At 36.1% G+C, this 63611-nt stretch overlaps 6 protein-coding genes, 1 non-coding gene and 1 pseudogene across 9 annotated transcripts; 5 read left to right on the top strand and 3 right to left on the bottom strand.

Annotated features, from left to right (window-relative positions):
• Positions 1-7179: 7179 nt before the first annotated feature.
• On the top strand, positions 7180-7331 carry LOC148791184 (U4 spliceosomal RNA). The gene has a single exon (XR_016076830.1). It is a non-coding gene; the product is annotated as a U4 spliceosomal RNA (small nuclear RNA).
• A 5228-nt stretch (positions 7332-12559) lies between these two features.
• Positions 12560-17600, top strand: LOC104603688 (high mobility group B protein 9-like). 2 transcript variants are annotated; one of them, XM_010267770.3, is made up of 7 exons: positions 12560-12722; positions 12889-13099; positions 13221-13299; positions 13388-13529; positions 13700-13837; positions 16820-17187; positions 17288-17600. In XM_010267770.3, exons 2-7 carry the CDS (start codon positions 12930-12932, stop codon positions 17429-17431), a joined length of 1041 nt encoding a protein of 346 aa, XP_010266072.1. In that variant the 5' UTR covers positions 12560-12722; positions 12889-12929; the 3' UTR covers positions 17432-17600. The 2 variants fall into 2 exon arrangements, with proteins under 2 accessions (XP_010266072.1, XP_088744774.1); XM_088888648.1 differs by having other exon boundaries at positions 12560-13099.
• Positions 17601-21612: 4012 nt separating this feature from the next.
• On the top strand, positions 21613-23486 carry GGR (geranylgeranyl reductase). The gene is made up of 2 exons (XM_010267768.3): positions 21613-22024; positions 22629-23486. The coding sequence occupies exons 1-2, from the start codon at positions 21698-21700 to the stop codon at positions 23328-23330; spliced, it is 1029 nt and encodes a 342-aa protein (XP_010266070.1). The 5' UTR covers positions 21613-21697; the 3' UTR covers positions 23331-23486.
• Positions 23487-28991: 5505 nt separating this feature from the next.
• Positions 28992-32606, top strand: STR16 (sulfurtransferase protein 16). Its single transcript, XM_010267766.3, has 7 exons — positions 28992-29147; positions 29238-29315; positions 29444-29560; positions 29663-29736; positions 30375-30445; positions 30550-30603; positions 32266-32606. The coding sequence occupies exons 1-7, from the start codon at positions 29056-29058 to the stop codon at positions 32338-32340; spliced, it is 561 nt and encodes a 186-aa protein (XP_010266068.1). The 5' UTR covers positions 28992-29055; the 3' UTR covers positions 32341-32606.
• Positions 32607-34036: 1430 nt separating this feature from the next.
• Positions 34037-35393, bottom strand: LOC104603684 (U11/U12 small nuclear ribonucleoprotein 25 kDa protein-like; annotated as a pseudogene). The gene is made up of 4 exons (XR_016076486.1): positions 35156-35393; positions 34761-34866; positions 34456-34555; positions 34037-34304 (listed from the first exon to the last, which is right to left on the bottom strand). The product of XR_016076486.1 is annotated as a U11/U12 small nuclear ribonucleoprotein 25 kDa protein-like (transcript).
• A 457-nt stretch (positions 35394-35850) lies between these two features.
• LOC104603683 (pentatricopeptide (PPR) repeat-containing protein) lies at positions 35851-37598 on the top strand. Its single transcript, XM_010267765.3, has 2 exons — positions 35851-36134; positions 36244-37598. The coding sequence occupies exons 1-2, from the start codon at positions 35856-35858 to the stop codon at positions 37318-37320; spliced, it is 1356 nt and encodes a 451-aa protein (XP_010266067.1). The 5' UTR covers positions 35851-35855; the 3' UTR covers positions 37321-37598.
• Positions 37599-37653: 55 nt separating this feature from the next.
• LOC109113889 (glutathione S-transferase-like) lies at positions 37654-38988 on the bottom strand. Its single transcript, XM_019198849.2, has 3 exons — positions 38678-38988; positions 38536-38584; positions 37654-38436 (listed from the first exon to the last, which is right to left on the bottom strand). The coding sequence occupies exons 1-3, from the start codon at positions 38828-38830 to the stop codon at positions 37967-37969; spliced, it is 672 nt and encodes a 223-aa protein (XP_019054394.1). The 5' UTR covers positions 38831-38988; the 3' UTR covers positions 37654-37966.
• Positions 38989-40499: 1511 nt separating this feature from the next.
• Positions 40500-49101, bottom strand: LOC104603682 (mechanosensitive ion channel protein 6-like). The gene is made up of 5 exons (XM_010267764.3): positions 46902-49101; positions 45256-45379; positions 44026-44319; positions 42076-42278; positions 40500-41568 (listed from the first exon to the last, which is right to left on the bottom strand). Exons 1-5 carry the CDS (start codon positions 48719-48721, stop codon positions 41280-41282), a joined length of 2730 nt encoding a protein of 909 aa, XP_010266066.1. The 5' UTR covers positions 48722-49101; the 3' UTR covers positions 40500-41279.
• Positions 49102-63611: the final 14510 nt, after the last annotated feature.

Genomic DNA, 63611 nt, shown 5'->3' on the forward strand with positions numbered 1-63611 from the left:
TCAAAGTGGAGACTTGGGATCAAACCCCATTGCCACGAGAGTTGGGGTTAAGGGAGGGGGAAGGGCTATTTGATATATGGGATAGGAATAAGTTAAACAATATCAATCACATGTAGCATGTGAAGAATAAATTGATACCTACTTGTATAGTAATATTTCAAAAAAAGGAAGAGAGAAGCAAGGTCAAAAGCTAGTGGTTGCTTCTAGGGGTGTTCACAATAAATGTCAAATTGATCAAATTGACCAAACTGGCCCGACTCAACCCGAGTTGGTTGGTTTTTCAAAACCATCGGTCAGTTTCAATTTGTATGAGAAACCGACAACTTAGTTTAATTATGATTTTCATGTATGAAAACCGAAACCAAACCAAATCAAATCGATCATATATGTTTAAGTTATTATTAATTAATCCCTACCCTATATGTTAAATATAATACAATGGTACAATATTTAATTCAGTTTTGTATAATTTAAATATATATTGACAAAAAAAAATCAGTTTTACAAAAAACTAATAAATTTAAATATATATACTTTGATTTTACATAAAAACTAAAAAGAAATAAACTTAAATATAAATAAATATTTAAAAATATATATATTTTAATTTAAAATATATATAAAAAACAACTAAACAAATAAACTGACCCTTCATGTTTGTATCGATTTTACTTCAAAGTCAACCAATTTCAGTTTAATCAATAAACAAGCCAACTAAATCTCGATTAAAGAAAATAACTCAAATATACCCAACCCGACCTGTAAACACCTTTATTGGCTTCAGCCACAATTGAATCTGAAAAATGTGATCTATTTAATCACATCCAATTCAGATATCGTGACCCGATCCATCAGTATACACTACACACATATAAAAAGATTATAGTATTTGAATTTCTTTTAAATTATGTTAGAGTTGGGATTTCAATAAATTTATTTTTTGAGGTTTATGGTACAAATTTTTCTTTATGTTAAAATTTTTTCTTTATGTTTAATTAATATCATTATCTATTGGATATAAGATTGAATTAGACACCCGCATTTAAATATGCAGAAAGGTCTCGGACCAATTATTTTAGATAAGAAAATTAAAGCAATGTATGTGCATTGAACTACTTCTGGTTCTCGATCATTCCAAGTCCTAACAGCCACCTGTTCTGAGCAGCCACCTGTCCAATATGATTTATGTCCGTAGAATCTCACCATAAGACTGATACCCACCATCTCCATGTACAGTAGGATTTTTAATGGGTCAGTTTTATCCAATTGTTTGAATCAAATCAATCCGATTATGTAAGTTATAGTTTCTTTATTTTGTCTCCATTAATAATCAGGGTCGGCTGTAGTTCTTGCCTCTATTAAATCAATTATTTATTAAATGTATATAATATATTTTTTTTATTTTTTATAATTTTTATCATATTTTATGTCTGAAATGATAAATTTGATAGAAAATATTAATTAAAAATGTTTAATTTGCTAACATATAAATAATTCAGTAATTTATTATCATTTTTATTAGGGTAAATTGCTGAAATCTTTACTAAAGTTTTTTACCATTGCTGAATCCTCTAAGAATATGCATGAAAATGTCTAAAATACTCATGTTGTTCCAAATTCTTCTTCATAATAATGCTATCTCAAATCCTTTCAACCTCTTTTCTAAAATTGTTTTTTTTTTTCAAATTTATCCTTCTGCTCAGTTTGGATGGAGTACAAATACAAATATGTAGAGTGCAAAACCTAGTATTTATAATATTTTGTATGTATTTATACTCTACATATTTGCATTTATACTCCTTCCAAACTGAGTTTTCGTGTTTAATCGCTCAAAGGTAAAGCTGCAATTTTAATTTTTTTTTTGTTGTTTATAAAGTTTGCATTGTTTTTATATGTAGGACGAATCAAATCAGATGGTTCTATTTCTCAGTCCTTTTGACTTGCTCTTAAAAAGATTGAAAAAATCAGTCGTTCACAACCATTGATGAAGGATTCCTCAAAAAGTTAGGGATTAGTACCAACCTCAATAGAAATTGCTTGGGTATTTTGGACATTTTTGTGCCTCTTGTTAGAGGATTCTAACAAATGAGATATACTTGCAACCGTGTTAGAAAGTTAAGGGTAGGTGATTGCAATTAAAAAACTTCAAGGGAGATTTTAGCAATTTACTCGTTTTTATTAAAGTTATATTATCATAATGTAAGTTTTTAAGTTATTATTTAAAGGGTCATTTGTTAAAACACCCCCTATAGTTTGCAACAAGGTGGAAGTAGAAAATGACAAATTTGACCTTAACATCCCTTCAAACAAATTTACAAAAAAAAAAAACAAAAAACAAAATGGTAATGTCATTCTTGTCTCTAGAAAAGCATGGGCAACATAAAATTTGTTGTATGTTTGAAGAAAGAAGACATGCCTTTCTAACAAAGAACCCTAGATGTAATTGTTCTCCCTACTGAAGCCTAACATTTCTTATTGATAGATATGAAATCAAACATTGTTTCGTTCTAGAAACTTGATATGAAGTTTGAGGGGTATTCTTGTGATAAAAAAGCATGGGCTCATTCTCTTAAACATTTTCCACTCTGTTTTATGGTCACATTACCATCTTTAGATATAAATACAAAGGATTCTTAACAAAAGTTTGATTAAGTAAATTGGTTACAAACAGTGGAGATGCTTTAGTAAAACGTAAACTATAGGGTAGGTTTTAGTCAATCCATGAAATGAAGGGGGTGTTTTAGTACATGATCTTTATTTGAATAAATAAATATAGTTTCTAGTGTACTCAAGTCTGTTGGGTCCAAACCCAATAAACTCAACTATTAATTGGGATAGTTCTAGGCCTATGATTTTGTCACAGTTTAAAAATCAGTTTGGGACTAGGATCACCTTGTCCTGCCCAAGGCTCGACCAGTTCTAGGCCCATAACCATTATTTCATTCACAATTAATTCAAGAATCCAACTATGATGCATTTCAAAATTTTTATGACACATTAAATAAAAATCTTAACCAATCATGTTAAAGACATCTCAAATATCTATTTATTTTTTATTAATTCGCATTTCACTATATATATATATATATATATATATATATATATATATATATTAAAACAAGGAAGTTTAGAAAATTTCTCATTTTTTTTAATTTTTGAATTTTTTAATTCATTCCATTTTCGAAACTATCAATTAGAACTCTACTTTCCCCAAAAAATCTTCCTAAAATCTCTCTCTCTCTCTCTCTCTGCCCCACGTTCCAATAACCTAAATAATCTGGGGTAAAATACAAAAAACCTCCACTAAAGTTTCTAACAATCATAAAAACCTTCCCTATAGTTTTATTTTAACAAATTCCTCCTCTGAACTTTTCAGAAACTCAACAAAAGCCTCCCTTCCGCCACCGCCCCAGATGGAAAACGTTAGACTGATGCACCAGTTTTTCCAAATATCCATTCTACCCTTTTATAAATGATTTTACATACAAAATTACTGATATAATCCCATTTTAACTCAACAAAAATACATATTTCAGTAATAATTTTGTATGTAAAATTATTGAGATGATTGTTAAAGGAGGCTTTTGTTGAGTTTCTATTAGGGTCATTTACTAGAACACACCTTATAGTTTTACATATTTACTTAAACCTACCTTATAGTTTTCATTTTATTAAAACATCCCATATATTTTACAACTTATTTACTTAATCAACCTTTCATCAATGAGTGCTTGTTTTGCCATTAGGCCCATAATTTTTTATTCCAAAAATACCCTTAACACTTTTTTTTGTACAAAAAACAAAATTGACCAAATATAGCCAATAGAGTGGTTTCTAGGGGTGCTCACCGAATCGTGGGGTGATTTTCTGGACCGAACCAAACTGTTTAGTTTTTCAATTTAACCAAACCGAAACCGAACCAATGCAACTAGTTAACTGATCGATTTTTTGGTTTTTTTATGCCCTCAATATTAAAAAAAGGGGGAAAACCTTCCCTGTCGATGGTCTAAAGAGTGTGAACGAACTATGAACTGAGAGTGAGAGAGATGAGAGAGAGAGATTGAGAGAGATGAATGACTGAGAGACGAGAGATTGAGATTTCAGATTTGAGAGAAGACGCCAGATACCGGTCTGAGAGAGTGAAGGCTGAATCTGAGAGGAGATGCCAGCCGTTAGTGATTCGGTCAGAGGGTGGAGCACCGGAGGTCGTCGGTCTGTTGGGGAAGAAATTGAGAGTCTGAGAGAGTGAGATTGTGAGAGACTAAGAGTGTGATTCGAAGAAACTGCTGGTGGAAAGAAAACCACCAAGACAAAAGAGAATAAAGGTTTAAAGCTTGAAACTTTTCGATTTTCAAGACTAAGAGACTGACAGTCTCCAGTCTGGCACTCTAGTAAGGCCGAAAATTTCTCTTTCTCTTTGAAACTTTGAAAGTTTCTTTCTCTTTGAAACTTTGAAAGTTTCTTTCTCTTTGAAACTTTCCATTTTTGATTTCCAAAGTTGTTTTTGAAACTTTCAAAGAGAAAGTCTGAAAAGTCTACTGCCGAAAGTGTATATTCGATTAAAAAAATAATATATATATATAAATATAAATTACTTTATATATATCGGCCGGTTTGGTTAACCGCTGGTTTTTTTAAATGGTTAACCGGAACTATCAATTTTTTAAGAATATCAAATCGAAACCAAACCGACCTGTTCAGTTAACCGGTTTTTTGGTTCAGTTTCGATCGATTTTTTCAATCGGTTCGGTTTTTTCGGTTTTTTTGCTCACCCCTAGTGGTTGCCTGTGTCTTATTAAGGGAAAAAAATGGTAGTTTTACTTTTTATTTTCTTTTGATTAAATTTATTTAAGGCCCCGCTCGTTTTTCGATAAGTTATTTACCTATGTAAATGAAATTACCTAGGTAAGTTTTTCCTGGGAAACACTTACCAAGATAAGTGCATTTACCCAGGCAAGTGATACCCAGGAAAATAAACTTTCCTTGGTCCCCACATTAATCTGAAAAATGGACATGGTATTCTTGGTCAATGGGAACCAAAATCCCTTTGACCAACTTTCTCCCTCTCAAAATCCAAAAAAAGAACACCCCCTAAATGAACATTAGGGTCAACACTGTCATTTTCCACTATCATCTAATGGAAGATTGATTAAATACTTTGCAAATTATAAGCAGTGTTTTAGTAAAATGCTAACTATAGGGAATATTTTAGTAAATCCATGAAACTATAAGGGGTATTATAGTAAATGACTATTTCTATTATTTAGCTTTCATTTAATAAATCCCGTGCATCACACTGTCCTTACTAGTTTATTATTAAAGACTTTAACAACCTTAAAGAAGTCACTTTATCACTGGTATATTCAAATTTGAATTATGGTGAAACAATTTCCATAAGACTAATTATAGTCTTTACCTTGATTGAACCTAGACCCATTTAAAAAAAAGGAAAAGAAATGAAAAAACTATAATATAGGCCCTTACAAAGACAACAAGAAGAAAATTACAACATGGTTGGCTCACAAATGACCCATTAAAAGCATCAAAACTTTAAAAGATTCAACTATGCAATATGGTCCATGGTCTATGTTTTAAATAAAACGTATGTAGATGGGGTCCAAGATAATATTATTTATGGCAAAAGAATTAAAGAAAGAAAAGTTATTCTGTTGAAGAAAGCAACAGGAGACAAACAATCAAAACATTGAGAAGATACAGCAGCTGCATTACAAAAATGCAAGAACCGCAAAAAATATCGTTGTCAAAATTCTCCAAGTTCTTTTTTTTTTTTTTAAGGATGCGACGAGTTAGGAGTTGAGATAACCTTTGATACATTCACCTAGAACAAAAGTAATATTGGGCTTGGGTGTGGTCTAAATCAATGATTCAAAACAAAAAAGAATTTAAAGCTCACATGATGGGATTTTTAGACCACACCATTAAAGAAATGGATACAAGTTTCATCACGTGAGCTTAATAATAAACTTAAAAAGGTAGGAATGTTTTTTATATGGTACATGTTTCACAGTTAAAGCCACCTCGCCCCATATTATCATAAAAAATTAATCTTTTTGGTGAAAATAAAATTATTAAATTGATCATACATGATTCCTGTTCGGGTGATGGTTGACTTGGCCAAGGATGCCACGTAATAATCTTCGTGGCCGCCTCCTTCTCAGGCCATGTGTAATGGAAGAGCATGACTAAGAAGGAATATTTTGCACGAACAATGAAGTGAACTCTGCTGGGGAAGAGGGAACCTCCCGAAGGCATTGATGGACGCCCTCATCTCGACAACCTTGGAAGCCCTATCCATCTAGAACACGGACACTCAAATATAAATAGGTATTCCCTACTCAAGATAAGGAACTTTTGGGAACTGCACTCTTTGAATACCCCTTTGCACTATCTCTTTGGCCTGGATTAGTGCTATTTCGACTTGCTTGTCTTGGCTGCATCATTCTCGATCCTATTGACTTGAGCTCCGGAGTACTTACCCGGGGAACAACTCCTCGGACCTCTGACTTTTCTCCTGATTGCATATCTCGGTGCACGGCTTCATTCTTTCACCTTGGCCTCGTCCAATTGACAAAACTATCTAACTGTATCCTCAATTTAGAACACCTCAAATTTAACAACATCAATTCCATGGACGAACAACAATAAATAACAAAATGATGAAAATAATCATTCTAAAACTCAAATTGTTCTCAAGGCTCAGTTTGGAAGTAATACTCTACATATTTATATTTGCATTTGTACTCCTTCCAAACTCAGCCCAAGGGTTAGAATTTTACCCGGGGGATAAGTTAAAAGAGAAAATCTATTGTGTATATGTGGGTATGTCTTCTTATGTACGGGCTTGATGTGGGTTCGGGCCATGCAGGCGGCCAGGAGAGAGAGAAAATGGCTTGCTCGGGCCCAAAAATTTGAGGCCCGGGACAAGTCATAAACGACTGAATTTGGACTGGATTCACATATATAGCAGAGAACAGGGGAAGGGTAGAGACTAGAGAGTTTAGGGACTAGCGAGGGAGAGTGGCCGTGTAATTGTGTAAACGCTTCTTCTGTTAGTGTTGGCTATATTACAGATTGCAAAAATTAGTCCCACATCGGAAGCACATAAGTATAGGGTGATAATTGGTGGTTATAAAACGCGACGCTACAATAACAATAGGCATCTTTGCGCTTGGGGCAATGACGCAGCTTGTGAGGTATTAACCGAGGCGCGTCAATTGCTGGTTGAAAACTATTTCCAAACCCCCTCTGCGGCCTGGGTTTGACCTTGGCCGTAGAGAATTTCTGGAAGGGCTCCCTTTCTGGGTAAAGCCCTACAAATTTCAGTTTAAGGATTCTTTATTCACAGGGCCCCCAAAAAAACACAAGTAAATAAATAAAGCTGGGTCTCCTTATCGGCTGAGTTTTGTAGAGATTGCAACCGGCTAGAGATAACGATCGAGAAGGGTTGATTGATAGCCAAGCAGTACACTTGTCTTTGGTGAGCACTCTGTTCCACATAAGCTTCCATACAAAAATCTGGAATCTTGGCGGAATTTGGTTCTCCAAAGGTAAGGTGTTTCCATATAAAGCGAGGAGTGGATGAGGATGGTAGAGCAGAGGAGAGCTGGTTATAGGCTGAAACAATTTCCAGAGGAGCTAGGTTGGTTTCCAGCGCCAGATAAGTCGGTCTGAATCCAGACTGTGGTTCAACGGTGTTGCTAAGATGTGTTGAACACTAGAGGCCTCAAAAGTAATGAGAAATGATAGAGTGATTCCAGTTTTGATTGTTTTGGAGGAGGTCATAGGTCATAGACTTTGATGTAACGATCCATCCTTGAGTAACCAAAGCAAGCTGGCTTTCAGATTTTTCCCTTCAAAATATCATGAGCACATTTCCACCAATGTGAACTTGACCGACATCTTTTTGCCTCAAAAATGCTGGTTCTAGGAAATATATACTTGGCTTTTATAGCATTGGCCCATGTAGTGTTGGGGCAAGTAAGGAGTCTCCGCACTTGTTTACTGAACATTGCTTTGTTCATTTGGAGATTGTGTTTGATCCCTAAACCTCTCATTTTCTTTGAAAGGCAAAGCTTGGACCAAGATATTGCATGCTTTGTCTTGTGCTTAATTGTTGTCATATCACCAGAATTCTCTCATGCATTGTTCTCTCTATGTTGGAGTGTGTACACTAGTATGGACTGGAGAGTCGACTTAATGAGAGTGTTTCTGCCTGCTTGGGAGAGAAACCTAGCACTCCATCGATTTACTTTTTGGAGATAGCTTCTCTATCAACTCTTTGTAAGAGCTCACACTTCTCTCCTTGAGACCTAAGTGGATGCCTAGGTATTTGGAGCCTTTTAAGGGTTGTTTAATGTTGAGTATTATTTATTTCCTGGGGGAGTTGTTCTGTGTGAAAGAATTCAATCACCATGTATTGCCTAACAAGAATAAATAAATAAATAGTGTTGACTGTATTTGTACTCCTTCCGAACTCAGCCTTAACAAAAATAAATAACTCCCTATATTCTCCCTTAATTCATAGTGTTGACTGTATTGCCTATTTTGAAAATCGATACCCCTCATTCTTGTTTATTGTCTTGCCTCTGCCACATTTATGGCTTGGCATAAATGTGCATTAGACTCATTTAGTCTTAGAGCTTGTCTATTAGGAATTGTTGAGTCTAGTACACACCATTTTTTTTTTCTCCCGACAATACACAATATGACTACCTTCTTAGTTCACACATTTAGAAAACATGTGCATTAGAACCCTTCTCACTGCCTCGTCAAGTTCAAATGACAACACAGTGACATGAGAGAAGAACTAGCAAGCGTGGTGAAAGTCACCTAAGGGAAAGAATTACTTGTCTTAGAGCTTGTTTAGGAGGGATTTTGCCTTTGGGGTGTATTGTGTTAATTGAGCTGTGATAGTTGAACATATCAGATAAGCTACGACTTAGAATAGCTTTATATTTGAGCAGTGGTTTGAGTGTTTGAAAACCCCATATTGGCTTTTTGAAATTTTACCAGACATACCTTCGGCCCTTCCCATGTATGAACCAGCTAGAATGCCCCCGAAGGCCCTCGTAAATGGGCACTTAGGCCGTGTTGGGTTTGATGGAAAGTGTAGGGAAAGGAAGGGAAATGTAGGGAAGCCTTTACAAACCATGTATAGGTTTCCCTATCTTTCCCTTCTTTTCCCTTCCTTTTCCTTCAAACCAAACACAGCCTTAGAGTGAGAGACATCATGGAAAGGGTTATCAATTTCAAAAAAAGCACTTTTTTGCTACTAGATTGAAGATGTTGCCTTATAAACTACAAAAGCATGATGATATGCTACATTCCTAAAGGTCAATGGTTAAGTTTGATTGGGACAGGTGGCCTTGTCCCAAACCAATTATTAATCAGGATAAAATCATAGATCTAGAAACATCTCAATTAATAATTGGGATAATCATGTTTGACCTGATAGACCCAATTATATCAATATATAATTATTTATATAAATATCAATTTAAAACAATTTTCATAATATAATGTTAATAAAACGATAGTGATTTTAACTAAAAATATCTTATATATTATCTGTTGAATATACCCTTTTAGACGTAAAATATAATGAAAATTATGAAAATTTAAGATACACATATATAATGTTAACAAAATAATCGGTTTGGGAGGAATGACAATGAGTAGGGTACCCGTGTAAATTGCCCTACCCATTTTTGAACCCGCCTATGTACCCTTCATCCCAAACCCATCTAACTTTTCCTCTCAATTTCTCAAACCTGTCGTCCCATCGCAAACCCATTAAACTCATCTCGACCCATCCCAACTGATCATTATATGATCAAGTTAATTTTTTTTTTAATTTCAATATTAAGTATATAAAAAAAAAGTTCTTCAAAATTCATTACCAACCAACAACATTCAACAAGAACTAACATTACATAGAATCCTTCTATATAAAATAACAAATAAAATAGTATATAAATAAAAAAACAAAAATAACTTTATAATTTCAAAGAACCAAAAATCCAACAGAAAACCCAAAAGTTACTCGTCCATAGGTCTTGAATCCTAGTCTTAACTATTAAACCTTAATGGTAAATGGGTAAACAAATAAACATGAAGGTTGAAGGATTGAAACTTGACTTAAAAAAAGAAAATTCTTAAAGTCCTAATTCCTAAAACAGTTATGCATTTAAAGGGTATGTTGGTGATTTGATCTATATATATATATTAAAAGTTATGTAATATATATTATGTTCTAATATATATTGTAATGCACAATAACGGTATAAGATAATTCCATATATTATAATGTAATATATATGAGACTTATGCCATACAAGAAAACTCTGTCAAATCCTTCTAAATTCTAGAAATGTTCACATAAAAAAAACCGAAAAAAATGAACCAAACCAAGGAAATCAAACCAATAAATCCTTTTGGTTTCATCTATATAAAAAGAAAACAAAGAAACAAATTGATGAAGAACTAAGCCAATCAATTAGTTAAACAATTAGTTTGGTTCGGTTTTGGTTCTCAATTTGTAAAAACCGAAGGACTAATTGGGTTTCAAACAATTTTCCATGGTTTGGTCAGCCAAACTATGACCACCCTACCAAATTCTAAAGCACTTGATTTCTTTTTTTTTTTTTTTTCCTTTTAATTTTGATATCATAAGCTGTTTGGGGCTTGGGGATGAGGGTAGCCTATACTCGTCCCCCATACCCATAAGGTCATAATTACCCCAGCCCTGTCCCTCGTAAGAGCCGAATTTGATCCAGAGTTAAGAGTATCATTTCAAATTGAGTTTGATTTTGAATTTTGATAGATAGACGCCACCTGTAATCTTAATTACAACAATAATATTCTAAAAATAACTAATAAGTATATCACCTAAAAATAATGCTTGGATTGGACTTGAATTTACCCAGACCAATTGAGTCTCAATTTAAATGCAGACAAATAAATAGCATTTGGAAAATTGCAACCCCAAATCCTAATAATATTAATTTAAAGTCCATTTGAATTTAGAAATAATTACAAATAATTGATAAAAAAATTTAACATTCATAGACAAATATTTCACCTAGAAACATTGCTTGGACTGAACTTAAACTTTCCCAAACCAATTGGTTCTTAATTTGAATTTAGACAAATAGACACCATTTGTACTTTGCAATATTAAATCCTAATTATATTAGTTTAAAATCCATTTAAATTTTTTAATAATTATGTAAATAAAAATTTAAAATTAATTAATACAAATTTAAATTTCATAAACAAGCAACTCACCCCATAACTTGCAAATAAACCAATTAGAAATGTCATAAGCCATAAGGCTCCTCTTGGCTTTTACTTAATTAATTTCTCTTATATATTATGGCCATGTTTTCGAGTGCTTAAAAATAAGTGCTTATTTGGGCCATTAAGCACTTATTGGTATTTGGGAAATAATCCTGAAATAAGTGCTTATTTTAAAAATAAGGACTTATTTTTAAGCCCAAATTTCTAGCTTTTTTAAAGTGCTTATACAATAAGCACTTATTCAAAATTTTTCTTCCAAAATTATCCCTGGTTAAATTTTAAAATACCATTTATAAAATTATACCTAGTTGACTTTTATAAAAGTACTTTCGTAAAAGTGTTTTTATAAAAGTAATTTAATAAAAGTAGTTTCATAAAGGTATATTTTGAAAATTTGAAAGAAAATGAAGTACAAAATAGTCACAATTGCTTATTTAAGTACTTATTAGAGAAAAAGACTACCAAATGAGCCAAATGCAAATAAGTACTTATTGGAATATGCACTTATTTTTTAAGCACTCCCAAACAAAGCCTATATTATAAATTATTTTATACTATACCATATATTTTATTTGACCAGATTTATAATGGAATATCAGCAACAAATACCTGTATCAAATAAAACAGAGTATCAGATATCAAATAACCTAAAGTCAAAATCCAAACATATATCACACCCCTATAGGGTTTTAATCTATAGGATTTTAATCTAAAATCTCAAACCCAATAAAATTTCTATAAACATGTCCTAATAGGATAAGGGTCGGGACGGATTAGATACCTGAAAATTTTTAAAATTGCCATCGTATTTGGACGCAATACCTAAGTAATTAATTTGAAACAAAATCTTAGTAAGTTAGAATCAGAACTAATATATTCAATTGGCTTCAGTTTTGGTCGGTAGAAAAAAAAAAACTTATATAAATGTTATCAATAAAAGTAAAGCGTGATTTTAATACACGTGGATTAGTTATAAGGTCTCGGATACATTTAACCGGTCATTTGTCCACGTGGCTGGACTGTATCCCCTACTTGGCTAGCGCCTAGTTGGCTAATTTGGCTTCCTTAAGAATTTATTTTTCTAACAATTAATAAACAAATCCTTCATTCCAAAGAAAGAAAGAAGATACGTTCTGAATCCCGATGAAAAGAAGATTTTGGTTCAAGTGCAATGTTATAGTCGGTAGGTCAGTATGGTCATTAGATATTTAGTAAATGTACGGCTGTGATACTATCCAGATACGGTGACGGTGAAGAGAAAAAGAAAAACAAGAGACTGGGAGAGAGAGAGATGTCAGGTGAACAGAGACAGGAATGGTCCGGAGGAAGGGAAGAGGGGAAGAATTAGAGTCCAGATAGCAGAGAGGCAAAGCAAGGACCAAGGAGGCAACCAGGAGGGCAAAGTCGTAATTATGTATCCCGCCGAGAGATAATTGAATAACCTAACCTTAGAACCTTTTCGTCTGTGCTTAGTTGCTCAGCCATTAATTGCCCTGCAAAAGCCAACATTATGCATTAGTGTCATTTCTTTTCATATTTCCCCTTATTTTCTTTTTTCATTTTTTTTAGGTTTTCCCGGTTCGGCGACTGGTCCGTCCCCGACGAGATTAATGTCGTCGGAGCCGGAGGAGGAGAAAATTGCAATAATGACACAGGTGAATGTGGTGGAGGATAAGGGTTATCCTTCACCACTCTCATCTCACGAGGATGTTGTCAAGAACCCGACAGTCTTTTGGGATACTCTCCGGCAGTTCCATTCTAACCTGGGTACCAAGTTCATGTATGCTTCTTTTTTTTTTTTTTTTGAAATTTATGTTCTTTATCCGCGTATTAAAAAGATGTTTCTTCTTCAAAAAGAAATCTAAGGGTTTTTTTTTTTTTTCGGTTTCTGTTGCTTGAAGGGTTCCGGTTATCGGAGGCAAAGAGCTGGATTTGCATCTGTTGTACGTGGAAGTTACCAAAAGAGGTGGTTTTCAACAGGTTTGTAACTTGGGACTGATACAATAACACAGTGATGCCAAGACTTGAAATAGTTATAAAGGTAGTGTATACGGTGTTTAAATATCAGGTGGTAAGAGAAAAGAAATGGAGGGATGTGAGTGCTGCTTTCAACTTCTCTCCCACCACAACAAGCGCTTCTTTTGTGCTGAGGAAACATTACTCCAGCCTTCTTCACTTCTACGAACAAGTTTATTTCTTTAAGTTACCAGGTCCCTTACTCACTCCAATATGTGTACTTTCTCCTCTCTTTCTTTTAGTTTTACCCTCCTCTTGTTCGCCCTCCTTGTGCTTTCTCTGTGTGTCTTCTCCTTTGCCTTTTTGTCTCATTCGTTTTTGGTTTTTGGTTTCTTTTTTTGGGGGTTTGTCGATGTTATTGCAGAGGCATTGCCTGTGATGAGTCCACCATGTAAATCAGAAATGCCTCATCCCATGGAATCTGGTTCTGAGTCTATGCAGCAGCAACAAGAACAGACATCCCAGAAGACGACAACGAATTCCCCTGACCTGAATATCAGAGGTTAGTATGTTTGTTCCTTTTGTTCTGTTTGTTCTTTGAAAGTTCTATTGTGTTTGGATGGAATCAATTGTGATATGAGGATTGCATTTTATTCTACACTTGGGGGGATTGATAGTGTACATCGAGTTCTATAGTTATGGTTGTACTTTGTAGTATGATTTACAAAAAGAGGGGTTGGAATGTGGCCGTGGACCCTCATACCGGGGGGAGGGGGGGTCTCTAGACTCTAGAGGTGTCGAAAAATTGGGGTAAGTTTAAAAGTGTTAGAAAAAGTGAAGGGAAGTAAGAGATAATAACCCTTCTTTATTTTTCTGTTCACTTTTGTCATAAGCTCAAAGAAAAAGTTGAAAAAGAGTATCCTTGGGATGAAGAGCTCTTTCATGTGAGAGAGAGTTGATGACAAAGGCTTTATCCAAATGGCACCACAACCACAAGTTTTACACAAATCTTATCTTCCACAAGGTCAAAGAAATCTGCGAAAATAGCAGAAAGGAATAATAGATGGAGGCAACCATCAATTGGTCTCATAATTTATGATGATGATGGTGGTGGTAGTGGTGGGTGCGACCTCGTTGTGATACTATCTTATACTTAAATTTGAATAATAAGAAGAGAACACGGGATGGTTTTCCTTCAGGTAGACCTGTTCATGGACTGGGCTCAGGATTAGCTTTTGCCAAAATTTGAATGTCCCCAGCTTGAATCCCGAGGTCAAAGCAGTGTAAAATGTTCATGGGCTGAGCCAAGCCTGGCCTGTGAACAGGTTTACCTCTAGGAGGACTTTTCATAGACCAAGATATGTTTACAAAATTAAAGATAATATAGGCAGGATATAATGCCACTCATGGGAATGAATTAGCCCATAATCTCAATATTGTACGTTGAATATATCTTTAGATGTCGTGGCTAGAAATACAGAGGGTTAGGGCATATCCATAAGAACTTTGATTTGTTAGTTGAATTGTAGTACTGAGTCATTAGCAAAAAAAAATGCTTTTCTAACAAATCATAATATTGTGAGGAAAAGAGGGTTGTCTGGCACATTACCACTGGCGACTGGCCACGTCCAAAAAAAAAAAAAACTCACTCACTTTCAAGTAAAATTTAAGGATGTCTTCTCCAACATGATAGAAACAAAAACATATTTTCACTTCAATAAGGCTGATATGAGCTACCATAAAAAACATCTCTTTGAAACGAGTAATTCAAGAAGTTGCACACAACCAAGAACATATTTATTGTGTTTTCTTTTAAGGATCATTATTTTCCCAAGCCTTGTTTATGGAACTAACAACCAAGAAAAGAAAGAAAGAAAAAAAAAAAGAATTTACATCAGAGAAAACCCCCTAAATAGTCATAATATGGAAACTGCATCGATGCTAACATGAAGTCATGTTAGTTTACTCTAGCTGCTGATGTTAATTTAGAGTTTTCTGACTTCCATGAAATGTTTTGGATAAATGTTATTGTATTCTTAGATAAATCATTTACAATAAACAATGTTACTATGTGCTCAATTTCCTGTGCAACTTCTATTCTACTGTTAAGCGAGCACAGACTTTACACGTGAGAGTGCATTTGTTGAAAGATGGGATATTTCTTATCTATTGTACCACCCTCCTCTTTTAGTCGTGTGAAAGGATGTAGTAGCCAGCCTAAACTATTCATTAAATAAGCCATCATTTGATTGGTCATGTGTCAACAACTCCGTTCCCTGCCTTCCATTGGATTCTTTTGCTATCGAGTTAATGGTTCGTTGAGTACTATTAATAGGAACAAAGTCCATTAGATAAGCCACTCCTTTTTTCTCTTGATAACTTTTACATACAAGAGATGCAAATGCACCTCTACAAGCTATGGCTTTGTTGTTGTTGCTGCTTTTATCATTGTTGTTAGTATTATTACTGTTTTGTAAAGGGCCTGATAAAGGAGTGCAGTTTTTTTTTTTTTTTTTTGATGAATGTAAAGGAGTGCAGTTTTTTCCACTTGGAAAATTGCACAACAGGGTATTTTGGTCTACAATCCTTCTAAATCATGTTTGAGCAGCAAGCTGGACTGATTCATTTCCATTTTTGACAAAAGAAAACTTGAAGTTCATGCTATCAGCTTCATGGGAAATTTTCTAGTTGAAGGGACCTCTATATCAGAATCAAAACTTTCTTTTTAGGTTTGCTGATGTTTTCACATTCACTTTCAAATTCAAAGTTCAAGTTTATGCAGCAGGCTTCTAAAATAGCATGCACCTATTGAAAAAAATAGTACACACTTCAGTTGCTAGAGCAGATCAGCAGATGATGCATTCACGCAATCAACTCTTGCTCCAACAAAAAAACCTTCATATTTTAGAACCACGATTCCAAAAGAGGCCTGATTTTGTCCTGTGTATCACCATTATATAATTTTTAGCCAACCCAAGACAAATATGATTGAAATGGTACTGCAAACTTTATATAGGGGCTTAACTGAACAAATTACCTAGAAAAAAATGATCTTGGGTGTAAACAAATATTTTCCCTTCACTACTCATTTGCAACATCACTCTCCCCATATAATAGAGTTTCAGCTCATTGAACCCCCTTCAGTCTTCATTTGGCCAAATATCCATTATTAATATTTCTATGAATCATAAAGATTAAATTAATTATTCTTCAAAACTACTAGAATATAGTCATCATGTGAGGGTTAGAAACAAGAAAGCAACACTACTAAACTTCCCGTGTGTCCAACCAAGGTTTTTCCATTCTTTCTTAGAGGAACTAAAAGAAAACCTCTCCATAAATGAGTATATAAATACCACACAAACCTTAATTACCTTAATAGGTTTATCAACATAAATCGCTCTGACACACAACACCTCTTTAGAAAGTGAAAGGTTATCTGATGGATTACATGTCTCTGCAGTAGTTGTCTGAAATACACAACTGCTTAATTTGTACCTTCACTCTACTTCTCACCTTGTGCTTTTACCCTCTTTTTCATCAGAACATTCGTATTTACCAGTGGTTGGAACAATTGATGGGAAATTTGACTATGGTTATTTGGTTAGTGTGAAATTGGGTTCGGATATCCTACATGGGATACTTTACCACCCTCCATCAACAGCCCCTTCTTCTTCCATCTCTCCCATCAATGCTGGCATCTCTTGTGAGTCTACTCCTCGCCTTAGTGGTAAGAAGAAGCGGCGGAGGAAGCATGGAGATCCTAGCCACCCAAAACCCAACCGAAGCGGTTACAACTTCTTCTTTGCTGAAAAGCATTCCATGCTCAAAGCTCTGTACCCTAGCAAAGAAAGAGAGTTCACTAAAATGATTGGAGAATCCTGGTTCAAACTCAGTGAAGAAGAACGGATGGTAAGTTTCTCATTCTATTGTCATTCTTCATGAAATGTGTTTTTGATAATTTTGTTTATTTTTAATATGAAGGCATTTAAATTTTGTTTGTTCTTTATAGGTTTATCAAAATATTGGGTTAAAGGATAAGGAAAGATACAGGAGAGAATTGAAGGAATACAAGGAGAGGTTGAGCTTGAAGCAACTTCAAGCTGCCGAGGTTGAAACAGCTGATCCCCGAGGGAAAAGCCAAGATGAAAACTAACACAACAAAAAATTAACTGACATATAAAAAGTTTATGTATACGCCACTTGGCAGGACTTGGTAGACATTCTTACTTAAAGATCTTGTGAGTTGTGATCTTGGATTGGATGAAAAACTACATTAACCATCTTTGGTTGCATATATACCCTGCTTAAATTGCTTGCTTTTAGTGTCTCTGTTGCATGGATATACTGTGGTTGGTCCGTCGATTTAAGATGGTTGATGGGGACACTCAGGGAAAACGGCCAAGGTTTTCTCGATATCAGGGCCATGTTCACAATCTTGTGTTTTACGTTCTGTAGTATTTGTTTCAGTTGTTTGTTTTGGATGATAGATAAGAAATTGTTTGAGGCAAAAAAAAAAAAAAAAAAAAATTAAAGCTTCGTTTTGATAAGCTTTTGCCTATGAGCTTTGGGCTGTGGGAAATAAAAAGGAGTGAAGGTTTGTGATGGTTCCGGCATCGTCCAGTAAATGATTTTTTATTGGGGACAAAAGATTTAAACATATCCTGAGTTTCAGTTTTCATAATTTGACTTAAATATATGCTTCAGGATAGAAATAGAAAAAGAAGTGAGGTGGAAGAAAGACGTGAAAAGAGAGAAGAGAAAATGGAATATTAAATAGGGGAGAGATTGAAAAGTGAATATTAAATATTTGGTTACAGGAATCAATGCTTACATGAAATTTATCTCATCTGATATTCTGGATTTAATGGTTGAAAGAGAGATGGGATTGGTTTGAAGGAAAAAGTAGGGAAAGGTAGGGAAATTAAATATAGTCTTAGACCCTGTTCGTTTTTTGGTAAGCTATTTATTTGGGTAAATGCAATTATTTGGGTAAGTTTTTCTTGCGAAACACTTATTCGGATAAGTGCATTTATTCATATATTTTTATTTCTCATGTAAATAGTGCAATGACCATTTTATTCATAAAAGTCTATAATTAAAAGGGGCATTTTTGTCTTATTCAAGTTTTGACAACTTTTCCTATAGGTGGGAAAGTTATTTACTCACCTGGGAGATGGGTATTACTTACCCGGGTAAGTGGTATCAAGAAAATAAAGTTTCCCTGGTTTCTACATAAATCTGAAAAGAACATGGGATTCTTGGTCAATAAGAATCAAAATTCTATTGATCAACTTTCTCTCTCAAAATCTGAAAGAAGAACTCCCCCTTAAAGTTTACTTCCAAGAAGAAATGTGTTTTACAGAATAAGATATTAACACCCCCTTAAAGTCTTAGTTGGAGACCATTTCCATGGTTTCAGAAATCTATGAAACATGAATATTCAAAAGAAGATAAAGATTGGAGTTAGAGATAGGATGGGTTCACATTGGGCATTTCTTTTTTATCTGTATTTTTTATCCTATTCTTGGGGGTGAAGACCTATTGTCCTGTGGCATTTTTTACTAATAGCCCAACACCCACATGAGTTTGAAAAATTCAGAATATATTTTGAAAATTTGAAAAAAAATGAAGGGTAAAAAGTCACAAGATATATTTAAATATTTTTAAGAAACTTAAGGTGTCTGTAAGTCGACTTACTAAAATTTAGAGTATATTTAATAAATCTTTAAATCTTGGGGTTTTTATAGTTCGGTTCGAGTTAAGATTTATAGTGGTGGACTAAATCTTGCCTGTGGATTGATGTCAAATTCATGGGTAAACTAGGAGGGGGCTGCAATTCAGATTTCTGCAGTCCACTTATCCCTTAAATTTTTTACCCTATTTTACCATTTAGGCTGAAGTTTGGAAGGAGTATAAATACAAAACCCACATTTTGTGGATCCTTCGTTCTACCCTTTACATGTACCTTCCAATTAAATATCTGCTGGTCATCTAAAAAATCAGATTGAGACTTAGGCCCCATTTGGCATTGTTCCTGCCTGTTCTTATTCTTGGAGAAATTCCTGTTTTAGAATTAGAATTTTTGGTTCCTAGGGAATAACACTAGTGTTTGGCAATTTGTTCCTTAGGCTGAGTTTGGAAGGAGTACAAATGTAAATACGTAGAGGGTAAAACCTTATATTTTGTATTATTTTGTATATATTTATGCTGTACATATTTGCATTTATAGTCTTTCCAAACTGAGCCTTAAGAACAAGTTTCTATTCTAAAGAAACAGAAACAATGTTTGAATATATTGTTAATCTTAACATTATTTTTTCAAATCCATACTTGGACAAGTCCACATAAAAGTAATAAAAAAAGACCACATAGAAATGATGTCTTCCATTGTCCATCATTTGATAATTGTTTATCTAAGTAAATAAATTCAATGTCATAAATCAATACTTTTTTTTTGTTAATCTCAAGAGGAAGTTCAAACCAAGGTTTTAAATATCGATACACCCGATATGATGGTAGGGGTGTATCAGGCAGTATCGATCTTTTTTTTACTTTTTTTTTTGTTTTTTCAAAACCGGTTCAGGGGGCCAGTTTTAAGGCTCCTCCACCCCCCGAACCAGTCAGAACCCCGATACACCCTCTATAGAGGTATATCGGAATACCCCTGATACGATATATATTGGCCCATACGGATTAATACATGTCAATACTTTGAACGTTGGTTCAAACCTAATACATTTTTACAATAAACAAGCAAATTGCTTGTTAAATAGAGATAATGAAAATAAAAAATAAATAGGGGTAAAAAGCATTGAGAGGCGAACTAAGCAAGGAGTGAAGGTTCTTACCTGTGCGGCGAAAAGAAGGTGAAGATTGATAGCAAGAAAACCAACTGAAAAATGCGACCGATCAGCCTGGTCGAAGCTCTGCAAAGGCTTGAGAGTGTATCCGTGGTAGGAAGAGGAACCCCGCTCAGCACGTGGGAAACGTATACACGTTTCCATTACTCAACAATGACGTCATGGGAACCACATGTGCCCAGTTTCTGGTTCCTGCGGAATGGCATCCTGGTCACTCCAAAAATTCGAGTTGGGAACACGCTATTCCCACTCAAAAAAACAAAAAAAAAAAACACGAAACAATAAAAAATGTGTTCCGTAGAAATATTGGAACACAAAGAACACTCCCGCGGAACAATATCAAACGGAGGTCTTAACTGCTGGTTTTCTACTGTCCGAGTTGCAGAAAATAGAGGTTGATAGGGTGTTGGAACGTGTTTTATTCGCAGGAGATTTCAATTCGGATTTGAATCACCTATCAACAAAAAGACGTTTTAACACTATCAACATAATCTGATACCGCACATCTTAGCAAGAAAGGCAGGTGATCCCACCACATATGTGAGTTCAGACTATATTTTGAAGCGTGTAAAAAGGAATTCTATTAGGAAGAGATCCTTCCAAGATTAAGGTATCCATACGATACTTCTGATATAGAACGTATCGTATTCATATCCATGATCATGAATACAGGATACGTTACGACTGAATACGTATCCAATGAGATGGATATTGGTATGATATGCTTCGTATCGAGTCATATTGCATTGCATTGGTATGATTTATATATTTTATTTTACACATAATTATATGTTAAAAATGAAAATATAGTTATTATTTAAAAAATAGTTATTATATAAAAATATTAAATAAATAAAACTTCCCAACAAAATTAATGGAAAACATAACATTATAATTATAAAAACCGAAACAAATAATTCAAGATTTAATTTTCCCAAAAAATTTAATAAAAATTGAAAATTAAATAAAACTTATTTTATCTACCTTAAATGATTTATTTGTTTTATTTTACAATTATGTGTAAAATAAAAATATTATATGTTACAAATGAAAACATATTTACTATTTAAAAAAGAGTTATTTAAATAAAATACTAAATTAATAAATATTCTCAAAAATTAATAAAAATTGAAAATTATAATTATAAAATTGAAAGAATGATAATGATTGTACAATATTTAAATGTTCTAAAATTTCACTATTATTTATTGTAATATTTCTCTTCATATAACCTATTGAATTATACATTTCTCATATCTTTATATCTTATTCATAAATAATTCAGCTTTTAATTTAATATTATTAATTTATTTATATGATTTATATGTATTTTAATAGCGTATTTAAGCGTTTCTACCCGATACGGACACTTTCATACTTGATCCCCAATTCTCCCCTAAGGTATATTAATTATTATGTAAGCATACCGTCCCCAAACAGTAGCATAGTTCCTTCCAATAAAACAAATAAGAAAGAAGTGTATGGTATGTCCTAGCAATATACTATTATATCTCAACCTTTCCCCCCTTCATCCCTAATTAGCGGTCCGACGGAGAGAGATGATGGCCTTCTCAACTGTAATCTCATCTTCTCCCCAGTTATCCTTTCCAAGGAGACCGTTTCGCTGTTCTTCGAGTTCGATGCTGTCGACCCCGTCAAAGCAATTCGATCTACGGACTTACTGGACAACCTTAATCGGCGAAATCAACCAGAAGCTCGACGAAGCAATCCCTATTGCATATCCAGAACGGATCTACGAGGCCATGCGCTACTCGGTCCTAGCCAAGGGAGCCAAGCGTGCCCCACCAGTCATGTGTGTCGCTGCCTGCGAGCTCTTCGGCGGCCACCGCCACGCCGCTTTCCCCACCGCCTGCGCCCTTGAGATGGTCTTGTAACAACAGCCCTCCCTTGTATTCCTTTTCCTTTACTCATTGCATTTATTTATTTGAAATTATCTCATTGCATTTGCCCATTTATTTATTTCAGTCCAAGTTAACAACTAATGGCCTACTAGAAGTTGCAAGTTCTTCAAAGATTGTTTTTTCCTGTTTCTTATAAACAACTAATCGGTACTACTAGCTGGCTAGCTGCTTAATGTGTCAGCTTGTAGGAACTGTAACTGTGGTTCTGCCTTCTGAACCTATTAAGTTTAATAAGGTAGATTATTATTATTTTTTTTCAGAATATCAAATCAAATTATGTTTTTTTTTTGTTGAATTATAAATGCAAGATGAATTTTTTGATCCAGGTATTTTAGAAGATGAAAAATTTCATTGTTTTCCTGCATTTATTTGCTTATTATTTAAGAATTGGAGTTTCAGTTTCCGCCGTTAGGGGAAATTTTCCAAGAAACAAAAACCCAGGAAAACACCATTAAGTGAGTCCCTCCTCACGGTCACGGAGGAAAGGCGTTTAGTTTAAAGAAAGAAAATTCCAACACACGAGAATCGGCCCTTGTAATTGTAAATAGCTTTGATGGATTGTGAACAGGTTCATGCCGCTTCTCTGATTCACGACGATCTTCCCAGCATGGACGATGATCTTGTACGCCGAGGCCGCCCCACAAACCACGCAGTATTCGGCGTCGATATGGCTGTCCTCGCCGGTGACGCCCTCTTCCCGCTCGGGTTCGAGCACATCGTTTCCCAAACCCCGCCCGAACTAGTCCCGGAGACACGTCTCCTCCGCGTCATAGCGGAGATAGCCCGTGCAGTAGGATCCACAGGCATGGCGGCCGGTCAGTTCTTAGATCTGGAAGGAGATGCGTCGGTGGAATTTGTTCAAGAAAAGAAGTTCGGTGAAATGGCGGAATGCTCAGCGGTGTGCGGAGGATTATTGGGGGGTGCTGAAGACGAGGAGATAGAAAGGCTGAGGAAGTATGGACGGGCGGTGGGGGTACTGTATCAGGTGGTTGATGACGTGCTGGAAGCAAAGAGCAAGAGGGAGAGGGGAGAGGTGTGGAGCAAAAGGAGTAAGAGCTATGCTGGGGTGTTTGGTATAGATAGGGCTCTGGAATGGGCCCAGGAGCTTCGATCCAAGGCTATTGCACAATTGGATGGATTGGAGAGACACGGTGATAGGGTGACCCCGCTTTACAGTTTCGTGGACCATGCCATGTATAGGGGTTTTGTTGTCGGTGGTGATCAAACGGCTACCGTCGTCGATCAGGATGCGTCCACTTCTCAAGCATAATTTGTTTGTTATAGACTTATAGCGCCCCTTGATAACTATGATCAATATTGTTCTTTTTTTTTTATCACTCATGTATCAATATTGCAAGGAGCACCACTTATCCCATTATTCTCTCGCTGAGTTTTTGGTAATAAATATGTTTTTCTTTGCATTTTAGCCGAATTAGAATACAATTATCATTTAGAGAGGGACTGATTACAGCCCTCGACCTCGAGGTGGCCAAAATCATTTGGAAGGACGCTGTTAATTGGGATGAGCTTGATTTGAATTGGACCTGCTTTGTTTGCAATTAATGGCTTAATGCTATTTCATTTGCTCCGCTGCGAAACCTTGGGAGTGCAAATGCTGATTTAATTTTGTTTGTTTTACGGTGTAAATGAAATAAAATAAAGCTTTATTAAAAGCAAAGTTAACATCAAAGCAAATCTGCGAAAGTGAGTACAAATTTATTATTCTTTCTTATTTGCACTAATGCAAATAACATTTCATTGCAAACAAATGGATCAGAATGGCCCAACATAGGTCCGTTTGGTTTGCAGCTGGAATTGGAATTAAAATCCGTTATAATTGTAATCAGAATGGTTTATACCTTTTGAATTTTGATGGGGGTAGAAGTGACCGCCAATGGAATTTAGACATGCGGTTGCACAAAAGGTGCTCATGCTGGAACGGGATCTGTTCTTCACACGAGGGCGCCTCACATGCACGTCCACCATTGACAACATCTCCCGTAAATAATAACTTGTAAGTATGGGAAATGTTTCCAATGCATGGTACGATGTGCATGTGAGGCTCCCTGTGTGAGGAGCAGATCTGGTCTCGCTCATGCCTCTACCTATGTTGGACCCATAGAACTTACTTGCACGCCCAGGGCCCACCTCCCTCTAATATAGCTCGCTGATGATGAGTTGCTCTCCTGATTGAACTGTTGACTTCTTAAATCTTAATGGTTGCTCGGTGTGCTACTTGAGCTAGATCTGTGAGAAAGCACACTTTTATTATGGGGAGTTGCACCTAAAGATCAAAAAATCATTATGTATCGGTCCATATCGTTCCGGGACCTCTCCGATACACCCCTATAGTGGGTGTATTGAGAGTCTGACCGATTCAGGGGGTAGAGGAGCCCTAAAACGACTGCCTTGAATCGGTTTTGAAAAAAAAAAAGGAAGCAGCACACCTGAACTCCACCACCTGTATATGAAGTGGCAATTTGGTAGCCCCGCCTGATCATATCATCATTGCGCATGATTGTCCCGTTAATAAGTGGGCCCCGTGCTTCCTCCATGTGTTGACAACATGATGCATGAATCACCTATACGTGTTCCACTTCAGTTCCAGCTGTCCTGATTGACTTCCAACTCCAGGTGTCTCACCGAGCTTTCATGCGTCCAACACCTCTCTGATACATATCTTTTTGGCACAAGCACTGAGAGCCTATTTAAAGGTTAATTTCACATTCATTATATGCTTTTGGCCTCATTAATTTCTGGTTTGATCATCTTGGACAGTGCAACCTCTATTGACTTGCTCATGGGAGTCCTAAGCTCAGGATTTCACCCCAAGCCCTCTAACCTTGTCTTCTCTTACAGGAACCGTCCAACCTTTTAGCTGATTCTGAGACCATGAGTGACTTTTGATCTTCATCACCTTTTGTCTGTTTGATTCAGATGGGAATCATAATTAGTTGGAATGGATTCTTATTCCCATAGGTGTAAGAGGAAATGGTCATTCTCTTAGATGGTTAGATGGGAGAATGCTATTCCATTTGCAATAAAAATGTTGGAATGGAACCAACCAAGAAAAAGGAGTTGTATTAATAAGCAATGAACACACAATAAGGTTTTGATAATTGAGTCGTTCATCAATGTGGAAAACTTTTCTCCATTGGTGAAAATTTAAATGGTTCAACAACAACAAAATCAATCTCAATCTTACATCAAATAGTAGATCTTATCAACCAGCTGATTGGCATTTTGCTCTTCAAGTAGAATAATTATAATTTATAAATAGAAGTTTGGAAGGAGTACAAATACAAATATATACAGTGCAAATATATACAAAATACATATATTTATATACTACATATTTGTATTTATAATTCTTCCAAACTGAGCCGAAACCACTGTATGAAATTCCTCCCAAACGGATACATAGTATTATACTATTAATAGGGGAAAATGACAGTTTAGCATAGAGTTGAAAAATACAGTTGAGGTAGATGCCAACTCGAAATTAATGCCAATTCATGGGCGGACATTAATGTATAAAATAGGAGCATTTGACACATTTTGAATGTTTATATATATACAGTAAAATTCAGAAATCTGCATTACGCATATCCATACTTTTCCGCTATTAATAAGTATACAGCCAAAGTTTTCTCTGCTTGGTCCATGGTCCCGACGATCCGATGGAGGTCGGGGCTCCTTTGTCTCACCCAACAGGACACATAGCTTAAGCATACCATCATACCAAATGGACCTCATCTCACTATTTATTGTGGATAAAGCTGAGCTAGAAAATACGAAATATTAGACGGACGGAATCAAGATAAGTCTCTCTTTCTTTCTGTGGATATACTACAAAGTGCAAACAGTTCCATGACAACGTGGCGTCGAGTCATCCCTATTCAGAATACTAAGCATCCATTCATCCTCACACTTTTAATCCTATTCCTCGACCGACCATCGCTTGTGTTCTAAAAAAAGCAGCTTTACACACGTTAGTCTAATTCCCAACGCAAACCATCCATTTGATCCGCAGTAGCAGTTTTGAGTTTTAATTTTTTATTCTCTATAATAAAATAATTCAGTAAAATAAAGGAGTTTTGACTTTGAGAGAGATTTTAATAAATATTTGGCCGAATTTGGATCACCTTTATTCGGATCTTTAGATTGGACCAAATAATAGGATCCCATCAGATTTTGATCACCCCCTATCTAATCCGAGAAGATCATATATTATATATTTATAAATTTGTTATATTATTTATTTTTTATAAAAAACATGTATATATATGATGAAAATATATTTTTTGTTTTTACTTTATTTAAATTAGTACATTTTTATTTTTCTTTGAATAATTTTATTAATTTTTAAAGAAAACAAGTCGGATAGGATTAGATCCGAAGATCTGACTTACCGATAGGATTCAAATTCAAATTGAGTCCTATCAGATTTAATCGGATCTCCGGATTGGATTGAATTTGACATGAACAATGGGTCGGGTCAGGTTCAAGATAGCCTATACGAGTCTCATCCCAATAAAACTTTTATTTATTTATTTTATTCAATTTAACAAATTGTTATATAAACCTTAATTTATTTAAGAAAAAATAGGGCTGAACCAATGGGTCGGATCTATCTTCAAGGAGCTAAATTGAATGAACATAATTATAGCGGTTTTGGTTCCATGATTTTGTCTCAATTAATTATTGGATCAATTCTCGTTCTTACCTATCTAGAATTGATTCAAGTCTCGAATCTAATATTTATGAAAAATAATCAATTTTATAAATAATAAATAAGATAATATTAGTTAAAAATGTTTAACTTATTAATATAAAAATAATTTAATATTATTTTAACTATTGTTTTCAATATAATCAACGATTTTATCCCAATTAAACAATTGCTTCAAGATTAGTTCTACCTAGTCCTGATTTGTTGACAACTCTAAACAAGATTGAAGCTCACTATAATTATTTATTGTTTATAATAATATAGTTATAGTTATTTTATTTAACAAAAATATAACCTAATTTATTAGGGTAAAATACAAAAACTTCCCCTAAGGTTTGTAACAACTCCCCTCAAGTTTCATTTTAACAAAAACCCCCCTTAAACTTAAAAAAAAAAAAATTCAACAAAAACCTCCATTCAATCACTAACTCAAACTGAAAACGTTTTAGTAATGCATTATTTTTTTTCAAAATATCTATTTTACCCTTTTATATGATTTCACATTTCAAAATATCTACTTTACTAAAAAGAAAATTTAACTTGAATAACCCATTTGTCTCCTCTTCTCCTCTTTCGGTCTTTTCATCTCCTACCCCAGAAACTCCATTGTATCAAAAAAAGGAAGCATTCAGCCACTGTAAAGTGGTGCGACCATCAAGAATAAGGGAAACTGCAGTGACCTTGACACTCTTGCAAGAAGTAGAAAAGTGGAATTGGGTTTCCTTGCAGCCACCAAGAAGCCACTTCCTAACGAACCAAATTTGTGGGTTTTTTGGGAAGTAGGAGTAAAGTTGAAATAGAGGTTTCTCCTTCTTGCGTAGTTACTCTAAAAGCATTATTGAGAGAAGAGGAGCCGCCTGACCATAGAGATGCACAGAATGGTGAATCTTCCAAAAAATATCCGGTTTTATGCAAAATGAGGTCAGCTATACCTACAAAAAGATCTCGCATGATGAATTTGAATTCTCATATTCCCTTTTCCTAAGTTCATGGTGAAATGGATCTCAATTCCTCAAAGGACTACCACAAGAGGCACAAAGTTCGCGAGGCTCACACTAAAACTGCCAAAGTTATCATGAATGGAGTTGAACAGAAGATCTGTTGTAGCAGGTTAGTCTTCTTTCCTTCTAGACTTCAGTTGAAGTAGCCTTATTTTTCCTTTGGTTCATTTTGAAGTGACTTTCAGTGAAATGTAGTGTTTGCTATTTACTTCCAGTATATGGCATTCCTTAGAACAAACTCTTTTAACTAGTTTTCATTCTCTTTCTCTTTGTATGTTTTTCTTTTTCACATTTTTTCTTCCAAATTTTGATAATGAAATTTTCAAAAAATTTTGTATAAATCGGTTATTAAATTTGATCAGAACCTCAATTCTTTGTGACCGGGTCAAAAAAGTTGAACATCTTCAATACTACTCTTTGTTAGTATTGTTATTAATGACATAGCATAAACACAATTATGAGAATATATTTCATTTCTGAGTTCGACGATAGTAAAAGTAGTTGTTGTAAATGCCTTGCAAGCCGCAATAAACATCCAAGTTTCATTTGCTTTCCAGATATGGTGGTTGAATGTTTCCTCTTTTCTTGTTGGGAGTTTCAGCAGTGGTAGATTGAAAGAGAAAGAAGACGATAAATAGGTTATTCAAATTAAAGTTTCCTTTAGAGTTATTTTACTAGTATGTAAAATTATATGCAAAAGGATAAAATGAGTTTTTTTTAAAAAAATAATGCATCAGTCCAACGTTTTACGCTGGGTTGGTGATGGAAGGGAGGCTTTTCCCAAGTTTTCCAAAAGTTCAGGGTCAGGGAGGACTTTATCAAAGTGAAGCTTGAGAGGAGGAGGGAGGTTTTTGTGTTTTACCCTTTATCCTTTGTCTAAATGGAGACCAAATCAGTCCCCCATAAAATCTCACAGCACATCCCCGCCCTGTAATGGAAACATCTCCATCTCCCTATGATATTATCATTTTGGATATTATCATCGGGAGATGTTCCCAATACACGGCACGGATGTGCTGTGGGACGTTGTTGGGGTGGGGGTGGGGCTGATTTGAACTCGTCTAAATGGCATTTTCCCCCGCTAGTACCGGTTAAAATTTAAAGATGCCCCATCCCCACGTGATAGACGACGTTACCAATTTACCATCCTATTATTAATTAATTATGATTCTTAAACTCGCCACGTCATCAACACATCGCTATACCAACTTGAGCAATGAGCACATAAAAAATTTCTGGTGCGAGTGATTGAGAAAGAAAAAATGGCGACAACGTCCTCCTTCGTTACCTCCGTTTGCTCTGCTCGCTGCTTCCTCCTTCCTCGCCTGCATGCTACTCAACTTCTTAATACTAGGTTTATCTATATCCTTAGCGTTTTTATCTTTCATTTATTTTATCAGCTTTCTCTCCCTCATTTCTAACATCAAAATCCGATATTTTTCAGGAATTTTCCCTCGCCGGTGAAAGTTAATTTCCCACTTGTGCATCCCGTCGGCGCCAAAATCAGGACATGGAACTTCCGGTACCTTTTAGGCTTAAATTTCTAAGTGTTTCGAGGACTCTGATTTTTTAAAATCATTTTTGTATTTGTTTTTTTAGTTTTGATCTATCAAGCATCAATTCGACGACGATTGTATATCGGTAATGCAGGTCTATTTCCGCCGCAGTAGGGTCAGAGAGTTCAGAACCGATAGCTGTTCCTCGTTCGGTACCTGTCCGTGTTGCGTACGAACTTCTTCAGGCGGGACACCGCTACCTGGATGTCAGGTGCTGCTATTTTACTTGGGGGAATTTCTTAATGCATTTTGATGTGTAAGATTGCAACTTGACGGATTAGGTTTCTCGATGTTTCTGATTGTGATTTTGTAGGACTCCTGAGGAGTTCGGTGGTGGTCATGCTTCAGCGGCTATAAATATTCCTTACATGTTCAGAGCCGGAGCGGGTATTGATCCCTATTAAATCTATTCCCTCTCTATATTATTCTCAATCTATTACCTTTTTTATTTCCTGCTTTATCTTTTGCATATAATGGAAATTGTGACTATGGAGCAACTCTTCCAATTGACGTATCTCCAATTTGTTATTTGTATCGATTCCACAGAGGCTCTTCTTGAGCATCACTTTTATGTGGCTGCACAAAGCAGATTGAGTTTTGACCAGTCAGAGACTCGTTAAACTTGGTTTTACGATTGATTACAGATAGCATACTACTTTCTTCCTTTCTTGCCAAAACAGTTGTGCTCAATCCACCACATTCTCTGTGGCGTAGATGCAGTAATAACAGTCAAGTGTAAGCTGCTGCCAATCTGCCATGGTTTTCTGGCAAATTTATGCCTGCCTTATAAGTTTGATAGGGTGTAATTTCTCTTTTATGAAAATTGCAATTTTTGCACAAGGGTAAACATATAACAGAGCTTGTGATAGCGTGCCAGAGATGACTAATGCATTCAAAAATACAAGAAGCAATATAATATAAAAGTATATCTAACATAATTTTATCTCTACCTTCGGTGCTAATAGCATGTCTGGGTTGCCATTCGAGTTCACTCGTTAATTGTTTTCTTCTCTTTGTTGATGTAGGGATGACAAAAAACCCTAATTTTTTGAAGGAAGTCTCATCACATTTTGGAAAGGACACTGAGATCATTGTTGTGAGTACATGTGCCAAAATCTTATTCTATTTGGCTTGAATTTCAGGCTCCTTCCTACTACAGTTGCTCACCTCAACATGCTGACTCCATTTCTACCTTTTCAGGGATGCCAGAGTGGGAAAAGGTCACTTATGGCTGCTACAGAACTTTTATCTGATGTAAGTAGGGCTTTAAACCCATTGCTTGTTTCTTAAACAAGGATTCCAGCATATTAAAAAAATAAAGAATGAGATTTCACTATCTGTTTTCTTTCTTCAATTCACATTCTAATCTATTTATTCATATCTCCACAGTATCATGTTTTTCTTTCAACAATAAAAATAAAGGTCAGTTTTGAAGGTTTTTGCTTTTATATTGAATTAAAAGTTGCTTGGTTCGATAGCCTCAAAATTTAGAAATGCTAAGATGCTTTTAGGGTATCAAAAAGAAAACCAAGGTGAAGATTGACATGTGGAACATGTAAAGAAGAAGTGGGATGTGCTCATGTGCCTGAAAAGTCGGTCCTATATTCTGGAAATAAAACAAGGGTTAATGATAGAAACCAAAGAGGCATTGAATGTTTTCAATGAAGAAGAGTGCAAATTGATAAAAAAACAAAGAAGAGAGCAAGGATGGGAGATATCGGTCCATTAGGATTTAAAATGAGCATGAAAGGTGCTAAGGGTCATACTACAATGGGCTAGACAGCAAAAGTATACATTTCTAGATTCTTTTCCTTTTGCCTATTTTCTGGAAGCTTAAGATAATACTTCATTTGTGAATGTTTAACCAAGTTATCTATTCTATCCTTGTTAGATTATTAAATAAGGAATGGCGAAACATTTTGAACTTGTTTTAACTTTTAAATGTGTAGCTATGGAATAGTTAATTCTTGTTAAAATTTAGTTATTTCAAGATAAATCCTCTGACTTCTCTTTGATAAGTGACGGGTTTCATTAATTTGACACTTTTTCCATTTGATGTTGTTGCCTCAAACTCACAAAGCTGGATAGTTTTTTGAAGGAAACTTACAACTCTGGCCAATTTCACATTTGCTCAGAAAATTGGCTGTAGAATGAAATGGAAATCCAGGGGATTGATATGGGATTGAAACTGGATATCATCAAGGCACAACAATAAACTGTTGCTTATCCAATGCACAGTTCCTTCAGTGGAAATAGAGAATGTAATTCTTACTCTGCTCTTCCACGTTTAAAGAGCACATATATCTTCCCTGACAATCTGTGAGAGGAAGTATGCCTACTTATAGTACTGTCTTATAGCTCTTTTCGAATCCCTGTTAAAAAAGAGCAGTTGGACTTTTTGAATACGTGGATTTTCCCTTTCTCTTTGTTATTCACTAGATGCTAGAGAAAAAGAAGGTTTGCACAGATTTTATGCAAAGTTGCATTCTAACTTGAAAGGTTTGTCAGGATGAAGATATTCTATGGGGAGATGGGATTCCACGTTTTTGAATGCAAAAGGAGAAAAAAGACTTAGGCTTGTAACTTTGCTGTCATTCTGCTCTTTAACTTGCTCTACTGTAAACGATAAAAAAAAAAAAACTCTACTGTAAACATTCTTTAGTTTTCCATTTTCCTTGATACCTGGACTGTGAAATGTCTCAAGCGTTTGATGTTCTAGAGAAGTAACTTCCATTTTGTTTATTTGGTACATGACCAACAGTGAGTGCGGCATTCTTCATTTAAAAAAATAAACTTACTTGCCTAGTGCAACTGAACTTGTCTACTAAGTATAGAATGCCAATTAACTATATTCGAATTGAAGTTGAATTCATTGAAGTATCTGATGGAAAATCACGTTCTTTATGTTATCTGCAGGGTTTTACTGGGATTACTGACATAGCTGGAGGGTATTCTGCATGGACACAGAATGGACTTCCCACCGATCAATAATCCCTTGAGACCATTTGCTTGTGCGCCCTGTACAGTGCTGGAATCTTCAATTTTGGAGTAGATGAATAATGAAGACGATGGGCAACTTCCCTAGACATTAGAAAATATAAAATAAAGATAGCCATAAAAATGACATAAGTTGGTAAGGATCATGAAATTACTTTCATGATCACCATGTCTAACTAATGCTACTTTTGTTGATGTAAACTTGTAAACTTTGATCACCATGTCTAATGCTTCTTTTGTTGCGGGGTAAGAATTTCTAAGTACGTGCTTCCCTTGATTGGTGCATACAACAAAATATGCGCATTATTGTGCGAATTGAATTTTTTTTATAGAGAAAACATCCCAAATTGTATATGTAAGATATGCAAAGGCAAATGAACAATTTAAAAAATGTATATGCAAATAATATGGTGTTTTCAGAAATACAGGATAAACACTTAAAAAAAAAACTCAAGAAAATATTTTTTAACATTAAAAAATTATATATTTTTTCACTTGTGCATGACAAATCAATCATAGTTCTGAACCTTTAATTATCCATGGTTAGAACTTAGAACCATCAAATGTATTGTATGTGTACTGAAAGATGTTACACTGTTACAAACTAAAAAAATATGTTATACTGTAGATTTAGTAATGATAAATACTGTAGATTTATTTTTATGTGTTGTCAAAGTTTACAAGGTGAGAAATGTGTAGTCATACCACGTATGAAAGTCCTCTAATTAGAAAAAAATGCATGCATGGGACTGATCATTGATGTTTCTAGATTTTTTTGATCATTGACATTTATAGTTTGACATTTCAGATAAAATACAATTTGTATTAATTAACCCACAATGTTTCAAGTAGAAACAGGATGGTACCAAACATAACCTCAATTAGGGAGATTTAATACAGTTCCCCAGTTTAAGACAACATGTAGTCTTTTATCACCAAACTGGCAATATAGACACACGTACAGAGGTGCACCCTTGTTAGAACATATAATTTGTATATCCCATGGCAAAAATCTTGTATGCCTATTAATGATCTATAGGATTGGTTCAGTTTAGAAGAGTTGGGGGAGGGGGGGGGAATCTACTCTTACAAGAACCTCTCTGTTTAGCAGATTGTTAGAAGCATAAATCAAGTTTGTTTTCATTTCAAAGCCATCCCATGGCAAAAATCTTGTATGCCTATTAATGATCTATAGGGTTGGTTCAGTTTAGAAGAGTTGCGGGGGGGGGGGGGGGGAATCTATGATGTCACTCTTACAAGAACCTCTCTGTTTAGCAGACTGTTAGAAGCATAAATCAAGTTTGTTTTCATTTCAAAGCTCTCTGAAATGGGCCTACCATTCATACATATATGGTCACAGCAAAGATAGTGTCCGTTTAGAATTATACAGAACCTTTCTCCGTAAATAAAGCCAAGCCCATTTGGGAGGTCTTTATCTTAGATTCAGCTGTATTGACTGAGCTGCGTTGAAGAAACTCTTAAAGCCAGAAGCCACTGTGTGAAAGCCCTCTTAAAGTGTCCATTTGGAAGGGATTTGAAAATGTGGTTTCTAGCGGCTTAGTTAACACAACACATCCCAAATGCAGAAGCTGTCCCAAACAGGGCCTAAATCTTAATTTTCAGCTATCTATGGCTTACACATCTCAGTGCTTTATATATGTTCATTTGGAGTAGATAAGCCCAATGGATGTTTAAAGAAATTAATGGATCTATTCATCAACAACTTATATTGTAAATTTCAATATTTCATCATTAAAACCAGTAGAATAACACATTCCCATAAAAATAAGTTTTATGGCTACAAGTGCCGTTCATCTGCTCCATCTGCTACCAGTGCCGGTGGTGGCATATGGTTGATTTAACTATGATCATTTGCTAAGGCCATGAAAGAAGTGATGTTTTCTCCTCCGCGAATGTCTCCTACATACCCTTGACATCACAAAAGGAACATAATCAACCTGCACAAAAGGAGGATATATAACATAAATATGGCTACCAATCTCTACAGTACAGTCAGCCAACCAACCTTCAAAATTCTTCCACTAATTACTTGATTATTTCAAGGGTGAACGTGAAACTACAAATTTATATATAAAAGAAAGGAGCTACCTGAGAGTTATTACGAACGCAATAATCCTGAAGCAGAGCATTGTCATCAATGAGCTTCTGGTTTTGGTGAGAAAGACAAAAATTTGCCCAAACATGCCTCCTGCAAATCACAATGTTCAGATTATTAGAATACAGACAATGTAGAAAGAAAGAAAAGGTGATTTTGATAAGGTCGTAGTATCATCTTAAAAATGCAACAGGTTTTGGAATCCCAACTTGAAATCCCTGAGGAATACAAGTGTGGTGTGGCATACTTCGGTTCCAGCGCAATATGATACAAGAGGGATTGAACTGGGGTAGAGTACCATGAAATGTGCCGATGTCCCATCTGCAACTGCTCCATCTCATTTGTTTTCTTTGTGATAGCTAACTTCAGATTCTTAACAGTAGCACAATTCAGCACAGCCACATCTTCATCAAGAAGGCTCAACTAGTTAGTAAACCAAAGCCAACAAAGCTAAATGCATTCTGCTACTCTTTAATTAGTTAGGTCAGTCAGATCACTAGAAATCAACAGAATTTACTCAAAAAGGGGAAAAAAAAAAGAAACTATTCCAAGAATAAGACATGAATTGTGAACTGTCCTTATATAGGACCCTTCTTCTTCGTCTTTTCCTATCGTAAGTTATGTGTTCGCTAAAATGTGGCAACCACGAGAACGAAGCAGTGAAATTAATCAGGAGAAAAGGAAGGTGGGTACCGAAGGTTGTGCCATTCATTTTAAGGACGGAAATTCTCATAGCGCTACCCATTTCCAAGTTGACAAGGGTGTCCACACATAGGAAAGTGTGGGTTTCTTCGGGGCGCCAGTGAGAATGGGATCATCTAAGAGGGCTGAGAGCGTTGACTGTAATCTTGCCTTCTTTACGTTGCTACTATTGTATCCTACTCCCGTTTCTTCACCCTTGAGGCAGGACTCCATCTCTTTTCCTTTAAATCGTGATGATGATGACGAAGAAAAGAGAAGGAAGAAGATAAACAAGAAGAATGACTCCTGCAATTCAACACCATTGATTTTTAGCTATTTGACAGCTTTAGAAGGATTACAAATACAAATATATGCAGTTCAAAACCTTGTATTTTGTATTATTTTATATGTATTTATACTATACATATATTTGTATTTGTACTCATTTCAAACTGAGCTCAAAGGTTTTATTTTATCGGTAGATATACTTTTTACAAAAATAAGAAAGCACAAGCAAGCAAATCTAGAAAACTGGAAGTAGATATCTATTGTCTTAGCCTTAGCAGAGCTTAGACAGAGACTGATCTTTATTTTCTAGTGCTCACGACTTAGGTGGGTGTGGGTGTGGGTCACCCCATCCTTCTATTATATTTGTCCATGTACAATTTTAACTTGCTGGCGGTCGTCGTCTCGTCTTTCCCAGATTTGGAAAATGATGACGGGAACTCTACAGTTGGCTCTAGCATTCTCAGCGGACCTCCTTCACCACCACCATCATCGCCGACCATTGTTCCTGCCATGGTGTGCCTTGAGTAAGAAGGGCCATCGATTCTTTACCTCTCTCGCCGCCGCAGCTGGAGACTCCGCTGCCGCTAATCGGTTAATACGAAAGTTCGTGGCCTCGTCATCGAAGTCTGATGCCCTCAACGCACTCTCTCACCTCATCTCCTCCAACACCACTCATTTCCATCTCTCCTCTCTGGTACTCCCTGTAAGTAATCTGTAGAACTCTATAATTCTTCCTCTTTGTTTTCTTAAGATTACATTTGCCTACATATCGAGTTCCGAGCCCTTTTGATTTGTGCGTTTAATAATCTCAGATGTATAGAAGGATCGCCGAAACCCCTTGGTTCAACTGGAACCCGAAATTGGTCGCGAGTGTCATTGCTTATCTGGATAAGCAAGGACAGCCTGAAGAAGCCGAAGCCCTGATTTCCGAATCCGTCCAGAAACTAGGGTTTCAGGAGCGAGATGTCGCTCTCTTCTACTGCGACCTGATTGATTCCTACTCTAAACAGAGATCAAGGATTGGTGTTTTCGAGTCTTACGCTCGTCTGAAGCAACTTTTCTCGGACTCCAGTTCTTCTTTGAGTCGACGTGCTTACGAAACGATCATTTGTAGCCTTTGTTCGGTGGATCTACCTCGTGACGCGGAGAATATGGTCGAAGAAATGACAATTTCAGGATTCAAACCCTCTGCTTTTGAGTTCAGGTCTCTGGTGAGTGGATACGGTAGATTAGGATTATTCACGGATATGCGTAGAGTTCTTCGGAAAATGGAGGATGCTGGGTACTGTTTGGACACAATTTGTTCGAATATGGTTCTTTCCTCGTTTGGAGCCCATAGCGAGCTATCGGAGATGGCTTCATGGCTTCGAAAAATGAAGGATTCTAACATTTCCTTTTCGATACGGACGTACAATTCTGTCATGAATTCATGCCCAACAATCACGTCCTTGCTCAAAGACTTGAAGTTTGTCCCCCTTTCGATGGAGGATCTGAAAGGAAGGCTACAGAAAGATGAAACCTTGTTGGTTGAACAACTAATCGGATCGTCTGTACTGATGGATGCCTTGAAATGGTGCCCTTCGGAGGGGAAGTTGGATTTACACGGAATGCACTTGGCTACTGCTTATTTGATCATGCTACAGTGGGTACAAGTTCTAAGATCAAGGTTTAGTGCGGGAAATTGGGTAATTCCGACGGAGTTTAGGGTGATATGTGGATCGGGAAAGCACAGCAGTGTGAGAGGGGAATCGCCAGTGAAAGCCCTGGTTAAACAAATGATGGTTCGGATGAAAAGTCCGATGAAAATTGATCGGAACAATGTGGGATGCTTTGTTGGCAGAGGAAAGGCCGTGAGGGACTGGCTGTGTTGTATTCACTATGATCTCTGATTTCAAATTCTTTTTCAGGTTCAAGAGTTTTTGTATAGCCTATTAGCCTGTTGATAACATTCACAGAAACTAAAGGTGGCTCCACTTACCAAATCGAATAGACTCAGTGCCGCAGTGGGTAGTTGGTATTGCAGCCTTAGAGAGATTGCTGTTCAAAAAAGCTTCAGAGTTCATACTAAAGATGTTTTTCGATCTTGTTTATAAGTTTTCTTCCGATTAGCCAATAAGAAATGAATGTCCATTTGTTCACCACAAATATGAACAACTTTCTTCCAAAATACCACTCACCTTAAGATTGATGAACAAGTATCGATACCTAGTAATTCATTGTAGAATAGAAATGAGGAGATGGACTATTTCCTTCAGAATTTCTGTAATGACCAAATTACATAATTACATTGAAAATCCAATCCATTTCCAACAATCCTAGCTCCGTCCTACCCACAAGCTTGGAAATGGAGAGAAACAAACTTGTCGAAAACAGAAGAAAAAGCACAAAGCAAATTGACAACACAACTGAAAAAGTAAATCTCAGGTACTTAACTAGGTAGGAGCCAAAAAGCAAAAAGAAAAAGAAAGATGCTGTGGAAACGATCTAGCAGTCCCCATGTCGGTGAAAGGCCACTGTACCCATTATTTTCAAGAATCAAGAGGTCGGTGGAGGTGGAGAGTTCTGCAGCTCAACCACTTTTTTCCATGATTCCCGACTGGAGATCTCATCCCACCATCTCCCAACGTTTTTCCTTGAGTTAAACAGGTGCCCGCTATCTGTGTCATTCACCAAGTAATGAGTGTTGGGCAGGTGAGAAAGATCGGCTAGCGTAAACTCATCACCGGCGAGGAACCGACTTTCCCCGAGCCTCCGCTCGTACACGTCAAGTATCTTCCCCAGCTTCTCCTTATTCTGTCTGATCAAGCCCTCGTCCTGCTTGAGCTTCATTCTTGGTGCGAACGCAAGCTGAAACACAAGAACGGAGCTGGGTGGGTTGAAGCTCTGCCCTTCTGCCTCCAACCACTGATCTATCGAAGCCTTCTCTAGTGGCCCTGTCCCAAACAAACTCTTGTTCCCCTGCTTCGCGTACTTCTCCGAAATGTATCGGCATATCGCTCTAGACTCTTCACACGGACAAGAAGAAGTTAAGCTTATTTGGTAGAAAAATTAAAGTCATATTCAAAAGAAAAGAAAATTAAAAGGGAGGAACATATATCAGTTACCAAACAGAGAAATATCTTCGTCTTGAAAGGCTGGGACTTGTCCGAAGGGCTGTTGCAGAGAAGAGGGTTCAGAATGGAACTGGGATAAAAAAAGTGTACAGTTAAGAGTCTGATAATTGGTATGGTCGTATCATTTTCATACCTGAAGCTTGAGAAAATCGGGTTTTTTGTGTTCGCCCTTAGACATGTTGACGCTGATGAGCTGAAACTGAACTTGTTTTTCGAGGAGACATGCTAACACCCTTGAAACGGCAGTGGACATGGGCGGTCCATATACTTTCACAGGCGTCGCCATTACAGGTTTTACAGCGGCCGTCGGTAGCTTCCCCTCTTTCTTATGTATCGGATCGGTGTATGTATTTCCAGCCTTCCAGGCTAAAAGAAGAGATGGGACTTTATCCTTAAAGATCAGAGAGGGTGGTCGCTTGAGCCACGTAACTTGCCATCAGTCTTAAATCCGAACGATCAGAAGCATTTAATAGGTGGTCTCACTCTCACCTTCAAGATTGATTAAAGATGGAGTAGAGTAAAGTTGGACTTACCGCTTACGTGATCTCACTCACTTGATGATGTGGGAGCTGAGGCCGGTCCAGTCGTACAAAGTGGAACTCATGCAAATACAAAAACAAAGGGGTGTATGGCTCACATCATTTTTTTCTTTTTGCTAGAAAGAAACGAAAAGTGCTTTCACTCATTCCAGTACAAGTGCTTTTACTTACGCTTTAGCGTAGGGCTAAAACATGAATCATGGCCTTCGATCTAACGTCATCTCATTTAATTCAAAGAGGAGAGGTGGGGCCATGTAGCAGAGATGGTTTACATTTTGGCTAAGGCCAAATCGTATAGGCAATTGCATTCAACCAGCTCGATAAAGAGACAGATTCAATATCACTGTAAAAAGGGTAAATGCTGAAACCTACCCTCAAATTTCTGCTGGTTGTTGAAACTTTTCTTGAGGTTTGTTAATAGATCCGTTCTGTTGAAACTTTTCTTGAGTTTTGTTGATAGATCCATTCTGTTAGAATCCTCGTACAGTTAATTTTGATTAAAATGTTTATTTTTTAAAGCTTTCTGTACATATGAATCATTACCCAAAACCTTCTATTTTTTTTATAAAATTGAGTTATTTTCCAAAATTGCCTTTCATATCAATTGCTCAACAACTTTAAATTCTTTTTTTTTTCATTTTAATTTTATAAAATTTATATTATTTTTTTTTATAGAAACCAGCTTCAATAGTAATTGCATAGCTATTTTGGATATTTTCATGTCTCTTTTTAAATGATTTTAACATAGAGGGTTTACTTGCAAATGTGTCATAAAGTTTAGGAAAGGTGATTGCAATTAACAAATTTTAGAAGAGGTTTTAGCAATGATTCAAAACTTCAGGGGAGGTTTCAAAAATTTACCCTTGTACAAATTATGAAACAACAGAACAAGTGAATGGTTGTAATTCAGGTTGTGAACCAATATGACTAATATCTTGGGATGACCAAATTAATTTGATTGGTTTATATCAAGGTTTTAAAAACCAACCCGAAATTGAAACCGTTCTAACCATCGGTTTTTGAGTGAATGATTCGATCACTTGGAACAGTGTATTGCTAACCAAATCCGCAGTTTTTGACCAATGACCAGATTGAGGGTGAAATGGAACTAATTGCCTGAACGGTCTGACCGTCCAAGTTAATGGAGGTTCAAAAACACGGGTTTATATATCCTATAAGTAAAGCGAACTTGGCTAAAGGGCTAATGGTGGATGGATGGATTTATGTTAACCCATTTATGGATAATTGGGCTGAATGTGCATGTATTTTGTAGTAACCAGACCAGACTTCACTTTGTAAGTTATAGCTGGCTTAGTCCACCATCCCAATAAAATCGGGCCGCTTCACTAATTTTAGAAGAGTAACAAATTTCACATCATACACGATAATGGAAGCATGACTAATGGCACATGGCAATGGATCAACAACCTTTTTTTTCTATAATATTCATTCACTAATCAATAACTGACCGGAAAAAGAGGGAGATACTCAAGTCAAACATACATCAGCGATATCATTGTACAAGGCCCGACTATCCCATCTTCGCACTCTTCGCTAACCAAGAAATGCGCCGACGATGTTCTTTCCATCAAGGTGACGCCAAACTAATTTCTCAAAACCATTCATTCACTCCGTTTCCAAACCAGACTTTTGCACACATATCAGTATATCACCTTGACCTGTCATAGCTTTAACCAGGTTTAAACAGTCTTATTCCACACACCATTGAAAGATGAAGATTTGCAAACTCAGGAGAGCCGACGTAAGCCTTCTGAGAAGAGCGCTGATCTTGGAAGTTGGAACACAAGAGTCTGTCAACACATCAACAAAAGGTCTCCCTATTCTTTATATATCACAAAGCAATAACCCGCACGACCAGAAGATAAGAAGGCACCATCAATTCTCATTTTATCAAAGTCTGGTTGAAACCTGCATGCTTGATATGGGTAGGGCTGCAACAATCTGAGGACGTCTGACCATTAACAGACCAAAAAGGTAAATGCTACCACTACTCTTAAGGCAAGGAGAAAGGGAAACGGCAGACCAAGGGATAAAGTGGGAAAAGAAATAAAATCTGCTGGGAAGGTAGGTAAAGAAATCAAAATCACCCTCCTCGCCATCTCATGCTCTTCTGAAGCTTGCACTCATCTACACCTAAACTCCAAGGGATCTCTAAAATGTTAATTTCTTGCATCATCAGTTAGAACAAGCAGTCCAATTAGAGGGAAATCGGGTAGACGTCAAAGCAGGCATGTTACGGACATTTATGTCAAGTGGCAACATGCGATATTCAATGTCAAGCTCTCTGAAAACTTTAACCATCTCCTCAACCAAGAGGGCTCTCCTCGACCACCTTTCCCCCATGTCCTGGTGGTTCATGCGATGTGTCAACCAAATTGCTATCTTCAGCCTGTTCATGTCCTCTACATCCTTCACCACAACCATTGGTCCAGGATACCAGTGGTCCTTCTTGTTCTCAATGTATCTGCAACAGCACCCATATGTACAAAATTCTGTTAGGGACTCAGATCTCATTCAGCAACCCCCACCCCCCAAATGAACAAATGAAACAAGTACATCTAAAAGAGATCCAACTCCTAAGAATCTTCTATGAAAATGATCCACCTAACATGGTTTATCTGTCAGATTGAATCAAAACCCAAGGCAACAGAAATGTTGGCATGAATCCCCCAAGATTCTGATCTAATCCAACTATTGACATCATTTTCATGCTTAAATACCTGTTTTTTGAAGTATTCTCATGCAACATCTCCATAGGGAAAATTGGGTCCCATTCAATCCAGAAGAGTGAACCCACTGACCCGCAATCCAGAGGAAAAAACAGGTGAGCCTCTGGGTTGGTTATTAAAACACAGTCTAAAACCAGTATTTTTTTCCTCCTTTGGGCATGGAGGTTGGAGGAACTAATCAGGTTCCGGGAAAAGGAAAAGCAAGACAAAAACAAAGACAAAAGTGAGGAGATGAGACATACTCTGTTATTCTTTGTTTCATGATTGCAATTTTTTCTGCTGGAGTGGAAATGTGGATACAGAACTCAACAGCATCACCCATATCAGGACTGCGGTAATAATTGCTGATAGGCTTAGTAGAAAGAACACTGTTTGGATATATGATCTTCTGGTTGTCGTACCTCAGAAATACGGTAGTTAAGATATTCATCTCTTCCACAATCATCTAACACAGAAGAAGTTAGATCCTTAAAATCTTGAACTGTTCACATGTATAGACATGCACATCATAAACAGCATGCATATGATTAGCATAATAAGCTAAGCAAACCCTATGTTACCTAGATATGACAAGAACACAGATAGACTAGGTGTTCGATACAATTTTTACACAAAAAATTAAAGAATGTGGAAGTCAAAAGATGGAAAAATTATTTTGAAAATTATTAAATGAACAACAAGGAGAGGGTGCTAATGGAGGAGAATCTAATAATACTAGTAGTGTTAAAAATAACATGTACCTTTGTTGAATTGAACATACTAAAGTAAAAGAGGCATTAAGTAAGATAAAGAAGGGAAGGGCGTTAGGACCTGATAGGATTCCAATAAAAGTGTGGAAGGTATAAGAGGAGAAGTATACTTGTTATAGGTAACTAAGCTATTTAATAAGATGGTGAATGAAAAGAAGATGCCTGATGATTGGAGAAATAGCTATATGGTGTCTATATTTAAAAACAAAGTGATATACAAAGTTGTAATAACAATTAGGGGATTAAATTCATGAGCCACACTATGAAACTTTGAAAGAGAATAATTGAAGCTATATTTCTTTTGAGACGATGGATAAAAAAAAAGTTCAAAGAGAAAAAGAAAGACCTAATATCATGTTCATTGATTTAAAAAAGGCATATGATAGAATTCCTAGAGAGACAATATGGAGGGTCTTAGAAAAGAAAGGGGTTCAAAATAGGTATATAGCCCTAATTAAGGATATGTACGAGGGGGCAATAACCAATGTTGGATATTAGTTGGAGAAGCTACTCCAGATGTTATAATTACAATGGGTCTTCACCAAGGTTCAGCACTTAGTCCTTATCTATTTGCCCTGATCATAGATGAAGTGACTAAACATATTTAGGAGGAAGTGCTAAACCTTGGTTAATTTTGCATTCTAATCATAAAATTAAGCTTATGGACAAATGCCTTGGAAACAAGTTCTAAAAATAATAGGACTAAAACAGGGTATATGATATGTAAATTTAATAATAATAATAATAAGAGTGCAAATCAAGATACACTTAGAATTGAAGATCAAGAGATAACTCAATATGACCATTTCCAATGCCTTGGTTCAACAATTCAAAACAAGGGAGAGATTGAGGATGTCACTCAAAGAATTAGAGCAAGATGGGCAAAATGAAGGGGTGCATCTAAACTTTTATGTGATAGGTGAATAGCACTTAAATTAAAAAGAAAATTCTGTAAAACAGTTGCAAGGCCGATTATGTTGTATGGAGCAAAATGGTGGGCAATCAAGAAACAACATATCAAGAAAATGATTGTGGTAGAACTGCGAATGCTAAGATGGATGAGTGAAAAAAACTAGAAAGGGTAAGATCAGGAATGAAGTCACCTATAGGAACCTAGAGTAGCTCCAATAGGTAAGAAAACGAGAAAAAGTAGATTAAGATCGTTTGCCGCATGCACAGAAGACCATCAACAGCACTAGTTAGAAGAAACAATTTTTTTTACATGTTAATGGGGCTAGTAGGGTTAAGGGTAGACCAAACAGGACATGGGTAGAAGTAGTAAGAAATGATTTAAACACCAACAGTTTAAAAGTGGATATGGCTTTAAATAAAACAGATTAGTGAAACAAGATACATGTAGTTGACCCTATATAGTTAGGATAAGGCATGGATGATGATGATGGTGTGCATGCACACAAGTGTGCGTCTCTATTAGTGTTTTACCTGAACTCCATCCACTTCGCATCGATCGCCCACATCAAACGGGTGCATTGCAAATAAGAATATTATTGATTCAAATACTGTCTTGCATGTGTTCCCAAAGATAAATACCACCACGAGGACTTGAGAACTAATGGCAACTAAGAGATGGGTCGTTGCAATTCCCAATATGATAAGCCAGATGATCAATATGATGATGCCAACAATGATATTCAGCATCTGATGGAGTTTGTTCACAGCTGTTTTTGTATCATTTAGTGTTAAGGCAAGCGCTCTCCTTTCTCTAAATGCATTAACCTGAAATTTGAGAGATGTAAGACAATAGATATCACCATCATATCAGTTCCTGTTTATCACGAGTACAACAAAAACTGCACAACAGAAAACCATTTGCACTGGTTTCCACTCAACAAGGGCTATTGCCCAATGTTGGCCCCTGATATCCAGGGTCTTGGGAGGGGTGGATTGAATATGGACCCAACCTTTTTTGCACAAGGTGACTACTCGGAGACTTAAACTAGCATTTTCACACTTCTCAGACAGGTTTCTCCTGCTTTCCACTCATCAAGTATCAGAGAACTTAGTAATTTTCTTCTATCCTGTGGAACATCCAGTTTTAGCCAACTTTCTGGATGCTCACAAGACAGAAGATGCAGCTAACAGATTTCTCTGTTGGAGGATTAAGTTTTTAAATTTTCAAAATTTCTACTTGTCTTAGACTAAGACATCCTTTCTTCTATTCTTTATCCCAAACCATGTTGCTTGTTAAACATAGATGCATAGCTAAGAATTGAAACAATGTAGTGTTTTGCATCTTATTGTATTCAAGGAAACGTTTTGCAATTGTTCAATAATACAATGCTCACTTATACCGTCATATTAAGACAAACCACTTTCCTAAGCTTTTGAGGTTGGTAAACTTACCATTTAACATTAAACTAATCAGACATCTACCAAAAATGGGTTGCACAACTCCAAAGAGAAAAAAACTAATTGCAGCATGAATCCCTTGATTACAATGGATATGTGTTGGAATACCAGAAAACTACCTTTTCTTTTTCACTTTCTTTGTTAGAGCCTGCAATCCAGAGAATGCTTCATTGAATGTATGGTCATGATATAGTCCGGATCTGCCTACCCATCCCTTTGAATAGCAGAAAGCCATGGATTGCATGCTCTAAACACATGCTCTTCACTACAGGAAGGAGAAAAGCAGACAAGAAAATAACCTACCACCCAGTTCTTGAGAGCTGACTTGCTGATTCTTTTACTTTCAGTGGCTCCTTCAAATAGACTCATGGTCTTTGAAGCTTCATCTTCTCTCAAGAAACGCATCAGATCCTCGAGGTAGATGTACCTGTGGCAAGAAAAAGGCCAAAGCATTGACATTGGGAAAAGAACAGAAATAAGATGAACAGATTACTTGAAAGAGAACTTGAAGAATGTGAAAGGTTTCACCCACAGTTGTGCTGAGGTATTTTTAAAAGTTATATGAAATATTTATTTATTTGCAAAGGTACTCGACAAGTCCCTCTTAGGAGAAATGGTTATGGGCTTTCAAAATAAAGGTTATTAGTTCAACTCATATCAAGTAACAGATTCACTGAATAGACAATTAATTGCAATCTCAAAGTTTTTTGTGCATTTCTTTTACCGTGATTAGAAGGAACTGCAAGTTTTTTTTTTCAATTTTTGATACATAAGTAATTACAGCGCTTAACCTCACAGAACTAGAGTGTAGGCTTTGCATCCTGGGGACAGAAATTTCTTGAGAAACTTGCAACCAATAAAACAACATTCTAATAGTGATGAATTTACTGTCTTAAAGACAATACATTAAGTGGCATACCTTGCACTTAATTATTCTATGCAGCTTGTTTGAATTCTTCTCCAACTGGTTGAACTAAATGGTGCTCCATGGATTGGTCTTGACATAAAAGAGTTCACACAAACACCCTTATTATCAACTCTAATAAAGATCTCTACCAGTATTACCCTTAGGAACAGGACAACTCAAGTGCTGCTCATGCTTCATGACCTCCCGCTCCTGTAACATTTTCTACCTTGACTTTTTTTTTTTATAATTAACTTTGCTACCAAGATTCCATGAACAAACCCTTTTTAAATCACTGATACAATAATTATTCTTTTTCTTTATGTTTCTAATTAGCAACTAGGGTAACCAACTGAATGAAATTCAATTGAATTGAGAGGTAAAGCAGAACTAGGGTAATTTACATATTGGACTTAAGATTTTAGAATCTAAACTATCTATTTAATAAGTTATTTTGAATTTCCATGTTAAAAAAGGAATGAAACATAAAACTTTGTTTTGAGGCATATATAAAAAGGTACTTTTCAAGTTATTCCTCATGCTTGTGCACCGGCAGTTGGGTTATGGTTCACAAGGTACTTTTCAAACCTTGGAGTAAGATGTATGTTAAGTTAAAAGGCTGAAATTGCATAATAGAAATGGTTTTGAGAGACATTTAGAAACCAATTGGGGGCAAGGACATAACTAGATACACTAACGGTAACAGATATGGAATTTACACTAAAATTTGAAGTATCTGATACAATAAGGAACCCTTGTTGGGTATCATTAGAAATATAGGCATATGAATTCAACACTGTGCTGAACAATTTGACAGTTACCATGTAAGCATCCTAGAGCACAATTAGACCAGACATGGTAGAAGTAATAAGAAATAATTTAAGCGCCAATAATTTAACAATGGATATGGCATTAAACACAACGGATTGGCCAAACAGGATTCATGTAGGATGTAACCAACCCTATATATGTATGTATATAGACACCATCAGCATTCAAGCAAGGAGAAAAGAGAGTATGAACAAGAAAGGAAATATTTACATACTTGGAACCACCCATGGCCACGTTGTTAAAGATTTTCTTTGCCGCAGCTTTTGCCTCACATTCACTTCGGATCTGCATTGTTGACTCGTCAGTGTGAGCCGAACCTAATATCGTTTCATCCAGTGTGGACAGGACACCATGCCGGACTATATTCATCAACCTTTTCATGTTCCAAGCAGATATGTTCTTCTGGTTCAGCTTGTGCAAGTGATCAATTGTGATCCCCTCATCCTGCTGTTTAGAAACTGTGCCAGACTTCCCAGCTTTAGGACTCCTCTGGAGACCACCGCTTCCAATCACCTTCCCACTTCTGGTCGTCGGCAAGACAGTTGCCCGGAGGTCAGGAGGCATAGTAGCACCTGCATTTTGAAGGTTTCGAACCTCGGCCATGACCTTCTCGTTTTCTTCCTGTGCATGCTGGATTTCAATCAAAGGGGGGCCAGATAGGGTCTCAATCACATATTGATTGAACAGAGACTCCTGAATCCGGTCAAAGTATGTACTAACATGAAACGACGATGCAAGAACCTTAACAAGGAGTGTCTTGACAAGCCATATTAATGTAGCGACTAAGAAACAGAACAAGATCTTGGTTACAAAAGGCAGAATACTAGTATTCGTCTCCCTCGCAACCTTCTTGTCCAACATAGCATGCCAAGCGATCAGAACTAAACCCAACCAAATACAGTTCTTAACAGCTTTCCTCACTCCATAGACAAAATACAGAACCCTTTTCCTCAAAAGGAAATTACGCTCAATGAAGAAGACTACAAGCCGAATTCCCCAACCAGAGACCAAGCGTCCGCATATCACAACCAGAACAAGGACCTCCCATTTCCATAGATGGAGCCTCCACACCAGCTTCTTTGACAGTGCAGGGATCGAAAGACTGCAAACAAGCGTTGCCAGGATCAAAATCAGACTGACCCATTCAAGAAGCGTTAAGGCGCTGATGTTACCCTTCTTATATTCCTCTGGAACGTCCTCCTGCGAAAATGAGTCGTCTTCATCCTCGTTATTAATCCTCCCCAACATCCCAGATTTCACCTGGCCGGACTTTGCCACCCTCCCGGATTTTCGGTCTTGGTCCTCCGGTGGGTCCATGAGCCTCGACTTGGTTTTAGCTTTCAACAGGCTCGAATTCCTCCGATATGAAGCACTGGAAGTACATCTCAGAACCTCACCTCTGCCCCTACCACTACTATTAGCACTACCACCGCCTATATTTGACGATCCGCCATTATGTTGTTTTATTTGGTTGTGTTCGTCTTCCTCGAACGAGCTGGTGTAGCGTCGTCGGACGAGTTTTTGGGCAGTCTCAACCCAAGTGGGAGAAGAACCTTGAAAGGATGCCTTGAGCTCCCGGGAGGAAGTCTGCCGATGATTCATCGGACTCTCCGTCATAGGTGGCAAGTTACGATCGTAGCGGAGCTCGTCCTTATCCAACGCTATCTCCCCCGACGCCGTCTGTTCATGCAAGAACTGCACAATCAGCTTGGGTAGTGGACCATCGGGACCTTGCGGTCGCTGGTGAAAAGAGAAACCATCAGCGTCAGCAGCACCGCTTTGGCCCGCATTTTCACCATCGGACTCCCTGCTGTTGGCATTTTTACCATTGTGACGATTTGAGTTGTTGTTGCCGTCGATGTTGAGGACCACTTCTCTGTGGTTGTCCGAAGAGTCAGATTTCGACATGCGCTCGTCGAGGTCGAGGAGGATGGGCTGCAATTCGTGATTTTGTTCCTGAGCTTCGGCGGAGATTCTACAAGTATATTTGTGGGAACCTTGGGCCGACTTGAATGATTTTCTAAGCGATTCCATGAAAAGAGGAAGAAGGAGCTGCGTGTTTTCTCGAATAAAAGAATACGCAGGGTTGCAACCACTTGAATGTTTAAACGTCGACGTGGGTGGTGATCTGTCACCACTCACCAGTAGTAAGTGAGGACTTCTCCCTCGAAAAAAAACAAATTATTGGGGTTGTTTTTGAGAGGGAGAGACGGGGTTTCTTCAAAATTCAAAGTTGGAAAGTAGAACTGAAACCTGGAAGGCTGAACTGAAAGCACGATAAAAAGCTTATAATATAAATTGCAGAGGAAGAGACAGAGAGAGGGAGAGAGAGCGCAGAATGTAAAAAAGCAACAACAGAGAACAGGTGGCCAAAATATATAGACTGGTGTTTGAGTCATCACCGACCATGACTCCATGAGCATGAGTTATTGAGTTGAGTGCATGACCATAACCAAAAGAACCAAAACAAACAAAAAAACAAAGAACACAGTAGTAGAACAGCTTCAGCACTCAGCAGGCAGCAGGCCTCGACGATGAAAATATAAATGACCTGGTATTTTCTGTTTAATTGCGATAACTGCCCTTCCTCACTCTTCAGAGTCAGATACGCGTGGGATGTCATTGTTCTGTTCTTCGGTGGAAAGCAAACATTATCAACGGCTATGATGAAAAGGGGGATCAACGATGCAGATGCAGCAACATCGCCTCCACTCCAACGATTCATCATCATTCAAGAAGAAGGAAAGAAAACTACAGAGTATTATATATTCAACACAAAAGAAGAAGAGAATCGATCGTAACCGTATCCGTATACTGGCTCTCGATATTTTGTAGGAATCGAGGGCAGGGCATGGGTGTAATTTCAGTTGAGAGAATCGGTGACTGACAGACAGTGAGCGAGTGCAGTGTGGGGACCGCTGTGTCACGTGTTACGACTTACGTGAGAGACTCTCGCTCCTGCGCACAGTGGTGGTGGCATCACCTTCACCGCGTACCACAGAGAGGCACAGACAGCTCCACTCACTCCACCAGAATCGACGGAGAGAGATAGCCAGATAGGCGGGGCGCACTTCCAACACGGTCGGTGTGCATTAGAGAGAGAAAGAGAGCTTCTTGCATCTTGATCTTGACATTGACATATACCTAGTACATCATATATGCGGCAAAACGAGACGAATATGAAGTTAATAATCATTGGGAAAAGGAAAGATCAACCGAAAATTAAGATTTAGGAAATCAAGCACAAATCAATAAGCAAATGGCCATGCGATGAATGTTAGTCTTTTATATATATAACTAGCGGGGACGTGTGTGATGTACGAAAAAATATGGAAGATTGAATAATTTTAATTATTATTAATTAATTGATAAATTAAAGGTAAATTCCTTAAATTATTTTTATGGTTGAGTTAATTGATTGTATCCTTAGTGTTTAAAAATTGACTAACACTACTTATTTTTAATAATTGACTAATTCTATTCTTATCGTTAAGTTCTGTTAATATTTCATCAAAACTCAACACATGACATGTATTTTTCTTAAAAACTCAATTTTACCCTCCACCTCCGACCTTCCTCTTTTTCTCTTTTTCTTTTTCCCCTCTTTCTCTCCTTTACCCTAAACAAGGGAGATCCACCGTTTGGTCTAGTTAAAACACATTTGAAAAAAAAGGAGAATAGGGGAGATTCATCGTTGCTCTCCACCGCTTGGTCCGGTTAAAATACATTGGAAAAAAAGGAGAACAAAGGAGATTCACTATTGCTCTCCACCGCTTGGCCCGCCTAAAACACACAAGAAAAAAAAGAGAATAGGGGAGATCCGTTGCTACTCTCCGCCGCTTGGTTCGGCTAAAACACACAGGAAAAAAAAAAGGAGAACAGGGGAGATCCTCCATTGCACTATGCCGGTGGTTGCCGTTGTTGCCACTATTGCGGTTCCAACATTTATGACAAAGAGAATGAAAGGGAGGGAGAGATCCAAGTAAGGAACACAAATACGAGTATCTCTCATATTCTCAAATTTGTAAGGAACCTAGATCTAAGATTTGAGAGATACTCAAATATGAGATCCAGTCATCATCCGTCATTCCGACAATTATGGCGAAGAGAATGAGAGGGAGAGGGAGAGGGAGAGGGAGAGATCCGAGTAAAAAACCTAGATCTGAGATGATGGAGGAAGATTTGGCCCGACCTCTTGGCCACCCAACACGTGGACGCAACCGAGGGTGACCTGGCAGGAGCAACAGCTCGGCACGGCAGTGCGCTCAAGGCGCAAGCTCCGAGAGGAGGAACCAGCGGTCCAAGCTCCTCAAAAGGAGCCCGAATTCTCCCTTTGACCTCGAGCCTTACGAAGAGCGCAAAGGGAAACAACCCGAACTGGCCCACCCCAGGGCAGTTTGGGCCACACTTCTATCCGAACTCAAGACCACCTCGCACACCACTCCAACACTTCGTCTCCAGGCCGCCGAACTGAACAACCGTACCTGACACCAAAGGAGTTTGTATCCTGAGGTGGCGCACCTGACTGACTTAGGATCTGACGCTTAACAACCGCACTTCAACGGCCACCTGCCACCGCCACCTCCAGTTACAGAGACGGTTCCGACAAAGAGAGCAGTGGCGGTTGTCTGCCCCAGCAGAAGTGATGACACCCGAGCTGGCAAAAGTGTAGAGATAATGATACCCGACCTGACAGGAGCTTGGGAGTGAGTGTGCGAAGTGGTTATAAAAGGCCCTCTTCCCCCCAAGAAGAAAGGTACGTGATAACTTTGCGCCATCTGGTTTTTTATCTTGCCTTTGAGAAAATACTAACTTGAGCTTCGGAGCACTCTCACCGGGTTCCTCCCTGGAGACTACTCGCTTTCTTCCCCGTTTCAGGCACCTTTTGCTCCAGTCAAAGGCAAGATCGTTGACAGCTAGGACCGACTGGATTGCGCTCCATCATGAGAGATACCCAGATCTGAGATCCAATCACCATCCATCGTTCCGGTAGTTCTGGCGAAGAGAATGAAAGGGAGAGATCCCAGTAAGAAACCCATATCTAAGATCTAAGAGATACTCAAATCTGAGATCCAGTCATCATCTGTCATTCCGGCAGTTCTGGCGAAGAGAATGAAAGGGAGAGGGAGAGATCCTAGTAAGGAACCCATATCTGAGTATCTCTCAAATCTGCAAGGAACCCAGATTCGGTCATCATCCGCCATTCCGGTAGTTCTGGCAAAGAGAATGAGAGGGAGGGGAAGAGATTTAAGTAATCTATAGTGGAGGGTAAAATAGTCTTTTTCATATCTCTATTGACGCACGTTAATGATTAAAAAGGATTAGTCAATTGTCAGAAATAGTAGGGATAGTGTTAGTCAATTTTCAAACAGAAAATGTACACTTGGTCAATTAGCTAAACCATAAGGGTAGTTTAAGAAATTTACCCATAAATTAATAATCAAAATTTGTTGTTAATTAACTAAAAGCATTTAAAGTTATTGTTAATATTTAAATTTTTAATAATTGTATTTTTCATTTAATGATGATTACAAAAAAATAATTATTGTTAATTTAATATGAACAAAAATGTATTAATAAATTTAATTTTATTAATCATTTGTAGTAATTTTAATAACTATTATAATTTTCATTATTTTTAAATGAAATTTTGATTAACTTTAAATAAATACAAATAATTACAAAAGCTAATATTTTTATTAATTTCACTAATAATTAACAATTATATAGGAATGGCAACGGGGTGGGGTGAATTCAGGGCGGGGTTCAGGGCAAGGCACCCATTACTCATCAAGAATGGGGAACCCTTGAATTTTTCCTACCCGGTCCCTAGTGTTGGGTGTGTTCAAGGCAAGGCACCCACTCCTTGCCAACCCAATATTCAATTTGATGACAAAAATGATAAAAAAGATATAGTGAGTAACAACCACATAGCAAACTTCCAAAAGTACACTAAATTGTTTTTAATTTTCAAAAATGTAATTTTATGAAAATTTTGGAAAATTTATCACATTTGTGTAATTTGGAAAATTTATTCCAATTTATTTTTGAATTGTTATTAAATAATTTATTTTCTTTTTAAATGGTTTACTTACAAAATTACACTAATTTATCTTATATTTTGTAATATAAACTAATCAACAATTTCCTTTTTTCAATGTTATGCTAACTTATCTTAATAATTTGTATAATTTTTGGTTCAAATTATTGTTTTCGCTTTCCCATACTCATTTATCTTTAAAAATTTTCAATAATTTACAATTAAAATTACATATTTTTTCAATAGCTTTCCAAAATTTATCAAATGTAATAAATTTTCCTAAAATTTCCAAAATATTCCAATAATTTTCAATACTCATTTATCAAATGTAATATATTTAATTTCCAGAATGTTATTTTATGAAAGTGTAGTCTTATGAAAATTTTTGAAAAATTTATTATGTTTGTGTAATTATGGAGCTTTATTAAAAATTATTTTAAATTGTTATTAAATATTTATTTTTATTAGGTAAATTACACTAATTTATCTTTTATTATCCAATATGAATTAATTAATAATTTCATATTCCAACATTATAATATTTTATCCCCCCACCTGCATTCGGTTATTAACTATAATAATAGCAATAACTAAAATTTTATACGCTTTTATAACTGTTAAATATAATTCTCAATTTTATAGAAATTAGTTAAAGAGTTTTTAATTTCCATAAAATGTTGTTAATTAAAATGAATATAATAGTATTTACCCAAAATACTTTAAAAAGTCATGATGAGTTAGTTAATAACAATATTTATTATTTTTTGGTAATTTACTAGCCATATTTATTAACTTTTGGTAATAACACTATTTAATACTCATTGAATATGGATTGGTTTAAATATTAACCGTACTTAACTATTTATTAATTAATATGAATATTTTAAATGAGAGAGAGAGTTGATATAGATTAGGGGGAGAGATTTTTGGAATTGATTGGAGAGTGGAGTAACATGATAAGTTCCTAATGGCTTAGAGAAAATACCTAGAGAGATTTTAGGAATATTTTTATGTAGTTGAATTGGGAATGATGGAATTAGGGCTACAAGTTGGGCCGGGTTGAGGCCAACCCTAGCCCAACCCTACCTTCTTCTCATCCCTTAAAACCTCATAGAATTTCTCAATTTTAGATCTTAACTCAACTTGCACTACATATATTAGTCCTATGTTTCATTAGTATTTGTTTGTTGATGTTTTTTTTTTCTTTTTTTTTGTTCTTTTGGTACAAAATTCAGAAAAACAAGTGTTAGAGATGACTATAGTTTATTATGAGTTATGACTTAAGATAGATCTTTCTTGGGCGGCAAACAACATAGAGAAGATGAAGAATAAAATTTTCAAAAAATATAAAATAATGTTTTTTAAGTTAAGGTTTTAGTCTTTCTTATTAGGACTAAGTGAAGTGATTATCTTAAAATAAATACATGATACTATGTGGCGGGAGCTATACAAATATCATGCATCTAAACAAATCAATATATGTTATATATTACATATAACATATATTTATACATGACATGTACTATAGAGTCGGGTTCGGGTTGGCTAAGGGGTCAACTCTAACCCAACCCGAAGTAAAATCAGGTTCATGAATTTCAACCCGAACATCAACTCAACCCAACCCAACCCAACTTTTTCAGGTTGGGTTCGGGCCAACCCGGCCCAAGTTGTAGCCTTAGATGTCATGACTTAATGGGAATAGTGGGAACGGGAGAGAAGAGAGAATCAAGGAAAATGCAAGGTGGGGATAAATGGATAGAGGAGAGACATGACGACATGAACTGTCCCTAATTTTTGTTTCTTTGGAATTCCTATTGCATCATCGTCCCTAATCTTATCTTATTATTACAAAAAATAAAAGAATACTAATAAATAAATTTGAAGTAAATTGTCATTCTTTTTAGTTCGTCACCCTAGGCGTTTAGGTTCAATACATCGATGGCGATTAGGCCTGTCAATGATACCCGAAAACCCAAGGCTGGATCCGATTATTTCGAATTCGGATGGTGTATATAAGTAACCGGATTAGACTTGGATGTTACAATCTACATTCAATTAATAATTGGATCAGATTTGGATTTGACCCAATCCGATCTCATTAAAATCCGAATCCTATTATAATATAATATATATTAATTTTAATATATAAGTTTTATATAATTATATTTAACATTATAAAAAATATATTCTATATATTTTATTATATGTAAATTTATATATATAATAAATTTAGTATGTTATATTTATATTAATTTATTATATATAAAAGTTAAAAAATAAATACATTTTTTATTTTTTGGTATTTTAAAAAATTTATAATGAAATCGTATTAAATCCTAATCCAATCCAAGTCCGTTAAGATTCAGATCTGAATCTAAATCTTTAAATCCGATCAGATTTCAAATTAAATTTGGATGCATACAATCAATAATCGGATCAAATGCGAATTTTGCTGCATCTGATCCGAGTGCACTCCGATTACAACCCTGATGGTCACCGACATACATGGCAAAAATACTTCAAATGGCCAGGCTAGCTAGCCACTGGGGAACCCCAACTCTAGAGTTTGGCCCATCCACGATATACCAACAACTTCTGTTTAATTCTTGCTTAGAGATAAAATAGCTAGCCTTTACCAAACAATATTCTTTTTTTTTCCATTATTTTTTGAAGTTTCAATCACCCAACACATACATAGTATATATATCAGTCCGTTTCCGTCAATACAAATTCAAATTTTAAACCTCTGTATTAATTATATCATTAAATTCTTAATTTAAGGTTTGGTTCTGTTTTTTTGAGTAGGAATATTTTTCCTTTCATTAATTGTGCCTTTGACCCACATTATGTGCCCCCATTAATAATATTTCATACAACAGAACTAATAACTCTTAGTACAATCAGATTGAAGATGAGAGAGAATGAAGTGACGGCCAGTCCAGGATTCATACATGCCGTGAGGTCTGTGCCACCATATGTTTTGCAATTTATATAAAAAGGCTGTCTAAAATTTATCAAGCATAAAATGTCTGTGCCACCATATGTTTCTATTAATGCTTCTTAATGGAGGTGCCCATTAGACTTGTTTATGGGCCGGGTAGCCTGACGGGTCAGCCCGATCTAAGTCGGGCTTGAGCCTAAAATATCAGGTCCGACTTTTTTCAAGTCGGGTTCGGACTTTCTCAAAAAAGCCTAGCCCGAGCCTGACTTGATAATGTATTATATTAATAAAAATATATTTTATATAATAAAAAAGCATATATACAATATACTTCTCTTTTTTCAAGTAATAATAAGACTTTTCATTATTTTTTAGGTTTTGATGACTTTTAGTATAAATAAAACAACTTTTAATTGAATTAAAAAGGAAAAAAATATATTTTTTTTCAAATTTCTAGTCGGGCTCGGGCTTCGAGCTTTATAGTCAGGTCAGGCTTGAGCTCAAGACCTAGGCCCAATGGTCAAGCCGGGCTTGGGCTTGGGCTTGAACATTTTCTGTTAATGTAAAGGCAAAGCTCGGCCCGGCCCGGCCTATGAACAGGTCTAGTGCCCACATCAGCATAAATAACAATTTTCATGACCAAATTACCCTTAAATAGTGAGTTAGAGGAAAAGGGTGCACCGTTATCCAATCTTTATATTATTCGAGTTTTTTTTTGTCTTTTTCAGTTTTCAATTTTCTTTTTTTTTCATTTTTAGTGTTTTATTATAATTTCCAATGTTTTTTTATAATTTCTGTTTTTTTACATTTTTCTATTTTTTTACAATCTATAAGTTTTCCTGTATTCTTTGTTATTTTATTTGCGATTTTTGTGTTTTTCTATAATTTTTGATTTTTTTCTACAAATTTTATTTTCTGATTTTGTTTTTCAATCTCTATAATTTCTATAATTTGAAAATAATTTTTAATTTTGTTTGCGATTTTTATAATTTTTTATATTTTTTGTAATTTCTATGTTTTTATGTATTTTATATTTGAACATGCTTTTTGAGCTTTTTCCTTTTTTTCATGTCTAAATATTAAAATATATACATCTATGAAGGTTAAAATAGTAATATATTAACACATGTTAGTCTATTTAATGTCAAGTTAGTGACTTGGTGAGTTTAAGATAAATGCTGAAAACTTATGGTGAATTTTAGACAATTTCCCTTCATTAATTGTGCCTTTGACCCACATTTTGTGTCCCCGTTAATTATATTTCATACGATAGAACTAATAACTCTCAATACAATCAAATTGAAGATGAGAGAGAATGAAGTGACGGCCAGTCCAGGATTCATACATTCCTTGAGGTGTGCCACCACATGTTATGTATAACTTAAAAGCAAAAGGCTGTACTCATTGTTTTGCATTTGTCAAATAGAATCTTTTTTTTTTATATAACCTAAATGAAATCTTATAATCTTTCCATTTTCATCTTTTAACCATTATCATTATAAATTTAATTAATTACAATGATACCATTGAATAAAACAAAAAACAATCATACCTTATCCTTTCTCATTTTCCTCTTTCATAGTTTATACTAAATATATAATTATTTACAATAGTGCCACTAAACTTTTACATTTTTTCATATTTGTTAAAAATTGTCTTTATCTCCCATTTTATTTACAACCAGGCCATGTTGGGTCGTGCTTCCCTCTCCTAGGATACTTTAGGGGGTTAGTCAGGCACAACCCTCGGCTTGAGCCTGCATAGGCATGTGTCATGCTGTGGGCTGGGCTGGTCCGTGGGCCAAGTCTTAGGCCAGGCCAAGCCATGAACCGGGCTAATCCATGTTTTTTTGAAAATAATAATGAAAAAGTTAACATAAATTAAAAAATAAAAAAATATCTTAAAATTTTATTTTATATGAATTTTGATGTATACAATTGTTTATATAAATGCAATAATAAATATGGCCCGAGCCCATGCGGGCTCGTGCCGTGCCGCGGGCCAAGTCGAGCCATAGACTGGGCTAAGCCATGTTTTTATAAATTAAAAAAAGATTTTAAAATTTTATTTTATATGAATTTTGATGTGTACAATTGTTTATATGTGCAGTAATAAAATGAAATAATATAATAAAATTGAAAATAAATTTATCTATTGATATGTTATATAATTATTGTATATAATATACGGCCTGAGCCCACACGGGCTCGTACCGTTCCACGGGCCAGGCTGGTCCGTGGACCAAGTCTTAGGCCAAGCTGGGCCATGAATAGGGCTAAGCCATGTTTTCTAAAAATTTTGAAGATCTTAAAATTGAAAAAATAGACAAGAAAATTAAAGAAGATCTTGAAATTTTATTTTAGCCTGAGCCCGCACGGGCCGGGTTGGTCTGCGGGCCAAGTCTTAGGCTAGGTCAGGCCATGAACTAGGCTAAGCTTGTTCATGGGCTCGATAACCCAGTAGTTCAGCCCGACCCACTAACAATGCTAAATTAATTAATTAAATAATTTGAGATAACCTTTACCAATCTTGTGTTGATAATACATAAAGTTTTATTTATTTATTCATTTATTTTACTAAGTTATTTAATTAGGTAATAATTTAATAATCTAACAAATTATTATTGCTAGCAAAGTAAGACATAGAATCGTGTATATATTTATATACATTTATTCTCTCACTTGATTGTCTATTTATCTCATTTATTTTATAAATTTATTTATTTATTAAATTAAATTAATTATTATTTAATAATTTACAATTATTCCACTATATAAAACAAAAATACAATAACAAAAGTCATCTCTCCCTCTTTTATTCTATTGCCCGATGGCTGTGATTATTTATTTATTGTTTTATTTTATTAAATTAAATATATTATTATCAATAAATTTTTATTTATTTTAAATAGATAATTTTTTCCAATAAATATTTAATTAAAAAATTTATCTTTTGCAATTTTTTTTCCTATATAATAATTTACCTTTGACAAGCCACTTACCATCATGTTTCAGGGGCCCTTCTAGTATTATGGGTAGCAAATTCCCTAATCTAAGCTAGTAATATAAGTGATAGAAACATTATGTAACTTAAGAGTGAGAGAGGAGTTTGGCAATCATTAATGATAGAAGAAATGCACAATCACAGAGAAGCATCAAGCTCATTAGCTCCTACAACAGTGGAACGAGGGCATCTTCTTCGATGATGGTTGAAGACCTGGTATTTGGGTTGGGTCAAGACATTTTGGGTTGATTTCGAATCAAGTTGAATTTTGGATTGAGTCAATAAATGTTAGACTCTAATTCTAAATGTTCGAGTTAGAGATGATCCATGGGTCAATTCGGGTTAATCCTAAAAATAATTAGAACTTTAAAAAATAAAAATATGAAAAATCTCAAAATTAAAAGAATTAACTTTAAAATTTCAAACATAAAATAAAAAAGAAAACTTGAAAACTCAAAAATTCAAAGAGTAAACGATAAATAGTAAATATTAAAGAATGAAAACTTATAACAATACATAAATTCCAAATTAGATCTGATAATCAGGTTAATAGGTTGACCAAGACCCAACCTGACCCAACCCAGTTTTTTTCAGGTCAGGGTGGGTCGAGTCATTCTCAAATTTTGATAGATAAATATGAGGCCCTAAGTCCGTTTTTTTTCCAAGTTGGATTGGGTAGGATCATTCTCAAATAATGGTAGCTAGATACGAGACCCTGTTTTTTCGAATTGGATCGGGTCGGTTTCACGGGCTGAATCAACTTTTTTCCAGGTCTTGATCAACAGTCCATTGAAGAGCAAAAGAGACAAACCAAGCCCCTCAGTCTCATGAAATTGAGTACAGTGGAAATTAGTATATTATCCCAGCGGCGGCACCATCAATATTGAGCTTCACAGTAGATGGCGGGGGACGCTGCTCACAGCGGCTCACACTAGGATCAGGCTGGTCTGAGTCCAAACTATTATAGTGGCTACGAAGAAAGGCCAGGTGGGCCAAGGCTGAGACAATAACGGATTACTCACCATGTAGGCCATCGGCCAATGTTATGCAAATAATGAAAAATGACACAAGTTTCATATAACTTAAAGGATATATGTAATTCAACCAAATATAAAATAAAAGATCATTAAAATATATTTTATAAATAATTTATAGAAATAGAATACTAAAAAATAATTGTTTTACTAATTAGAATATAACTACTGCATATGGTTTTGCTTTGGACCTTCTACATTTTCATGAACCTAATACATTTTTAGATTAATTATATATTTTTATAATTATTAATTAATAATTTAACTTAAATAAATAATAACATATAAATGGTTTTAATAACATATTATATATAATATGTACCTCGGACTCTTGATGTGTGATCAGTAAAATGGTATGATATCTATATGTCCCACTAGATTGATGTAACATATTCTTTATATAAACCACAAAAGTATATCTTCTAGTGTATTTATTATATCTTATTAATAGTTATTTCAATCTTAAATTTAGTATTATTAATGTATTTGTGAGATTTGTGAGAATTACCCTTATGTAATCAATCATATCCAAATCCTTCCACCATATCCATGTGCATCCAAATTCAGAGTATTAGAAATGCCAAGAGTATCAAAAAAGCAATTTTAATAAGCATATCAAGATATACATGGAAAATGGTATAAAAAGTAGGACATGCAGGGATATAATAAGAGAACCCAAAAACTTTGATGAATAAAAAAAAATGCATCACACTAAATCTAGTTTTATGAATGTATGTGTATAAAACACACATTAACGCATATATTTTAGGGCAAATTTCTTAAATTACCCTTATTTTTTAGTTAATTAACAAACTTTACCCTTACTGTTTAACTATTGTCTTAAACCACTCCTACTGTTTCTGACAATTGCTATTGTTGTTAAATCATAACGGAAAAGGATGAAATGCCCTTTTTGCCCTTAAGTTAAGAGAAAAACTCCCCCTTCCCCGACCTCTTCTTCCCTATTTCGAGTCTTCTCTCTTACCGTCCTCCCCTGTTTTAAACGTCCAATATTGAGCTGGCCGAAGGTCGGTTCTTCTCACACAGATGAGTTTGAACCTAAGATCTTGAGTGGCATGAGTCTGCTCTTGTTGCTACTGGAAGAGATGAGTTTCGGCAATGGAAGAAGTTGAGCCATCGGTGAAGAAATGGTCAGAGAACCATGTCTTGTTGAACCTTTTGGTGAAGTTGGTTTGGCTGCTGTAGTCAATTTGATAGGAAGTGTTAGAGAGAGAGAAAGAGAGAGAGAGAGAAGGCAATGCAGATCTATCACTGCAACTTGTTGTAGTGGTAGTGGCAGTGACAAAGCAGGGGTAGAGAGAGAGGAGAGCGAAGGAGGGCGGAGGGGGAGAGAGAGAGGGGGGGAAGGCGATACAGATTTGTCGCTGCAACGTGACAAAGCAAGGGCATAGAAAGAGAAAATGTGAGAGAGAAGAATGGGGGAGAGAAGAGAGGGAATGAGAGAGAGAGAAGGATCCCAGCATTAGAACTTTTGAGTTCTCATGATCTTTCGAGGTGGCAACATCGTGGATGTGCTCTCAAAGGTGAGACCGATGGGGTGAAGACGAAGAAGAGCAGGAAGGGAGGGAGGGAGAGAGAGAGAGAGAGAAGGCGATAGCGATACATATTGCAATGGTAGTGACCAAGTTCCCTTGGAGCTGTCCATCGTTTTATCTAGAATCTCTTAGATATGCCAAAGCAATTGTTTGATGTCCTAATCGGGTCAATGGTTTGATGGCTACCTGTACTAGGCCAAAATGGATGAAATGGCATTCGGCTTTTCTCTTATAGGATTCTATTGTTTTTCGGTCTATAAGGTGAAAGTCTTCTGATTCATTGGCTAGTGTTATCGTTCTTTCTACAATTTTAATATTGAAGTCTATTTTTAGACTAAAAACTCCCTTTTTATAAATCTCCAAAGGTGCTTTCTTGGGTATGGTCCAATTTTGAAGGTATTTCTCCATATTGCTGAAGTTTATCTCTTCCATATTTTTTTTATGGACAAGGACTTGGTTAGGGAAAAACTAGTGCTACATTCTTCATAACTATCTTCTAAGTTAGATGTTGACCTAAACAATCTCCTCATCTTATCTTGCCACTTCACCTTCAACAGTTAGTCAACTTCAACGGCCTTTCAATAAGTCTTCACAACCTAACACGACTTTGACTTAGGTTCTAGTCAAGTGATCTCTCCAAAGAAGTTGCAGTCTTTGGGCTCTAGCCAAAGGTTCTAGGTAGTATCTCATCAAAAGATATCTCTAAAGTTTGTAGGTTCAAGATCTAGGCTTATTGTCTTAGGGCATAAAAGGTTATGGAAGAAATATGGACCATGGGTTCCAGTTTGAAAGAATTAAAGCTTAAGAGGGGCTTGGATCAATGGGTCAATGGCTCTGATACTAAATGGAGTGGGGAGTGAGCAATAATAATTGGGCAATAATTGAAAATGATTGAGGGGTCCGATAATTGAAGGGTTATAAATAGAGTAGTATAATAACAGAGATTCAGAATGAGGGAGGCAATATGCTATGCATGAAAACAACAAAATGGTATAATTTGATTTCTTATTAAAGAAAGAACATACTAGGATTACAAAAAAAAAAAAAGAAGTTTACAGAAACATTCAACTTACAAGGAAAAAAGCACTCTAAAAGCACACTAGAAGCACAACTTAACAATTACACTCATCAAACCTCACAAGAACTCACTCAGATGAAATACACTCATACAAGAAAATGCTCACAAAACACTCAGAAGAACACAAGAAGACTACTCAGAAGGAAAACACCCTTAGAACGTAATTCTCAGCCATCTCCATGGGATGGGAAGACGATCCTTATTTATAGGCAGGAGAGCTGTTTCGAGAATTTTCTTTCAGATTCGATCTTATCTTGAGGGCATCTTTAATTGAGATGCTTGTCTTTTTAGACAGGGTGATGAACTGGAGATGCATCTTTATCTCTTTACTGTGGGAAGATGCTTCTTTATCTTCGACTTTGGAAGCGGCAAATCTTGATGTTGAAGGACAAACCTTTTTAAAGTGGACAGATGTCTATCAATAGTGAAATTCCTTTATAATTGAGGCCTTAATGGGATTGAGGGACCGAACGCTCTCGGTCTCGATGTCCTTAGAGATTCCCTTGCTAGGAAGTTTTCTCAAAATATTTAGAAGGCATAATTCCTTCTCTAATACAATTTATATCAGCACCTAAACCAATTAGGGCTATTACTGAGGAACTAAAATTTTTAATTTTAATTGTAACTTTTGAGTACCATTTTTGGCACTTGACTTCTTTGATTGAATATACAAATTCTTCATCATCTCCTACAAATTCAGCAGGTTCTACATTTCCTATTTCTGAGGATCTATTGGATCCTCCTTGGTATATTGAATATTTATAAGATTCTAATATTTCAATTCTTGTCTTTAGAGATCTAACTTCATTTTTAAGATTATTGACCTCTTGCTTTAGGTCTGATAAGGTAAGTGCCTGAGAGGAGGTTCCTTGGGCTTTCTTCATAATTCCGTTGTATGAGAGTATATCTTCCTTGTTAAGCAAATCATTTTTAGATTTTTATTTTTTATCCTTTTCTTTATGGTTCTGTATTGCCATAAGTAGATATATTCTCCTGATTTCCACATCAGAAATATCTTCTAATATTTGTAATAGATGTTCTTCATCTAATGATAGCATATCGATGCTATCTGACCTTTTGAGTTCTCGTGATCCTTCAAGGTGGCAACATCGAGGATGTGCTCTCAAAGGTGAGATCGATGGGGTGAAGACGAAGAGAGAGAGAGAGAGAAGGCGATACAGAGCGGCGATGACAAAGCAGGGGCAGAGAGAGAGAAGAACGGGGGAGAGAAGAGGAGGTGAATGAGGGAGAGCGAAAGAGACCTTTTGAGAT

Source organism: Nelumbo nucifera, chromosome 5, assembly GCF_055504915.1.
Source record: "Nelumbo nucifera cultivar China Antique chromosome 5, China Antique-T2T, whole genome shotgun sequence".
Classification (NCBI taxonomy): Eukaryota; Viridiplantae; Streptophyta; class Magnoliopsida; order Proteales; family Nelumbonaceae; genus Nelumbo; species Nelumbo nucifera.

Bases quoted from the DNA above. Each gene is read 5' to 3' on its own strand.
- STR16 (XM_010267766.3), top strand. From the start codon at position 29,056: ATGGCGACAACGTCCTCCTTCGTTACCTCCGTTTGCTCTGCTCGCTGC. The intron at 29,316-29,443 runs GTACCTTTTAGG...TCGGTAATGCAG, and splicing joins ATCAGGACATGGAACTTCCG to GTCTATTTCCGCCGCAGTAG. The intron at 30,446-30,549 runs GTGAGTACATGT...CTACCTTTTCAG, and splicing joins AGGACACTGAGATCATTGTT to GGATGCCAGAGTGGGAAAAG.
- LOC104603688 (XM_088888648.1), top strand. From the start codon at position 12,930: ATGTCGTCGGAGCCGGAGGAGGAGAAAATTGCAATAATGACACAGGTG. The intron at 13,100-13,220 runs GTATGCTTCTTT...TGTTGCTTGAAG, and splicing joins AACCTGGGTACCAAGTTCAT to GGTTCCGGTTATCGGAGGCA. The intron at 13,300-13,387 runs GTTTGTAACTTG...TTTAAATATCAG, and splicing joins AAAGAGGTGGTTTTCAACAG to GTGGTAAGAGAAAAGAAATG.
- LOC109113889 (XM_019198849.2), bottom strand. From the start codon at position 38,830: ATGGCGACGCCTGTGAAAGTATATGGACCGCCCATGTCCACTGCCGTT. The intron at 38,585-38,677 runs GTATGAAAATGA...TCTCTGCAACAG, and splicing joins CCGATTTTCTCAAGCTTCAG to CCCTTCGGACAAGTCCCAGC. The intron at 38,437-38,535 runs GTAACTGATATA...GTCCGTGTGAAG, and splicing joins CGAAGATATTTCTCTGTTTG to AGTCTAGAGCGATATGCCGA.
- GGR (XM_010267768.3), top strand. From the start codon at position 21,698: ATGATGGCCTTCTCAACTGTAATCTCATCTTCTCCCCAGTTATCCTTT. The intron at 22,025-22,628 runs GTCTTGTAACAA...GATTGTGAACAG, and splicing joins CCGCCTGCGCCCTTGAGATG to GTTCATGCCGCTTCTCTGAT.
- LOC104603683 (XM_010267765.3), top strand. From the start codon at position 35,856: ATGATGACGGGAACTCTACAGTTGGCTCTAGCATTCTCAGCGGACCTC. The intron at 36,135-36,243 runs GTAAGTAATCTG...TAATAATCTCAG, and splicing joins TCTCCTCTCTGGTACTCCCT to ATGTATAGAAGGATCGCCGA.
- LOC104603682 (XM_010267764.3), bottom strand. From the start codon at position 48,721: ATGGAATCGCTTAGAAAATCATTCAAGTCGGCCCAAGGTTCCCACAAA. The intron at 45,380-46,901 runs GTATGTAAATAT...TTCTTGCCACAG, and splicing joins GTGGCCATGGGTGGTTCCAA to GTACATCTACCTCGAGGATC. The intron at 41,569-42,075 runs GTATGTCTCATC...GTGCTGTTGCAG, and splicing joins ATGAAACAAAGAATAACAGA to ATACATTGAGAACAAGAAGG.